A 72,089-nucleotide genomic window follows, 5' to 3' on the forward strand; every position below is an offset into this window, starting at 1 on the left:
CCCCGCTCCGATACCTGGGAGCTCTGCCACACTCAGGCACTCCCGGTCTTTCTGTGACCCCGAGGATCCTGAGACCACACTGTCCCATGAGGGTTCCACCCCCCGTTTAGCCACCAGAGCAAGGTACCTCAGCGGAGCCGACTTCTAAAAGTTCCGATTTTGTGCTCCGCTGCTCTATCACTTGCCAGAAGCGGCCGACGGAGGCCCCCTCCCCCGCCGTCTATCCTCCCAAATATCACCTCGGATTCACTTCTCCACATGTCCTACCTTCCAGAAAGTGGTCGCTTTTCTGTTCAGAGAGTTGCTGCTATTCTTTTTTTTTGACCTCCTGTTGAGTTCTTAGGGGTTCAGAATGGTTTGATCCGTATCTAGCTGAATTCCTGGGACCAGATGAAATTTAGGTCACCTACTCCTCTGCCATCTTGCTCCTTCAGATTTAATTCTTTTTTATGTCTGAGTAATATTCCATTATTTATTTATACATATACATATATACATACCACATCTTTATCCATTCATTAATCTATGGACACTTGGGCTGCTTCCATGTCTTTGCTATTGTAAATAATGCTGCTATATACATAGGACTGCATGTATCCCTTTGAATTAGTGTTTTTGTATTTTTTGGGTAAATACCCAGTAGTGTGATTGCTGGTTCATAGGAGTTCTATTTTTAACGTTTTGAGGAACCTCCATACTGTTTTCCATTGTGTCTGCACCAATTTAAATTCCCACCAACAGTGCATGATGGCTTCTTTTTCTCTACATCCTTGTCAACACTTGTTCTTTCTTGTCTTTTTGATAGTAGCCCCTCTAACAGGTGTGAAGTGGTATCTCATTGTGGTTTTGATTTGTATTTCCCTGATGATCAGTGATGTTGAGCATCTTTTCATGTGTCTGTTGGCCATCTGTATGTATTCTTTGGAAATATGTCTATTCAGGTCCTCTGCCCATTTTTAATTGGAGTGTGTGTGTGTTGATGTTGAGTTGTATGAGTTCGTTATATATTTTATATTTTAACCCCTTATTGGACGTATCATTTGTAAATATCTTCTCCCATTCAGTAGGTTGCCTTTTGTTTTGCTGATGGTTTTAATATTATTAATTTCACTTCACCTTAGACTCTCTGGCAACTTTTTCTATTCAAGGTTGAAGTCTTCCAAACTTTTCACAGGGTAGATAATGAAGACAGTGGAGGAACCATGTGATTGAGCTCTGAAGAGTTATCTCTAAGGATGCCTCTTTTGTCTCCTGTGGAATTTTGCATTAAACGAGGGTGAGTGCAGAAAATAGTTGAGACAAGTTGTAATTTAAAACCCCGGTTTGCCAGGAAAGTCTCATTTACTCCCATTATTGTAGTAGAGTTAGTAATGCACCCCCTTTCAGACTTAAGAGTATCACAGGTGGGGTGATAGATTATATGATCACCTCACAGCTGATCCATACTGTCCTGGCTCTAGCCACGCTGAGAATACTCTCTTCTTCATTTTTCACCAATCAGGTGATCAGTCAGTACTTAGAGAATATTCAATATATGGTAAAGATGTAGATACAGCAATGAATAATGCAAGACTAGTACCCTTCCCCCACAACACATGCCCTTCCTAGAGCTTGGGGTCTAATGAGAACTATAGACAGTTGGACATTATTATGCAATATTATAAATTTTATTGTTGAGAGATATGGGACTGAAAGGCTGCTGAAGAAGATGGAGAAGTTTAGACTTGGAGAGTATGAGAGGCCTTTCAGAGGAGTAAGTGAAGGACAGTTGGTCAGGTGAAGAAAGCAGAAGAGCATCTTCTAAGTCATACTAATGCATTTAGATATATTCCTAAAGACAATGTTGCAAAATTGAAGTGTTTGAAACAGAGTAATTAAATGTTCCATTGTTTCTCTACATTTATGACTTTATTTATGTCATACTTGCCAGCTGAAATGCCTCATACTCTTCTGTGCATATTAACACCTCCTTCTGCTTCTTAAGGTCCACCTTCTTCTGGTAATTTTATTTCCTGGTAAATGTGAATGAATCTTATCTGAGCCTTTATTTTGACATAATACATCCTAAATTTTTATATCCGTTACCTGGCTGCATGTCATATTTTTCCTAGTAAAGGCTTGGCAATGAGCTCATTGAGAACAGTGATCATGCCTAGTGGTTTTTGCATGTAGTACATTTCTAATCACCACTTACAAATTCACATGCATGATTTCAGCATAATACGTATTAGGTGTTTAGTCTTTGTGCCAGGGAGACAGAGGCTACAAAGTAGGACAGAATATTCTCCCTCTTCTTAGGGGCTCACACTGTGGTGGGATAGATATACAAGACAGAGAAGAGCAGAGATAGAGGCATGGGCATTTTAAAATGTGGGTTTTATTATTATTCAGGTATTGTGAGACCAACAGATCAGCAGATGACTGTCATTGAAAAGATATTCTGTTACTTACAGTTCCCAAGAGGTGGGGGCATGCCACACTCTGCAGGGCCACATAGGGAAGCTCCGGGGTTGGTCAGGAGATAGAGGCAGTGGTGGAAAAAACAAAAGCAAGAGACTTTATTGTGGTTTCCATGGGAAAGAACGGGTGAGATTGGGTAAGCGGGTTTAGAGTTGGCTAGTCTTAACACTTTCAGGAGGCTCTGCAGTATAGGGGCTGTCCTGAATTGTCTGGTACCTGGATTTGGGATAATTAAGGCAGAGGAATATTGGCTTGGTAGGTAAGAGTCAGAGGATGTGTATATGGAGACAGGGGTGCTCTGAAGTTTGCATGTGGAAGGCATGGTCATAGATGAGTTTTTGGCTTTCTAACAAGACAATTGGATAACCCTGAGAGGAGCAACTTATCCAAGGTCGGTAAGGCTCCAGATGTCAAAACATCCGAATAAAAGCACATGCTTAATACAATGGGCAAGAAATCACAAGAAAGCAGAGAGATAGCCTTTGTTTCTGGATAGAATAAGTTCATTATGGAAAACAAAAAAACAAAAAAACAAAAAAAACACCACAGGATCCTGACTTGATTTTAGGCATCATTATGCCACTGAAGATCTATGAGGCCTTGTACAAGTCACTTCATCTGTCTGACTTTCAGTTTCCCAGCATGAGAAATGAAGGTGATGGATCAATGCAATGGGTTTCTAACTACACTCCCCCACAATCCAACAAAGGCTCTTAGGAGGACCTAGGAGGGCCAGCCAAGAAGACTGATATTTTAGGCTTTTACCCCAACTTCACTCAGAACAGCAATGCCTTTTACATGCTGGAAGCAAGTGCTGCTAATTTTGAGTACCTGAATGCACCACCACCCTCGATAAAGAACTAAGTCTGAGAACAATTTGAGGAGGAGATAGCTCTTTGTTTTTCTCCTTCCTAGTTCTCCTTCTGTTAATGCTTGGGAAAACATCCTGAGAATCTGGTTGGTAAAAGAGAGGATATTCTGGGCTGGAGCAGATGGCCAAGGTAAGCAAAATCCTCTGTGATGGCTTCAGTGAGAGCCAAGAGCATCCTCATGAGTAAACCAATCACATGCAGTAATTTGCCTGCCGCAGAGGACTCTCAATGAGCTCTCCCTACATCTGTCTCTCATTATAGCTCTCTACCCCCACCTCTGCATCATTCATCCATTTCAGCCAGCAGTAATCCCCAGATCACTAATTCATGCACTGTCAAGTGATAATCTGACCCACCGTGGACTTGACCACAGGGCTGGAATGCTGGGAGCCCACAGCAATGAGCTTTTCCCCCCAACAAAACATCTTTGAAACTCCTTCCCATTCTCCATTCCTATTTCTAGTGCCCTAGTTTATACATCATTACCTGTCATCTGGTTTATTTCAGTGGCCTCCTACCAAAGGTCTGCCCACCTCCACTCTCCTCCAAATCCTCTCGCACATACTAATAACGGAATATTCTCTTTTAAATACTCTTTCCTGGCTCCCCATTTACATCATCATAAATTCCACAGAACCTAGATCTTCCATGTGTTGACTTTAAGATACCTCTTTAAGCATTACCGACTTATGCTTTAGCCTAATGGATGACACTCCCACTCCTCTTTCTCTCTCACTTATCCAAGTATGACTTATCTTTTTCTTTTCAAGTCTTATAAATATTGACTTTCCCCACAAAACTGTTCCTTTTAAAAGCTACTTATCCTATCCTAGAGGTTAATTTGTATTCCAGGTACTTGTTTACATATCAGTTGGTCCCCTCCAGATGTAAGAGTTACATAGTTTTCTAAAACTTGTGTATTATTTAGAGTGGGAGCTTGGTCTATAACAAGATTATATAAAATCGATTTAATAAAATTTGAAGATCACTGCAGTTTCTCCATCTCAGAGATTCACTACTATTATATATTTCTTTTATCCATTTCTGTATGACATTTCTAACCAAGACAACTCTAGTTGGATGGCTAGTGAAAGACCATATTCTCCAAAATACATTCTTTCCCTGCCAACATAGGACAGGGAACACAGTATTAATCTCTGTATTTCCCCCTCCATTCTCTCCTAAATTCATTCCTAGTTAGGCTTTTATCACCAACAACCCTCTGAAATGCTATGTTCATCAGTTATTTCCAAGTTGCTCCATTAAATGGTCACTTCTGTTTCTCTTATTCAGACTCTCAGAACGATTCAGTACAGTTGACCATTTTCTCTTTTGTAAAGACTTTTTTTTCCCTCTTGGATTCTTATACAACATATTCTCCTGGTTTTCATCCTACCTCACTAGCTTCTCTTTCTTAGTTACCTTTGTTGGTCACTCTTTCTTAGACTGATCTCTAATTTTTGGTACGGTTTATGGATCAATCTGGCCATCTCTGAACTCCTTCCCTCGGTGAGCTTCTCCAGTAGTATAGCCCCATGGCTTTAATTATCATCTGTTTGTGAGTAACCACCATCTTTTTATCTCTAGTACTGATTTCAACCACCACACTCCCATATAAAAGATCTTTCTAAATATTTTCCTTGGATATGAAATACCATGAATTATCAAAAAAACAAAACAAAACAAAACAAAACAAAAATTTTAAGCCTTTGCCCAATTCACAACCAGCTCTTACCCTTGTTTTCTTATTTTAGTATGTGACCCTCTGACCCTAAAATTTGAAAGTCACCCTTGATTTTTTCTCCCGTTTGGATCCCATCAATCTGTCAACTTAATATTTAATGTAATATTCCAAATTAATTCATTTTTTTTTAATCTCCACTATTACTGCCTTAACCCATCATCGTTTCTTGGGATCTATTTTAATTCTCCTTATTGGTCTTAATTTTTACACCCTCATCCCATAAAATTCATTCTCCACACGGAAGCCAATGTGATCTTTTCTAAATATACACCTGATTATATAGCATACCTACTTAAAATCTTCCAATTGTTTCCTTTGTAATTAGGGTAAAATCTAAACTGCTTACCATTATCTGGAAATCAATTATGAGACCCCTTAAAATATCAAGCCACTGATTATCTTTTCAGCGTGTCTTACTCATTCTTTGCTTACCTCATTGTGTTTCAGCCCTGCCCTCTGTCCCTCAAATAGTCCAATGTTACTATAGTCCTATGGTCTGTGTTAACTCTTCCCTTTTACTAAAATCTTTTCCCCTCATATATTTCATGGCTGTTCTTCCCTGTTCTTGATATGTCAGTGACATCCACAACCACCCAATCTAACCTTTGTCTATCATATCATCATTTTTATTTTCTTCAAAGCACTTATCACTACTTAAATTATTTATTTGCTTATTGGTTATTTGTCACTTCCCCTGATTAGATATAAACATTATGAAATCAAAGACATCGAGTCTCACTTACTGTTTCTCCTCTTGGAAGAGTACCTGACTTACTGTAGGTACTCATTTATTATTTGTTGAGTAAGTAACTAGTTAAGGACAAGATTTTGAGAGCCTTAGAAAGTTGGATTCAAGTCCTAACTCTTCCATTTCCAACTATTATGACCCTAGAAAAATCACTTTGACTTTCAGAGACTTAGTTTCTTCACCTGTAAAGATGCATTGTTACTGTGATAGTAAAATGAGAATGTGCTGTTGAAATCCTTATTATGGTACCCCAAATATAGAACACACTCAACAATGAAAGCTTATTTTATTATTTTTGTAACTACTACCATTGTTATATCATTAGTGCCTCAGCATCTGATCATCTCCTCATTATTTTCACTACTTTGGGTAGTGAAAATAGCCTTAGCTCATGTGCTTCAAGATATGAATGTTCCTTGCACAAGGTGGTAACATTATTGCCAGTTATCACCTCCTTATAATCCTCTTTTCAAAATCTCTTGTCTTTGAGTGCACAAAACCAAAGCCCTGAGCAAGTAATGAGCTTAGCCTAGGCACATCAAGCTTTGGGACTATACCCAACTTTTGCTCTACATTCCCATACATCTCAGAAGTTGAAAACAAAGCTCATGTTTTCCTGGAAGAAAGATCAGATGACCCCCACACATTATGAATAACTTCAAAATGAGATTTATTTTTGTTGTGTCAGACAGTTAGCAGTTGGTGCCTAATAAACTACTCTGTAACTTAGTGCCTTAAAACAGCATGCACTTAATTAGCTCATGATTCTATGGTTTGGAAGTTTAGGCTGAACCCAGTTGGTGGCTCTTCTGCTGTTCCTGGCTGGGTTCACCCATGCATCTGTGGTGAGTGCTGGTTAGATAGGCAGCTTTGTCCCCAGGCCTTGACTGGTTGTCAGGTGGGGGTGTCAGGGGCACTTGGGTTCCATGCCTCTCATTTTCCAGCAGGTTGGCCTGGGCTTATTTGCACAGTGATAACAGGTTGTAAGAGCAACCGGAGCAAAAGCTGTAAGACTTCATAAAACCTAGGCTTCTAAGTACCACACCATCTCTTCCTCCACATTCTGTTGGTGAAAGCCAGTCACAAGGGCAGCCCAGATTCAAAGGGCAGGGAAATCAATTTCAGTTCTTAATGGAAGATGATCCAAAGTATTGTGGGTATTTTTTGCAACCTACTACAATCAGATGGCCTGAGGAAGGTATGAGATGTTAGCAAACACAGCAATTAGCTATGAACAATCTGGAGCATTCGGCTACTGCTATTTCTCAAGTAATACCAGATAGCTCACACCCTACGTACTGTATCTCCTTAGTGGAAGTCCTTCCATATAGCTGTATGGAATAAATACCTGTTCTCATCTGCCTTTTGCTTCACTGGCTCGTGTTTTCCTCTTTTACCCAGTGGCTAGTGTCCTTATCTCTCTTTGTATTTAACTGTTTTGTTCTTTCAGTGGTGTAAAAACTGTCATATTCCTTTATCCCATCCTTTATGATACTATCACATATTTTCTGTTCTGTTCCTTCAGGACTCCACTAGAAAGCCACTGCTTAATTAATAATTCATTCAACCATATTGCTAGCTAATGATGATTTACCATCTTGGGTCAAATCAGGAATTTTGTCCTGGCCTGCAATTTACAACATGTACCTTTTTCGATAACTTCAAGTGAAGTGACAAGGCTAGGGAAAGAAAAATGTGGGATCAAAGGATGGCATTTTTAACTTGGGAATAGAGTAACTCTTTCTGTATGTAAAGTTAATTCTATTTCCCAGGTTCCAGCAGATGTGGTGGTGTGAAGAATTTCAAACAACAATGGCACATAATACAAAGATCTTTTGTTATCTTCCCAAAGAGCCCAAGGGAGAACCCAGGGTTCTCTATACAAACCACATGACTCTGTAGGTCCAGAGTACCTGGTGAATCCAGTTCTCAAATTAGTCAAACTGATGATGTGGTATCCTGTAGCCAAGTATCTAAACAATCAAAAAAACAGATTGAAATTACTGGGGTTTAGGGTGTAATATGAAGTGACCAACTGGGCCAGGAGATGGTTGGTTGACAGGTTGGAGCTGGCTGGCTCGCTGCCTGAAGCAGATGGGGACCCCACTGGTGTATGGCCTTCTTCCCAAAGGCGGTAGTACTAGCGTGTATTGGCTGTGGACAGAGGCCTCTTTTTCAATGATACAGTGTCAGCTGGCTGACTTCAACCAGCCAGAGCAACATTCCATGCAAGCACAAGCTATACCCCCAGAGGGTTCAGCAGAAAGGTTCCTAGTGAGTGGGTAGTCATCCTTCACACAAATGTAACACCCTTTAGAAAGCACAATTCCTTGTCTCATTATAAAGAAGCATTTTGTTTTGTTTTTATCAAAACATCATAAATGAGAAAATTGATGAGGGTTTACGGATTTGCCCAAGGTCACCTAGAAAATAGCTGAGCCAGGTCTAACATTGAGACATCCTGAATCTGAGATACTATCTCCTGTATGCAGATGAAGCGAGCTAGCTGTAGGAGTGACAGTAGTGAATGGTGGAGGAGGCAATTCTTATCCAATGTGGGCACCATAAAGGAGGGTGATCAGAGAATACACTAGGACAGTAGTCCCTGGTCATCTAATGTGGGGGTTTTATTAGGCATACTCTCTCTCCAGAATGAGAGATTTTCCCACTTTGATGGTATAACAATCAAAAAGTGAGGAAGAACAACTTACAGTCAGCCATGTATAACCTAAGCACACTCATCATAAATGATGGAAACAAAGTTATTCTCTCTGCCTGCCTGAAATATTTTGTCTTGTGAAAAAAGGATAATGTCTCTGTCTGGTGGAGTCCTACTTCCCTTGAGAATTGGAATTTATTCTTCCTTGCAATTATCTTGCCCCATGACTACTTACCACAAGAATGAGGAAGAAGTGATGCTGTACCAATTATAGGCATACCTTTTAAGAGGGCAGGAAATGTTTGCTTCTTACCTTTTAAAACACTTCTACTTGGCATGCTTTCTTCTGCAAGCCAGCTGCCATGGTCTGAGAAGCCCAAGACACAGAGAGTGGCCACGCATTGCCTCAACAGCCCAAATGACTCATAGTCAACATCCGGTATCAAGTGCCAGCCATGTGAGTGGAGTGAGCCATCTTTAGAATTCTGGTCAAATCAAACTTCTAGATGGCCATAACCTCAGTCACCATCACATGAAACAGAAACAGAAAACCACTCAGCTGAGCCCAAGCAATCCAAATAATAATGAAAGATAATAAAATTGTTCCTGTTTTAAGCCAGTAAGTTTTGGGGTAGCTTGTTATTCAGGAACAGATAACCAAAACAAATTAGTAACTGGAGGTGTGATGCTGTTTTAAAAAAAAAAATATCTAAGTATCTGGCACTGGCTTTGGAACTAAGTGTTAGGTAGAATGTCACAGTGCTTCAGGGAAACCCTTAAGGAAGATTGGAAGGGTAGGGGGAAAATTTATATTTGAGTCTGAGAAAATGGTTATTCATGTCATTAGTAGTGAAAACTGGGCGACACTATCAGCTAAGGTAACATAAAGTAGGACATATACTTAATGACCTTGTGGATTTAGCTGAGAGTATTTACAGGCAGAATAATGTTAAAGGGGCCACTAATTTTGTTCAACTACATGTGATAATGTCCAGATTTAGAGAGATGAATTACAGAAAGGATTATTGAGTTTTCAGGTAGAATCTAGAAAATCATATTTAACTAGGACTTGCTAGGTTCAAAAATAAGTGATTCCCACCCCCCACACCCTCACCCTGTCCCTTTTCACTCTCAGAAAAGGACTCTCAAAGTAGAGAAAAAATGTTCTTAGGGCAAAGATTAAACTCAGGGCACTATGTGGTCTTAATTGTCAAGTCTCAAGGGTGCATCTTTTAGACTTTTTAAGATCTTAGAAAGATGGAAGGCAGTACCTCTCAGCCAGGCAATGAGTCTTCTAATACTTTGAAGGTCCCTTATCTTAGACCATTTCTGTTAGAAATGAAGGGTTCTAAGAATCTTAATGGTGTTGTTCCACAGTATTCTGACTCCCAACCCAAGGTAAGAAGGGGCCAGTCTCAATGATTTCTGGGTTCAGATTTTTGGATAATGGGTTAATGTAGACTTTGGCTTATGGAGGGAATTATAAATTGACACACAGGAAGCATACACAATTTATTTGAGGGGGGGGGAAAGAGAGAGAGAGAGGGAGAGGGGGAGATAGAAGGAGAGGGAGAGAAAAATTTCAGGAGACTTTGTGCTCAGCACAGAGCCTGATGTGGGGCTTGATCTCAGAACTCTGAGATCACGACCTGAGCTGAAACCAAGAGTTGGATGCTCAACTGACTGCACCACCCAGGCACCCCAACATAACACAGTTTTAAAGGGGTTTTTTATAAGCTTGAAATTAAAGGGACAGAGACAGTGTAAAATGAAAAGAGATTTTTGGATCTCAAACATATTTATGTGCAGGAAGAAGGGTAAAGGTGCTAATTAGATGCAAACATAGGGCATTTATTATAGAAAGGGAAGGGTCACATAAAAGGCAGAACCAATAGCCTAGAAAATATAGCTAAGAGCCATGGAGAACCACACTAATAAAATAATTGCCAACATGTACCCAGCTTGATTTCAGAATTACTATTAACCACTGACATGCCTCCTATTTCCTAGCTCACTTTTCTTGGATGGAACACAGTGATGGGAAAGAGCCAATAGTTAAATTATCAAGAATTTTTCAAGCTAGGTGACAGCATATTGACACATTGAAATTGGCCATGGTGGCAATATTGACACCATAGAAATCAGCAAACACTATACATCAGCACTCGTCCTGTCCCTGAAGAGTAGTTGGTAAACATTTACTAGTATAACACTAGATGGAAGTGTGAACTGTGGTTCTCCTGTCCCTGCCTCACCTCAACTCATTCTTTGTGGGGTATTGGGGGTCAGATTTGTCTCTTTAGTTCATTGGGTTTCATATGGAGAGGAGCCACATCCCAAAAGTCTGGACCTCAATTAGATGACAAGATCCTGCTCTTGGAGACATATCATATTACATATACCATATTACAGAATGAGACAGAGGTCTGGAAGAGAGAGGGAGTGTGTTTTGCAAGTGAAGCGAATATAAGTAATTTATAGGCATAAAGCAGAATATGGGTGGCTTAAAGATATGCACAACTTCTTTGTCTCTCTCCCCAGTCTCTCTTGAATCTGGCTAAGTCTGTGACTACTCAACTTCTAAAATGTGGCAGAGGAGATACTGTGCCTGCCATTCAATACCTAGACTTTAAGGTGACAGGAGCCTTCACTTCCTCCCTGTTGGAACACTTACGTTTGGACCCTCCATCTTAGAACCTAGCTGTCATGCTCTGAGAAGCCCAAGCCGTAAGGAGAGACTGGCTATATAAAAATGCTCTGGTTGACAGCCTCAGCTGAGCTCCCAGCCAACAGACAGCATCAGACATCAGCCATGTGATTAAACCATCTCAGAGTTTGAACCCAACAAATCCCAAGACAACTGTATCACTAGCCAGCATTACACAGAGCAGAAGAACTGCCTGGCTGAGTCCATTCATTCCAAAAACTGTGGTTATTTTTCAGCCATACAATTTGGGGATGTAGTAGCAGACAACCAAAACAATAAACAGCTTCTATATTAAGTGATTTCAGCTTACACTGTGAGAAGGCAGGAGAAACTCATGCTCAAGGTAGATGTTATAAAGTAAACCCCTAGTTTTACAGATGCATACATCCTAAAGAGGGTGAAGCAGCTTACCAGGTTACAAATCTTGGTGATTGAACTTGCCCTGTAACTCATATATTTTTTAACTCCCATCTAACCTTTGTCCCTTTTATCTGACTTTTTGGTCATTCTTTGACTCCTAGTACAGATTACAGTATATTAGCAAAGCTTACCTTAATTCTACTCTCCCACCTCAGGCTCATCCTGCAAATCATGAGAAGTCCACCTCACCTGGTCCTACCACCCAGAAGAATTACTGGAACTCAGACATTTGTACCCATCCCCTCTACCTGCACCATTTAACTTGTTGACAGGAATGTAGTAGGTTCCTGACTTGAACTCAATGCCTGCTAAATCCGTCAGTCTCTTTTCTTCACTATCTCAAGCAACATGTGTCCAGGAAGCCTTCTTCGTGACTTGGTGTTCAGCAAGTATCTATTAGCTTTCTTCTATATGCAAGACATTTTTTTTTAGCAGAAAGTTGAGGCAGAAATAGGAAGTAAATACATTGAAATTCACATAAAGCTCTTAGAAAAAAGAGCACATAAGTTTGAATTACACATAAAAGTAGACACACATTGTGTACATGCACACACAAATGTAACAACATTAACTAATTTATAAACAGTGACACAACATAAAAGGATCATATGTGCTTTGTGTGAAATTTTTCAAAAACTTTGCCAGCAAAAGCATAAACATAACCTCCATATAAGTGTTACACACACACACACACACACACACATGCATACGCATGTACATTCTATACAACTTTTTTTCTGAACTATGAGAGAGTGACCAAAGAGTCCTTTTTCAAGCTAAAAAAGTTTAGGAAATTTTTTGCCCATCAACAACTCAAAACTTAAATGGAAAAAAATCATATTTCAGTGTGGACAGCTGACTAGAACCCCATGAGGGATTGTCCCTCCTAAACCCCAAGATGGAAAAGAAGGGAAAAAAAGAAATAAAAACTGCATGAACCCAGGAAAAATTGCTTCTGAATTGTGGCTATTAACTCCATAATATTGTGTGATCACTCACATCTATGGTCACGCAGGCTTTTCTAGTTCCATATAATCTTAACATATTGAAGAAAAGCTCACCCCCTTGGAAATTTCCAGACAATTCAGTTGAATTTCCTTTAAGAAATCTTTCTTGACTCACCTCATGAAGTACTCCTTATTTTAAACATCAATGATGCATGCATACATGTAAACTTTACTTTTTAATAATAGCAATAATAAATTATAATAACTTAATAAATGTTCACTATGTGCCAGGCACCATTTTCACATATCAACTCATTTAGTCTCCCCCTAAATACAATAGTTTTAACAAATGAGGAAACGGAGACAAAGAAAAGTTAACTTTACCAGAGTCTTCTTGCAATAATCATCATTCACAGAGAATCCACTTAGTGAAGAATAGTTCTGTTACCCAAAGTCAATAAGGTAACTGAGGATTGAAGAAATTAAGTAATTTGTCCAAGATCATGCTGGAAGGAAGCAGTGAAGCCTGGGTTTCTGATATACTATGAACGCTTTAAAAAAGAGTTCTTGAATCTTCCATATTATAATCTGCATTAGATGATTACTATATATGAATGAATGAATGACAACAGATTGTACGGCTATTTAGGGGAAGAGGTTAGAGGTAGATATACATAACTGCTGATCTTTTGGCCAAGTTATGATCTCTTCATTTTGAGAGATTTCCTGAAGGATAATCAAAGTAAGGGATAGGAACAACAGAATTCCTATTTGGTTATCTGGGATAAAATGCCATGAAACAGGTGCTTCATGAACCTGGCAGTGCAGTCAGTTTGCAGCCTTGTGAAAATGTGCTAGGCCTTTGGGACATCCCAGTTGTCAGCTGTTTTAGGAAAAATAAAGATTAATTTTTACCTAACTTTTTTTTTGTAAAATGGTGCATTTTTGAAACAAAGAACTTACTTATGTCTATATCAATGCAATTCACATTTCTACTGGAAAAGATCTTCTTATCTAGGGGTGAGTAAGTGTGTTATTGGTGTGAGCACTTCTCTTTGTTTTGTTTTTTTTTTTAGTATGTATTATGTTGGGAGGTAGAATTAAATTAGGTATTATGTGAAAAAAAATTTTTTTTAAATAAATAAGATTTTTAAATCCTGAAGTCTTACTTGGGAACTTTCTCTAAAAATGTTCATGGCATTAAATATGTGCTGTAACCCCTGTCTAGCACATTTTTTGGTAAATAAACAAGAAGGGGGTTTACCATAGATTATCTGTTCTTGCTATGCATCCTTTGTTATGGTTAAGAACATGGGCTCTGAGATCAGGAAGTTCATAATTGAAATATTGACTCTGACATTTCCAGCTATCTGATCCTGGACAAATCACTTAAACTCTCTGGGTATTTGTTTCACCATGTCTAAAATAGTGGTAATAACAGCTATCCCTGTGACAGGTTGGGAGAGTTAAGAAATGAGATAACGCAGCTAAAACGTTTATCTTAGAACCCAACTCATGGTAAAGGATTTACAGCTAGGATTGTACCTATAATATGATTACTATTGTAAATTGAATGTGTAAATTTCTGGTTATTAAATGTGGGTGAGGTGGAGGGAGGGTCTTCAAAACTTAAAAATAAGCCAACATTTTCATTATCTCTAGCTAAAATATAATTTACTGGTAGGTGTATCATATATTTTTGTATTAGTGTTTGTATTTAGACAGATTTTATTTGGGTAGATTACATAGTTATTTATATTTAGATAGAACTGGAGAGCCTTTGAAGATGAAGGAAGGAGGAGCTAAACATCATTATGCTATAAGACTTGAAGTCCCTCTGCTAAATGTCACAGACTTCAGTCACTGATCACATACACACATCACTACTGCAAGAGAAAATTAGTCTGAGTTAAAAATATATATATATATTTAGGTAAACATTCCCAGAGGGTTTCTGATAGCACAGTAGATTTAATGATTTGAATAAGTCTTTTTTTTTTTAAGATTTTATTTATTTGTCAGAGAGAGAGAGCACAAGCAGGGGGAGTGGCAGGCAAAGGGAGAAGCAGGCTCTCTGCTGAGCAAAGAGCCCGATGCGGGACTTGATCCCAGGACCCTGGGATCATGACTTGTGCCGAAGGCAGACGCTTAACCAACTGAGCCACCCAGGCATCCTGATTTGAATAAGTCTTGAGAGTCCACAAGTGAAAAGATAAGAAGAGATAAATGGAATGCACACATAATACAGATCCTCACCTGAGGATATTATTTTCAATGTATTCTCTAGTTTCCTACTTTAGGAATTACAAATGAGGAAGAGAGGTGACCAGGGAATTTTAACCTCTTACCCTCCCTTCCTGCAGTGCCTATACATTTCTCCCATCTTCCCAAGCTGTGTATGTCTTCATGGAGTCATTAGACTAATAATATATTGGCTAAAAGAAGGAGGAGAAAAGAGGGAAAAGGAGATGAAGATGAAATGCGTCACTTTAAAACTCATAAAACATTTTCCCAGTAAGTGGCTTGCTTAATTTATACTGATTGCACATATTCCATTTAGATCAGCAATGCTCACTGCACCCCCACCCCCTGCCACCGTTATTGATGGCATGCCCATATGCTATAGGCTCTCCTGAGCATTGGCCAATTAAAGAACTGTAATTCTACCCTTTCCTCTTGTATACAGAAGTACATCAGAATGTAAGTAAGTGCATGATGAGCCACTCTTACCTGTATTTAAATCAGTTTCAAACTTCAGAAGTTTATTTACAGATTACCTGCAAATTGAATTCTTACCTTCCTCAGTTATTTACACGGATTCTCATTTAATCCTGCCATAATCCTTTCAGGTAGAGATTAACATTTTTGTGGCCTAAATAACCTGGCTATCCAACCAAATATGTTCTCCTCTTGCAGAGAGTATATATGTGTTTCCTGCAGCTGCTATAACAAATGGCCACAAACTGGGTGACTTAAAGTGAGGGAAGTTTATTTTCTCACAGTACTGGAGGCCAGAAGTCTGAAATCAGTTTCACTGAATGGAAATCAAGGTGTTGTCAGGGCTATGCTTGCTCTGGAAGCTCTAGGGAAGAATATGTTCCTTGCCTCTTTTAGCTTCTGGTGGCACCTGGTGTTTCACTAGGTTATTAGGCTGTGTTGCTGGATAGACTATGACACAAGTCAGCCAAGGTCAAAAGATATGTAAGTACCACCCAGGGACAAGACCGATGCGTGATTTGAGGTTGCGGAAAAAAGGCAAGATGCGCACCAGGCTCCAGAGGGGAGAGAGAGCACAGAAGATCCAGCCCTTCCCGTATGTTAGTTGCGTGTGGCTAGCGGATCCATTCTGCAGCACAGGTTTCATCTTGCTTCCTGCAGCAGGAGAAGGACCCTTACCCTCACCCTGTGGAGTCTGAAATAAAGAAGGCTGGGGTTGTGCCTGAGAGCTATTGATACATGCATAGCTAAGCAGTTCCAAGAAAAGTTTACATGTGCCCCATACAGCGGGAAAAGGATCGTATTGTCTATGCTCTGATCTCTTTGTATGCAATGCAATTTCTGAGCTTGTCAGCATCTCATATACAGAGCACAGGGTTCTGAGTGGGAACATAGGGAAGGTGTCAGGCTGCCCTTAGACCCATCCCTCTTAGCTGGCATTTCTTGACTTGTGGTCACAGCACTCCAGTCTCTTCCCCCTGATTATATTGCCACGTCCTTTTCTGTTCATATCAAATCTCCATCTGCTGTCTCTTTAGGGTCTAGTAGATAATCCAGGATAAACTCCCCATGTCAAAATCTTTTTTTAATAGGATGTGCAAAGTCTCTTTGTCTTTATGAAGTAAAATTGATAGGCTTCAGGGATTAGGGCTTGATATCTCTGGGTAGCCATTATTCAACCTACTATGGAATAGAACCATCCCTTGGAAACAATGATTTCATCAGATTTTACATTCCCCCGACACCTTTACATCTAGATATAGTCATGGGACTAGCTATTATCAATGGAATGTAAGTAAAAGTAAGACTTTTCAGAAGAAGGATAATCTCCTCGATGTTCTTTCTCCCCTTCAGCTGGGTTGTTGCAAATGATCATAAGGCCCTAGTATGTGGTGGGGCCATGAGCTGTAGGGATCCTGCATAGCTGAATCACTATATGGAAGAAAGGTGTCAGGTGACAGAAACAACATACTTTTGATGTGCAGTGTAAATGAGGGGGGAAAAAAAAACCTCACAAAACAAAAAACTTATACTATGTGTTTAACCTCTGTCAATTTATTATAGCAATTGATCCTATTCTATTTATGTGATCCTTATTTTAGCTATAAAGGAACTGAACCCCATAAAGGCTAAATAACATTCTCATGTTCATACAATTAATAGCTGGCAGTGCTGAGATTTGAACCAGACAGAGAAGCCATATTCCTGTGCCTAAAGTTTTAACCACAGTAACATCCACTGTCCTATCTATTATATCAGAAATTCCATATTCAACATCCATTGTTAACAAGTGGGTCTTTATGGGTCCTAGGTCAAAACTTCTGAGCATGTACCCTGTCCACTGAAGGTCATGGAGCACATAACACCTAAGTTGAAAGTCATGGTAGGTCACACACACACACACACACACACACACACACACACTCACACACCATTAGATCATGGTTTCCCTCCTGTATGGCTAAAGAAATGATAAACATTATATTTTTACATTTGCAGCCAAGGCTGACCTTGCTTTGTCACCTGATTTTTAATCCCACTCTCTGCCTGAGTTCCCTACCAGTATCCTTGCTTGAGCATATCTCCCTGCTGCTACATCTCACTGACTCTGGACCTTGTCAGCCTGCCTTTCTTTCTCTTTTGGATGACCTTCTTGGACATGACTTCTAGCCCTGCTGACTTACAGAATCTGCCAGTTCACTCTCTCTCATTCAAGTTTCAAGTCTGGCTCATTATGCTTAGTTAGTCTATTGGTGTAGAAGCTCTGAAACCCATGTGCACAAAAACCCTGCCTTTGTAATACTGAACTAAAGTGAGTTGAGGGAAATTAGGGGAGAAAGCAGGCATTCGGTGTCCAGTGTTAATTTAAACAAATGAACAAACAAATAAAACAACTCATATTATGTCTCTTGGACAGAGACCAAGCATGAGCTGCATTTTTAAGTTTTGAGAGAGGAGGTAAGGATTCATATGATATGTCCTGAGAAATAATACCCACCTATCATAGCCTGTAATTGACTAGAGTGCATTCACCTAATCAGGGCATGCAAGATATCCCTTCCTAAACTGAAGATTTTATAAATGTTTCTTCCCAAGTAAGTCAAAGTAGGTACTCTTTGCTATTGGAATTTTGCTGTCTGTATAAGAAGCTGGCAGTGAAAAGCTTTGTCCCCTCGTTGTCTATTAGTTTTCAGAACCTTTGGGAACTATGGAAATGTACATGGTGCTAAGAAAAGAAAGTCTGATATTAACTTTAAAACAAAAGCAACTAAAGTGAATAATAAATTTTTTAAAAAGCCCAAGCTCATAAAATAATCTCAATAATTTGTTTCCCAGTTGGTTCCTCTACTCTGGGAATGCTCCAACAGCATTGATTTTTTTTTTATTATTTTAAAAGTAATATACTGACATCAATAAAGGGACTTATTTTTATATTAAATGAAGATTATCCTACTATCCTAAAACAACAGCTGTGATCACTTTTATCTGAACTGATTCTCAACTGATGCTATAAAACTATCAGCTCTAAGAAACTTTAGAGTTAAAATATAGGTCAGCCCTCATCCATAATTCCCTAATGCATAATCACTTGCCTATTGTCCCCTTTAATTCATAGCCCCTCACCATGAGAGTGGTTCCTTATTTAATAGGAAGTACACAAGATAGGGTGACTAGACATGAATCCACTCAATCTTCTTCCAAGCCTGGCTGTTTCTTAGCTCATTTTTTAAAATTCAATTTAATTAACATATAATGTATTATTAGTTTCAGAGGTAGAATTTAGTGATCCATCAGTTGCATATAACACCCACTGCTCATTATATCACGTGCCCTCCTTAATGCCCATCACCCAGTTACCCCATCCCACCACCCACCTCCCCTCCAGCAACCCTCAGTTTGTTTCCTGGAGTTAAGAGTCTCTTAGAGTTTCTCTCCCTCTCTGTTTTTGTCTTATTTTTCTTTCCCTTCCCCTATGATCCTCTGTTTTGTTTCTTAAATTCCACATGAGTGAAATCATATAATATTTGTCTTTCTCTGACTGACTTATTTCACTTAGCATAATACCCTCTAGTTCCATCCACATCATTGCAAATGGCAAGATTTCATTTTTTTTTTGATGGCTGAATAATATTCATATATATATGTATATATGCCATATCTTCCTTATCCATTCATCTGTCGATAGACATCTGGGCTCTTTCCATATTTTGGCTTTTGTGGACATTGCTGCTATAAACATTTAGGTGCAGGTTGCCCCTTCAAATCACTATGTTTCTCAGCTCATTTTATGACCTTGGACAAATACCTCTCCTTAGTGATTCCTAAGAACCCTTATTACTATAAAATAGTAAAATAAAGCAACAAATACATACATGTAAATACACCTGATGCTATCTCAATGACTGCAATACCTTATTCAGTACATCATCACGTACTGCAGGGGTTCTGGAGTGACGGTGAGGAGAATTCGGAAGAGACCCAGCCAAAGTGAAATATTATCAACTCAAAACTTTCTGTGTCTACCTACTGACTGTCTCACAGCCTCTACTCTCAGTTCTGGTCTTGCCTTTATACCCACCTCTTCCTAGGATGTTATGTTCTCGGCTTATCACTTTAGTGCTGTACCTGGGAGTCCTCAGAACTATATTTGGTTTCAAGCATAGATCCTCTTTGATGCTATTTAGATTAAAATTTATCTGTGATTTTCTTTCCCATTTTGGAGCTGATAGCTAAAAAGGGCACTATCTGATGTATCTGGAAAAACACCAGTCCTTGGGGTCTTCTGCTAACAGGGACCTCACTATTTTTCCTGGCAGTTCATGTATTTTGAACCATTTGAGCAATGATATGGGGAGAAGGATAGGGGAAGAGGCAAGTCTGGTTTGACTTACCTATATTTGTTTGAAGGAGGGAAAGGAACTGACTTATATCTCCATAACCCATACTGGATATTGGAGATTATTACCCCACTGCTTTTCCTGAGAACAGTGAATGAACATTGTGTAGGAATCAGTTTTTCCTCAGGACTAAGTCACTAGGTGATAGAATATTGCTTTTTGGAGATAAATTATGCTTTTAATTTTGCAAATGCATCTGGAGCTGCAAAGGCACACACATCTAGAAGTAAAATTAAGAGCAATGCCTTAGATTAGGAAGCATCCTGATTTGCATTCTGCTGAGCAGGACCAATGGGCAGGGAGTAGCCTGAGTCCCTCATTTTCTAGTATTTAACATTCTATGTCTCTGTGACTATGCTGTTGTGTTTTATTTTCCAAAGTCCCCGTAGCAGCATATTTATTGGCCTTTAATTAAAAAAATATACTCTAATCAATAATATAAAGGAATGTTGCTCAAGAGCTTTTTATTCTGCAAATGTGCGTTGCGATAGGAAGCAGGGTTGTGGGCATATTTAAGTGGCAGCACATTTCTCTCAAATCATGTACTTGATTTTCTTGAAGGTTCACAGACAGCAGGAGATAAAGTATCAACTTTAAATTTTTTCTCTTTATTTTTTTGGTTGCTATTAGACATAAACTAAACCATTTAAAATGGCAAAGTACTGTCTGGTTATGAATAGGAAGCCTATTCTCTTCCTATCTGAGCTCCTCTGATTTCTTCCTCTTTGAATGAAAGACAGGGTAAAAAATCAAAATATAGCCATAATTATCTACACACACCATATGTTCATGCATAAATTAAACATATTTACACAGATACATATACATACACACATGCACAGCTATATATCCATGTACATAGGGATATATACCATATTCATATACTTGTACATATCCTAGACCCCATACATATAGAGACCCTGAGGCATGTAGTTATATATACACATTCATACATAAAAGCCATGAAACATTTCTTTCTGCTTGAATGCCCAAGCCCAAGTCCACAGAGCCCACTGATGGGAATTTTAATCCAAGTTCATTCTTACTATAATACTAATTAAATAGTTCTCTCTCTCCTCACTTGCTCAACCTCTGTTTCTTCTCCCTGGGACTGAAACATACCAGTTGCTATCCAAAGTCAAGTGTGCGTGTGGCTGTTGTCACGAATCCATTTTTCATTAATGTGAGTGACCAGTTGTATGATAAGCATCTCCAGCTGCTGGACGAAAGTCAGTTAAATGCTGTCGAGGAAATCATAAATCATTACTGTGTTAATGAATTCCCTCTCAGGACAGCAGAGAGCTAATCTCTGTAGGTGTTTAATTGAAAAACAAATGATGATGTGAAACCCTCTCTAGATGTGTTCAAGTCTTTTTGGTGCTGCTTAAAAATCTAATTTTAACTTTTTGAGGAAGTTTCATACTATTTTCCACAGTGGCTGCACCAGTTTGCATTCCCACCAACAGTGCAAGAGGGTTCCCCTTTCTCCACATCCTCGCCAACACCTGTTATTTCTTGTGTTGTTGATTTTAGCCATTCTGACAGGTGCGAGGTGATATCTCATTGTAGTTTTGCTTTGTATTTCCATCATCAATGATGTTGAGCAAAAACTTTTCATGTGTCTGTTGGCCATCCATATATCTTCTTTGGAAAAATGTCTTCATGTCTTCTGCCCATTTTTTAGTTGGGTTATTCGTTTTTTGGGTGTTGAGTTTTATAAGTTCTTTATATATTATGGATACTAATCTTTTATCAGATATGTCATTTGCAAATACCTTCTCCCATTCTCAAGGTTGCCTTTTAGTTATGTTGATTGTTTCCTTCCCTGTGGAAAACAGTATGGAGGTTACTCAAAAAGTCAAAAATAGAACTATCCTATAATACAGCAATCACACTACTTTACCCAAAAACTATAAAAATACTAATTCAAAGGGATACGTGCACCCTGATGTTTACAGCAGCATTATATACAAGAGACAAATTATGGAAATAGCCCAAGTGTCCATCAACTGATGAATGAGTAAGGAAGATATGGTGTATATCCAATGGAATATTACTCAGCCATAAAAAAGAATGAAATCTTGCCATTTGCAACAACATGGATGGAGCTAGAGAATATTATGCTAAGTGGTATAAAGCAGTCACAGAAAGACAAATACCATATGATCTCACTCATATGTGGGATTTAAGAAACAAAACAAATGAGCAAAGGGGGGAATAAAGAGAGAGGAGCAAACCAAGAAACAGACTCTTAACTACAGAAAACAAACTGATGGTTACCAGAGGGAAGTTGGGTAGGGGGATGGGGGAAATAGGTGATGGGGATCAAGGAGTGCACTTGGGATGAGCACTGGGTGATGTATGGAAGTGTTGAATCACTGTGTTGTACACCTGAAACTAATATTTCACTAATTGGAATTTAAGTGAAAACTTAAAAGAAGAAAAAAATATTCTAGATTCTTCTATGCTGCTCTTGGCACTCTTTGATTTTGCCTACTTGCTAGGGTTGCATTAAGGTAATTGTGAACATCTGAAGAATTGGGTTTTATGGGGTCTTATAGTAGAAGAGTTCTAGGAGAAAAAATTGGGAAGTTTATTCTCGTAAGAAAACCTGACCTTACTCATTTCATCGTCCATCAACTTAATTTACTCACTAAATGCTTATTAGTGTATCTAGTCTCTACTAGGCACCACACAAAGGCCAGAGATACAATATGAGCAGAACAGTCATGGCTTTTGCCCTTATATGTTATACATTCTAGAGGAGGAAGAAAAATAAATGAAATAAATAATCACAGAAGTTAAGTGTTTTCAAAGTGCTGGAACAAACAATCCTAAAATTTGTATGGAATCAGAAAAGACCCTGAATCGCCAAGGAAATGTTGAAAAAGAAAAACAAAGCTGGGGGCATCACATTGCCTCATTTCAATCTATATGACAAAGCTGTGATCACCAAGACAGCATGGTACTGGCACAAAAACAGACATATAGACCAATGGAACAGAATAGAGAACCCAGATATGGACCCTCAACTCTATGGTCAAATAATCTTTGACAAAGCAGGAAAAAACATGCAGTGGAAAAAAGACAGTCTCTTCAATAAATGGTGCTGGGAAATTGGACAGCCACATGCAGAAGAATGAAACTTGACCATTCTCTAACACCATACACAAAGATAAACTCAAAGTGGATGAATGACCTCAATGTGAGACAGGAATCCATCAAGATCCTAGAGGAGAACATAGGCAGTAACCTCTGACATTGGCCACAGCAACTTCTTTCAAGATACATCTCCAAAAGCTAGTGAAACAAAAGCAAAAATGAACTTTTGGGACTTCATCAAGATAAAAAGCTTCTGCACAGTAAAGGAAACAGTCAACAAAACAAAGAGGCAACCCACAGAATGGGAGAAGATATTTGCAAATGACACTGTAGATAAGGGCTGGTATCCAAGATCTATAAAGAACTTCTCAAACTCAACACCCAAAAAAACAAATAATCAAGTCAAAAAATGGGCAGAAGATATGAAAAGACACTTCTCTGAAGAAGACATACAAATGGCTAACAGACACATGAAAAAATGTTCATCATCATTAGCCATCAGGGAAATTCAAATCAAAACCACATTGAGATACCACCTTATACCAGCTAGAATGGCAAAAATGGACAGGGCAAGAAACAACAAATGTTGGAGAGGTTGTGGAGAAAGGGGAACCCTCTTACACTGTTGGTGGGAATGCAAGTTGGTACAGCCACTTTGGAAAACAGTGTGGAGGTTCCTCAAAAATTTAAAAATAGAGCTACCCTATGACCCAGCAATTGTACTCCTGGGTATTTACCCCAAAGACACAGATGTAGTGAAAAGAAGGGCCATATGCACCCGAACGTTCATAGCAGCAATGTCTGCAATAGCCAAACTGTGGAAAGAGCGAGATGCCCTTCAACAGATGAATGGATAAAGAAGATGTGGTCCATATATACAATGGAATATTACTCAGCCATCAGAAAGGATGAATACCCAACTTTTACATCAACATGGATGGGACTGGAGGAGATTATGCTAAGTGAAATAAGTCAAGCAGAGAAAGTCAATTATCATATGGTTTCACTTATTTGTTGAACATAAGGAATAGCATGGAGGACATTAGGAGAAGGAAGGGAAAAATGAAGAGGGGGCAGAAATCAGAGGGAGAGATGAACCATGAGAGACTATGGACTCTGAGAAACAAACAGGGTTTTAGAGGGGAGGGGGGATTGGTTAGCCTGGTGATGGGTATTAAGAAGGGCACATACTACATGGAGCACTGCGGGTTATACGAAAACAATGGATCGTGGATCACCACATCAAAAACTAATGATGTATTATATGGTGACTAACATAACATAATAAAATTTAAAAAATAAAAATAAATAAAAAAAGAAGTTAAGTGTAATACTACAACATAATTGTTTTTTAAAGAACCTAAACTAAAAGGGATTTGACTGATCTGAGGTTTTAAAATGACCCTCCTTGGGGAAGTTCCATTATAACTAAAATCTGAAGAACAAGTAAGGTGTGAAGTAATCTGAAATAGAGAACCAGAGTTTTGCTTGCAAAGACTTTGACTGGATATTATATTTATATTTTATGCTTACTTCATGTGTCTCCCACCAGAATGTAAGCTCCATGTGATCAGGGACCTTGCTTTGTTTTCTGCTTACCCCCAATAATCTGGACTAGTGTACACTGGGTGCTTGGTAATATTTGTTTTAAGCATTAATTCTTGTTTTAATTATCTTCAGTTAGCATTAATTCTTGCTCAATACTTGTAACCCCCTAAGAGATTGGTACTGTTATGCTTTCTATCTTACATCAAAAAGGTTAAGGACTAGGATGGAGGAGTGACTTTCTCCAAATCAACAGAATTCAACCCAGGTCCATTTGATCTTAACTACTCTGCTCTTCTCTCTTTGAACTGAAGCCAGTATGTTCATAATAGGATAAAATATGGAAGGAGCAGACATTCTCAGCAGTAGGGAAATGGTCAAGCAAAGTGTGTTATAATGCTATACTATATTATGCGATATCATATAGTAATAAAATGTGATTGCATACTTTATTAGCAAAACCCCTAACATACATGCCCAAATGTGAACATCTTGTATAAAATATGTTCTTCTAAAAGTATGTATTAGTGCATCTGACATGCATGGACTCTGCTAACTCTAATGGAATATATGAACATTATTCTAAGATGGATCCTATCTGCTTATCATCTGCTTATAATCATAATATAGGCTGTGAAAGTAAATCTTTCCTCCATTACCTGCTAGCGACAGAACTTTAGGCAAGTTAGTAAATTTATCTGAGACTTTGCTTTCTCCTTCATTAAACATATGGGGCAGTAACTATCTCTCTAGAATTTTGTGATTGTTGGAAGTAGTGTTTGTAAAGTGTATGGTGTATAGTTAATGGTGGCTGCTCAGTGAATGCCCTCGATGAGGATGATGACGATAATGATAGCAATGATGATAGAAGCAACATTGATGATGAATTAGGAGACGTGAGACATGCATAGATAGCAATAATAATGTACACAGGATGTTAGGAATACCTTATAAGCAGCTTACATATTTCACAAGGGAAGTTCAAAAGAAGGAGATATATGTTTATACATAACATTAAGGGAAATAAGTTGTGCTAATTAAGAGAATGAGAGCATAAAATAAATATATGTTCAGATTACAAAAATGTAAAAGCATACAAATATGTACAAAAGCATCTAAAGTGAATTGAAGTAATTTCTATATTTTTCCTAGTAAAACACACACGTGCACACACATACATGCACACACACACACAGAGTCACCCAGTGGGTTTTTCTATGTCACAGAGGCCTTTTAATTACACTGACCTTGGCCTCTAGAGCCTAGAACTCATTACCAGTGAAGGCTCCTTTGGAAATTATGACAAATGAATCCATGGCTTTGGTCCAGTTTCTAATGGACACTTGTCCCAGTGACAAATACCCCGTTTCACAGTAGGCATACCTGGATCTCTTGGCTGTCAGATCACTACCAGGCAAAGAGAATCAGTCAAACTTCCATCCTCTCTTAGAAGACTGAGAAGGTGTTTGTGGGCCACAGTGCCCCGCTCCTATCAATTGGCCTTGGAACATGTGCCTGTCATGAAGATGGCTAGGAACTCACTCGAGGAGGTTCAGGAATTTCCAGATGGCAGAAGGAAAGTATAATTATGAGGTAAATTTGGCATGTGGTTTTGAAAGGGCCAAAAAGTCCTTGCAGCTCCTCTATCAGAAGACCCTCCTTCCCCACTTTTGTGATGCACCTTGACTAATAGGAAATGACAGATGTATAATTGGGCAGGTTCCAGAGCTTAGGCTTCAAGACACCTTCAACTGCTGTGTTTTCACTTTTAGAAAGTTTCTCTGAGGCCACCATGCAGGAAAGCTAGACTAGCATACTGAAGAAGGAGAGGCCAAAATGAAGAGAACCAATGAGCCCTGGCCAAGAGCTTACATCAGTTGTGAGACATCAAAGTGTACCCATCTTGGACCTTCTAGCCCAACTGTGTATGACTCATGAGTAAATCAGGTGAAACCAGTCCAGCCAGCCCTTTGAATTTTGAGAAATAAGAAATCTCTGTTGTTCTAAGTCACTAAGGGAAGGGGCCATTTGTTACACAGAAATAGATAAATGATGGATGTGGTCATAGGGATCAAGGGAATTCCATAAGTGCTTTTCTGCTTTTTCTCCCTACAAATCAATATAAATGAAAAGATTGGGGTTGGTGACATCTTTAAATATGATATCATGAAAAGGAAATGACCAATGGTTGTGGGCCCTACAATTAAAACAGATTTATTCTTTTAATAGCTACGTGGGAATCTGGCCAACGCTTGCATTCCCTCTTTGCACTGAAGCTGTTCCTCTTGTTTGCTTGCTGCTTCTTCACCCATCTCTCCTCACATCATCTCTCCCACATTGAACATGGTGCTGCAGAAGGTTGCCCTCTATTATGCAGAGTAATTCACTCTTTCCTGCTCATAGCCATTCATTTATTCACCCACTCATTCACTCTCTCACTCATCAAATATTTATTGATTGTTTACTTTAAACAAGGTAATATGCTAGAAATATAATGCTATGTTAACAAGAAATCTTGCCACCGTTGCATATTCCAAATCTATCAATGTGCCCAGAAGAGAAAATAAATAAAAGAACTGTCCATTTCAAAGTACCCATCCCACTAGAAATTGGTAGTGGAATAGTTATGAAATTGGTATTTTCTTTCACAATATAGGTAAATGTCTTTGCACACACACGTTTAACTATGTGCGGGTAGTATATGTGAACTGTGTGCGTTTCTGTATGCATTTATGCATGTTTTATGGGTATCTATGCTCAGGTATGAATATGTATGATTTACTTGCTGTATGTGAGCATATTTATCTTGGTGAATGGGTATTGCATACATGTTTTGACTTGTCTGTGCCTGTGTGCACATGTGCACATTCTTGCATGCAGAAAATAGGATCCAATATAAGTACATTGATGCTTTAAGTGTACATGCGTATGTGCATGTGAACATGTTTGTATGATGAGCCAATAAAAGAAATATTGTTTTATTTTTGACCTGCTTGTAACAAAGTAGGGGCTTCTCATAGCTTTGATTTAAGCATTCTTGCCTTGACATTTCTGATGGTGTCAAAAATGTTAAGAGAAAGGACGGTCCCCAAACTTCCCACATCCTCCAAGATTCAGTGTACTACTTATTCATCTGTAACCTTCACTCCTGGGCACTAATAGCCCTAAAAGAAGACAACAGCCATCATTTAAATAAACAGATCAGTCCCATTAGTATCATTATGAAATAACAAACAAGAAAATATTGTTAAGGAAGAGTGTGAATAAGTTAGGGTTTGACAAAACTGAGCATTGATATTTTATGCTGCCTTTATAGAAACAATAAGATTGCCAATCAAGAGCCTTGGTTACACAAGTTGACCTCTGAAAGGTCATCAGCTCCACTAATTAAAGACCAGGGAATTTCACTGAAATCCATTGATGACATGGATTGCTGACAGAACAGGCTTTCTAGGCTGTTAAATGAGCAAGACCTCAGTTAGCAGTCATCACCCATTTGGAATGAATTACACACTTCTCTTCCACATTGCACCCTTAGGAAGTCTTAATGGGCAATGTGTTTTATTTTTCTAGATTTAGCAATCACACAAGATAATGATGCAGTGAGCTTCCCATTGTCTTACCTTGGAGACGCTTGCTTGCTCAATATGTTCAAGAGTTATGTTTGGGAGGTCCCAGCCTCATCAAGAAATTCCAGCTGCAAACAAACCAATGAAACTATTATGTAATTTGTTGTTCTACCCTCAGAGCAAACTTTTTAAGCATTTGAAACATTCTCAGGAACCTCCCACTTTATTAATCAGCCTTGCTACAAATAATGAATAATGCACCATTTGAAACAGACCTGTAACAACAAAGCATTTTCTATTTGCCACTAATATACATTCATTATTTCATTTTCCTTAATATTCCTGAGAGGTCATTATTATTATCCCTGTTTCAATGATGAAATGGAGGCTTAGAGAGGATTAGGGGACTCGCAATGGCATATAACAAGAAGGTGGGGCAATCTGGTTTAAAACCCAGGTCTGCTTTATATACATTTATTCATTCACTAAGTGTTTGTGGAGCACTGTCCATATACCAGGCTTTCCTCTAGGAGCTTGGAATATAGCATTGAACAGAACAGACAAAAGTCCCTTCCATGAGAATTGACTGTTGAACTTCACAATGTGGATATCATTGCTGACCTTGATAAGAGCAGTTTTAGTGGTCATGAGTAACTGGAACACCTCAAAAGATATTAGGAGAAAAGGATTGGAGACAGGGTGTAGATAAGACTTTTTAGGTGGTTTTGCAGTAAAAGGAAGCAGAGGAATAGGGCAGAAAGGAAAAGGATTTAAGGAGTCAAGAGATTTTTTTCTTCTTCTTCGATTGTTTTACCCAAGCATGTATGTGTAGTGATAAGAACGACCTAGTAAAGAAGAAAAAGGAATGCTATTACACAAAGGGAAGGGATGATTTTTGAATATGATGTTCTCGAGTAGGTGAGGAAGGATGGGGGCTAGTGGATGAGTGGAGGAGTTGGCTTGAGACAGGAGCATAGACAGCAGAGGAAACACTGAGGAATAATGTCAAGGTTTAAATATTAATTTAGATGGAGGGTCAGAGAATATGGACACATGCTTGATAGGGAGGTGGGAGCTTATGGAAATTCTCTTCTGATTGCTGTCATTTTCTCAGTGAAATAAGATGCAAAATCATTGGTAGAGACTGAGCATGGATTCAGAGAGCTTTGGAGACTGGGGCAGAAAAGAAAATGTAGAAAAAATCATGTAAAAGAATAGGAGGGCACTGAGCCAGCATCAGTGATATCATGCCAGGCAACAGGAAGGCCGAAGTTAAAGTCTGACTCTGCTTTTAACTATTGCACTATACTACTTCTTTTGATATGATTCTTCTCTCTTTCAGTTTCCTATTTCTTAATCTCTTTTGCCCAGAAGAGAAATAAGAATTTGTGGCCACCTCCTTTGTTCAAACTTAGAAATACTAGACCTACATAGCAAATTAGTCATTTAATAGCATGATGGCTTTGGGCTTATTAGACTTAAATTTCCTCTTTTATTTTTTATTTTTTATTTTTTAAAAGATTTTATTTATTTATTTGACAGAGACAGAGCACAAGTAGGCAGAGTGGCAGGCAGAGGGAGAGGGAGAAGCAGGCTCTCCGCTGAGCAGGGAGCCGGACGTGGGGCTCGATCCCAGGACCCCAGGATCATGACCTGAGCCGAAGGCAGCCGCTTAACTGACTGAGCCACCCAGGCGCCCCTCCTCTTTTATAAAGTATATAAAATTTGATACATTTACTGTTGTAAAGTTCAAAAAATTACTTTATGCGAAAAAGCCTTGTTAACTCTCAAGTACCATATTGACATGAGTCTTCCTATGCTTTCACCCGAAGCCTGTATAATAATGTATGTGTAGTATTTTATGTTTTATAATATATATTCACATAGATTAATTTCTTAATTTATTTGTCTCTACCATAGTCTTGTGTGTAAATCAAGGCAGTTAACATCATCCCCGTTTGGTTTAGGAGATGAGGGTTGAGATAGTTTGAGTGATTCACCAGATTTCCCCAGTCTATTCTGGCTTCTACAGAAATTCAGGGCAGCTGATTTACATTGAAGAGGCCTTGGTCACAGAACAAGAACAAGTATATTAAAATAAGAAGAAAACAAATTAACATTCAGAACCTTAACGTTATTCCCCAGTGTTTCTATGACAATTTAAGTCTAATGACTTTTGAAGATTCTAGAATGCAGGGGCCTCTGCTTAAAGAACTGTCAGCAGCAAGAACTAAAGATAGAGATTTTTAGGGCACTCAGAGGTCCCACATAGAGTAGCAAAGAGAAAGAAAGAATTGCACAAAGGGGAATCAACTCCAGGTAATATGAGTGTTCTGAACAACCTAAGTAATTGCAGACAAGAAGAGGAAGATATTGAGTCTTTCTTTACAGGACAGGATAGAGAAAAAGGGCTGGGATAATAGGCACTTTTTCAAACCTTGAATCTCATGTTTAAGTATGCACAACACATTTTAATTATCATCACTATTATACCATTCATCACCATGCTGCATTGTAATAAGAAGTAATGGAATGCATTGTCCCTTTCTTACATTAAACGTGTCAAGTACCATAAATAGGACAATTGACATAATTGCTATAAATCCCAGGGTGTGTATGTGTGTGGGTGGTAGTGGGGAAAATGATCACCCAACCCTCACTCACAGTATTCCAGGATGAATTTGCATAATTGGATCTAAAAATGGTATGTCACCATTAAATGTACTCACAATTCTTGCCTCTAGCTCACAACCATTCTCATCCCCCTGTATAGAGGAGGGGCTGCTAGACTTTTCATTATGTTCTTATAAGGCCTCCCTTCTATTCTGTGGGCCTGTTGGATATATAAAGTAGGGCTGATGTTATTGGAAATGAGCTCATAGCTTGTTAAAATGAACCTTAGTTAATTATCTTTGGGTAACAAAGGGGTATAAAAGATTTTACATTTTCATAGAAATACACAAATTGAAATCAAACAATCTCATCTAAAATATTCATATTCCAGAACACATCTTGACATATTGGAGGAAGAAGGCCAGAATCAGCCATCTGACAGGGATTTCAGACACAGTTTATCTAGAAAAAACATTGTGAACTTGTTATGCTATCTTAACTTCTTTTAGAAAATCACCCCAAAGCAACCGTCAACCAGAGACATAGGTGGTAGAAATACAACCTTTCCTTCCCTTTAAAAAAATAAGGTAGAAGATTATGAATTTTCATAATGGAGAAGAATAGCTGAAGCCATTGAAAGATGAGAGCCCTGATAAATTCCTGGAGTCAATCCTTTATCCCACGACAATCCAAGCAGACCAGTCCAGTCTGTAGAATGGCAAGACTAGTTATAGATATTCATATCCTGTGTTTACCTTTCACTGAAGGATTTCACCCTTCATCGTTTCCTCAATATTGGTCCCAGAACTGTCTTTCCATGAAGTGTGTTGACATTTGGCCAATCTTAAATTTTGTTTTCTCTTATATGGGTCAGTATTTCCCAAAGTGCACCATTTTGAACACATTTGGAACACTTAGTCTTATTCTTGTGCTCACTTTAATTCATTTTTCTTGACGTATTTAGAGGGATTCTTCTAAAAGTTTGGATGAATCCTGCCATTCCTGCACTTAAACTTTAATGTCTTCCCCTTGTCCTTAGGATAAAATTCACACTTGGTGTCAGGTTTTTGAATTGGCTCCTGTCCAGTATACAACCCTCATTGTTCATCTTCCTTCCTACTCTTACCTCTATCCCAGACTCCTTCGGCCTCCCATCTTTTTACTTAATGCTCTAGGGGCCACACTGAGCCTCGTTCACATTTTTTAAATCAACATATTCTTCACAGTCAGGCCAAGACACAGGATCTTACAACTGTCAGGGGCACCCTGCCCAGACTGGTAAGTTGTACCATCTCTTGGCTGACTCCTACTCATTCTTCCAATGTAACTTAAATATTACTTCCACTGCAAAGTCTTCATTGACAGTTGAATGAATGAATTATGCAGGCATTCAGATAACCCAGCTAAGGGCTTTCATAACTTCTATTTGTACTACCTTAACCTTCTTTCCTATCTCTGTATATAATATTCCCAGCTATGCTCAAGTCAGAAGCCTGGGAGTTAATCTTGATATTTCCTTTTCCCTCACTATCCCATCCTGTTCCCCAATACAATACTTCATCAAGTTATCTTGCCTTATTTAAAAATATGTCCTGAATTCATCCACTTTGTTCCACTTCCACTAGGCCATCCTAACACAGGCAGTCATTTTCTTTTCATTGTTTTGCCTCTCAGTGTACCCTCTGCTTCATTCCTGGGCACCTACACTCCATTCTTCAACAGCAGGAATGATTATCTGAAAATGTGAGTCAGACTCTGTTACACTCCCTGCTTAAAATATCTTAGTGTCTTCTTTTTGAACACCAAAGAAAGCCCAAATTCCTCATCAAAATTTTCAAGATTATGTAAAGGGATCCTGTCTACCTCCTACCTCTCTGAACTCGTGTTGGATATGGCTAGCTCCTTCTCATCACTTAGGAATAAATTTAATTTTTACCTTCTCTTTAAGGCCTTTATGACTATATCCCTCCCATTTACCTACTCCTTATCCTTTCTTTTTCTTCTTTTTTTTTTATCCCTTTAAAACATACATTTTGTAATTTTTTTCCCTGTCTACCCACCAGAGTATAAATTCCATGAAGGCAAGGGATATCGCTGATGTATTGACCACTGTGTTCTGATAGTCTAGTCCAATGCTTGACATAGAGTAAATGCTCAATAAATATTCATTGGATGAGTAAATAGTACATATTATACATAATGATAATTGCTTGTTTGATTGTTTTCCACCCATGTATACTCCTGGGGGCAAAATCAGAATAAACCCAATGCTGTCTTGACAATATCCAGCAGATTGTAAATTTTTACTATTGATTGACTGACTCAATTGTTTATGATGAAAATCTTATCCATTTTTTATACCAAAGTTTAGATTACATAATAGCCATTTGATAAATATTTTTGGATGACTGAATAAATGAATAAATACAGGTGGCTGTAAACGTCTGTGGGGATTTTTTAAAAAGAAGAAAAGAAAGAAGGTACAGTTGAAATATGTATTATGAGGTTATACTTTCTATATTTCTGTCTTGGAAACTCTCAATGCAGATTATCATAATTAAAGCTGTCTAACTTGCATTAACATAGTTTCCTAAACTTATTTTATCCAGCAACTCTTTTCATGTAAATTTTAAGTTATGAGAAAGGTGTTTTGGAAAAGCTGTTGAAGGAAGAGGAAAAGGGAATTGGAGTAAGAAGGTGGTGATTGAAATATTACCTCTGCCACTTACTCTGTGTAAGACTTTAAACAGTTACTTAACCTCTCTTTACCCTACTATTCTCATCTTTGAAATGGGCATAAGGATGCCTTGCTTTTGGGCTTATCCTGGCAATGTGGTGATGTGTGTTAGTTAGTTCCTGGAACATGGCAGGTACTCATTGAAGGTGTTTTCCTCTTATCCGTTCCCAACAAACGTTTTCTCATTCAAGGCGTGAGTATGGTGTCATTCTGTTGTCATTTTTGGTGTTTTCTCTTACTGCAACAATGGAGGAGATTTGGTTGTTATGTTAAGTTCCCTTGTTTGAGACAGTTGGAGTCTCACTCTGTGGAGTCAGGGATCATTTAATAGTTGATTTTGCCCATAGATGTACTAGCAGCAGTCCAGACACAATTCTTCAGTTTTGTTTGGAACTGCAGATGGCCATAGAAACATTCTGTGCCTTGGGGATTGAATCATTCTTAGAGACAATGTAGAAGGAAATGGCCATTTGCTATCTAATATACACACTTTATGCTGATGGGAAATACTGGATTCTTTCCAATATTTCTTTGTTCTTTATGGATATTTGTAGCATTGTTTTTCAATGTTCTAGAAAGGAGGCCACCTTGATGATGTTTTTCAACATAATAATAACTTATATTCATATAGCACAGTATGCTGTTTCTACTACAGACCTACTTCCATTTATTCTGTATGACATTTATGAACCACCAATTATATACCAGTCTCTAGGGATGTGAGGGAGATTTTGATAAGGAATCTGCTCTCAAAGAAGTCATATAAAAGTGTGTGGTCACATAAACAATGATTCAGACCAGCCCCTGTTCATTTCTGTGAGGCTGATTAGATATATACTATGATCTCCATTGTAAAGCTGAGAACACTGAGGTAGAGTAGTTAAATAACTTACTCAAAGTGATTCATAATTTGTCTGTTCTTTACAGTGGTTTCAGTGTCAAATCCTACTGACCCAGATGAATGGGAGGAAAGTCCTCTAAAGAAATAAGTCATCTAAAATTTTAGTTCCAAGGTGAATAAAGTCTGAGATCTAATGTATAATATGGTGGCTATAGTTCATAACACTGAGTTATACAATTGAAATTCCTCTCTTTCGAGAGGGAGAGGGAAGGAGAGAGAACATTTAAGTTCTACTCTCTTAGCACAATGTGTGTGAGAGAAAGAGATATGTGAGGTGATGGATGTGTTAATTAACTCAATGGGGAGGGTCCTTTCACAAGGTAAATGTACATCAAATCATCATGTTGTACACTTTAAATATCTTACAATTTTATTTGTCAGTTATACCTCAGTAAAACTGAGAAACATGTTAAAATAATAATAATTAAAACAACAACAAAGCAGTAGTTACATGGATTGCTCTCTTCTATCTCAGTTAACAGGGTATAACGTATCCCTCATCTCATATTGAAAAAAAAAAAGAAAAACTGATGAGTCTTTTCAAATAAATGTATTTGTTTTATTTCATATGGAGACTATAGCATAAATTCATTGCTAGCAGTGCTACCAAGGCTTAAAATAACTTTCATAAGTAGACCAGATGTATGATTATCACAGCTCACAGGTTTTAAAATTATTTTGTTAGGGTTTTTAAAAGCATCTTAAATGCTTTGACCCTGGGAGGGAAAAAAGTGTTTATTTTGTTAATGTTTTCAATAAGTTCTTCCTTTTGCCTATCTTTAGAATTTTATCTTTATGATAATCCTTGTCTTCATGACACCATATTGTTATATTTTCCAGAATTATGAGTATTCTTTTTTATGCCTTGTATCACTTTGTCTCCTTACACATCAGAGAAAGAATACTCCTTCAAGACTGCTCAGATAGCAACTCCTCTCCCTGACTTCTTCATATAGAATTAATTGGAAAGTCATTTATGATCTCATAACACTATATAAATATTTCTACAGTATTTTACTCTATGATATCATAATTATTCCCTTCTGTATCTATGTTAAATACATACTTCCTGACTTACTCATCATCATCATTATTGACAAGAATGATAAAAATGATAGTTATGATGTATTGAGTGTTCATTGCATACTTGTATTACAGCCCTTCTGAGAATTATAATAACTCAGTCATCACTGTATCTATTTTACTAATGACAAAAAATTAGCCAAATTCACACAAATATAAATGTGACAGTTACAGGATTTAAATCCAGGTAAGCCTGACTTTGTAGCCTAGAGACTCTTTAATTATTACGTTTAAGCCTAGCTCTGTGCTAGACAATCATGCTTTTACCAAATATTTTTGAACCGCATTAAAAATTAAACTCAGGGATCATGTGGGGGAGAACTTTTGTCTAACCATTGTCAAATAAGTACATATTGCATATTAGTAAGGTCCAGATTAATGAGGCCTAGGCAGAGTTCTAGTGGTGTTGTTAGCAAATGCTATTATGATCTATTATTATAGTTAATAATAATCATAATTACAGTCTGAACTATATCTCTTGGTTACATAATTTTCTCTGTCTCAGCCCAGAGCACTAAAGTTAACAAAGAGATGGTATTATCTGTTGCTTATAGTTGCAGGTATTTTAGACCAATGGAAGAGTTGAGGGAAAACTAAAAATCCTATATCCAAGTCTAATTTTTTGTGACCTAAAATGAAGCAAAACCAATTCGGAAGAAGTCATTTTAGTAAAGGTTGAGCCATCCCTTAGGGTCATGCTATCTAGAGGAAGACAAATTTATATTAAGTACCTACTACGTGCTAAATAATTAATCTCACTAGTAAGTAAATGATTTATCTCTTAATTCTCTAAGAGATTAGGAAGGTGAGCCATCATTATTCTTAAGGTATCAAATGAAGAAACTGGAATGTAAAAGTCAACAGATACAAGGTCACCTGGGAGACGACAGAAAATAGGTCTTGACAAGAATTTTGGCAGGTGAGCACTGCAGTGACCTGAACCAGAGTCTGTCCTTGCCCCTTTTTATGGGAGAGCAGAGTAACAGGATGGGGACAAATCTTTGGAGTGTGAATGGTAGAATCTTGCTTACTAGTGGGCAAGATCACTAGCAGTCTACTCTGACCTTTCTATGGCCAAGACCTGAGTATCTAATGTTTAGTTACAGTTTTCCATTTCCTTTTATTCACATACCAAGATGTTCTTTTCCTTGGGTGATACCAGTGCTAGAAAAAATTATACTTGGGGAAGGGGCAGATCTTATTTTGGACTTGAAACTGAGTGCTATGCTATCACTGTTTATAAGAGAGTTCTGCATTGAGGATTACTGTCAGCAAGCTAATATTTATATTGCTGTTCAGCTTCCTGTTTTACATACACACACACACACGCACACATACACATGCGCACACACACACACATCTGTGCTTTGAGATTATTTTGGAAAAAGGTTACTGGTTCAAAACCAAATGTGCATGCTCCTGGACCAAACTACCTACTCTTTTCTTCAATAATAATAACAACAGAAACTTATTTGTGTTTAGTGTGCTACTCTTATGCACACTCATTCAATTTTCAAAAGCCTATTTAGATGAAGGATTGCTGCTTCTGTCTTAGGAATGAGGACATTCTTTAGAAATGTGTTAGTTGAGATTATTTTGGTTACAGAGACAGAAAGAAGCTCAATTTGTGCTAACTTAGGCAAAATGGAGGATTTATTGGAAGGATTTCACAGAATCAAACAAAAGAAATAGATAAATCTGGGTGTCAGAGTCAACAAAACTCAGGGACTTCACTCCCACTAGGTCTGTCTCCACCTGTTGCTGTGGCTTCTTTCTGCATATTATATTTATTCTCTGTCATTGCAGAACAACTACCTCAATATTGTAAAAACATAAGTGCTGACAGCTCTCTAGTTTTACATCTTGTAGCTCACCTCACAAAAAGCAAACTCTTTCCTTAATGCAATTGAAATATAAATTCCCTGGAAAGAATTCTGGTTAGCCCAATTTGGGAAAGGTGCTCATTTCTATACTAATCAATGTGGCCAATGGTTGAAGGGTGGGATAAAACTTTTAAGAGTATGAGACTTCTAGGAAGATGGCAGGGTGGGAGGATCCTGAGCTCACTTTGTCCCATGGACTCACCTGGATAACAGCCACATCAGTGCAGCTAACCCAGAAAATGACCTTAGACTAACCGAACAGACTTTCCACAGTTAATTGTAGGGAGGAGGCTGCATTCAAAAGGGTAAGAAGGGCAGAGGCATGGTCAGGAGCCAAACTCCCTGCAAGACTAACTAAAAACAAGGGGGATACCAACACATGGAAAAAGGAGAGCAGTAGACCCCACCCCAGGCATGCTAAGCAGCAGGTATCTGCACTGGGAAGACAAGTCCTCATAATATTTGGCTTTGAAAACCAATGGGGCTTAACTTAATGAGTTTTTACAACCAGTGGGGCTTAAGTCCAGGTACTTTAAAGATTAGTAGGCTTAGTTCTGGGAGAGGTAGAGGACAGTAGGAAATTGAGCTCCACCCCTTGGACAGCATAATAAACAGCCCTGCCATGATAGAGCATAAAAGCAGCAGTTTGAAAAGTGCCTGGGGAGTACATGCAGATTTATTTACTAATCTCAGAACACATGCTGGAGGAACACAGATCTTTAGGAGACTTCTCTGAGAACAAAATTTCTAGTGGGTGCCATTTCTCCCTTTCCCCTCCACCATTCAACTTTGATAGCTGGACACTGGTGGATTTAGCATGAACACTCTCCATCTACCTTGCTAACACCACCTGCATTCTCCTGCAGACTTGCCCCATCCAACCCATCCCACTTAGCAGGAGACCCTACAAAAGGGCTTCTTCCACATCACATCCTATAAGTAACCCCAACAGGGACCAGCACCACTCCAAAGACACTCCAGCCCTAGGGAGAGGAGACGATAACCACACACACCAGTACACTTGCAGTTCCAGCAGCCAGACCTTATAACTTTGAGTGCAGAGAGTGTGCTCTGCCAACCAGTGTATCTGTAGCCTTGGCGGTAGGCATCTGGTCTAACTGCTGGCCCTGTCCACCAACAAAAGCCTTTCAAGAGCCAAGGTAGGTCACTGCTTTTGAAGCCCCAGTAGATGGACTAGGAGTAGGCATCTGGTTCGTCATCAGACACAGCCAACTACAAGCCCATGGCAGCACCAAACTGGCCCCTTAACAGCACAAGTACCAAACCCAGCCCACAACAGGCAGAAGGAGCCATTGCAGCTGACTGGACTGAAGGCAAAAGGGCTCAGACACAATAGTAGGGTATATGCAACCCACATAGGAGACATCCCTGAAGCACCTGGCTCTGATGAACAGGGGACATTGCGGTACAGGGCACCACAGGACCTCTTCTTCATAAGGCCACTACTTTCTTTATCAGGAGACATAACTGACTTTCCTAATATATAGAAAGAAACACAGAGTTATACAAAATGAGGAGATAGAGAAATATGTCCCAAATGAAAGAACAGGACAAAACCATAGCAAAAGAAGTAAATGAAATGGAAATAAGCAATATGCTTAATAAAGAATTCAAAGTAATCATCATAAAGGTACTTACTGGGTGGCTCAGTCAGTTATGCATCTGCCTTCAGCTCAGGTCATGATCTCAGGGTCCTGGGATTGAGCCTCTTGTCAGGCTCCCTGTTCATTGGGGAGTCTGCTTCTCCCTCTTCCTCTCCCTCTGCCCCTTGCCCCCCCACCCCCCGCTCGTGCTCTCTCTCAAATAAATAAAATCTTTAAAAAAAAAAGATACTTACTGATGGGCGCCTGGGTGGCTCCGTCAGTTAAGCGTATGACTCTTGGTTTCAGCTCAGGTATGATCTTAGGGTCCTGGGATCGAGCCTGGCATTGGGTTCGGTGCTCAGCACTGGGTCTGCTTGTCCCTCTCCCTCCCCCTCTACTCCTCCCCCAACTCGTGCTCTCTCTCTCTCAAATAAATAATAAAAAAATAGATAAACAAAATCTTTAGAAAAAAGATACTGAATTTGAGAAAAGAGCAGGGGATTTCAGTGAGACCTTCAGTAAAGAGCTAGAGAATAAAAAGAAGAACCAATCAGAGATGAAGAACTCAATAACTGAAATTAAAAATACACTAGAGAGAATCAATAGTAGATAAGAGTAGGCAGAAGAACAGATCAGTAAGCTGGAAGACAGGATAATGGATAGCAACAAAACTATCAAAAGCTAACAAAGCAAAAAGGAAAAAAAAAAAAATGAGAATAGGTTAAGGGAACTTAGCAACATCATCAAGTGTAATAACATTTGCAGGATAGGGATTCCAGAAAGAAAATAGAGAGGAAAGGGGGCAGAAAATTTATTTAAAGAAATAATAGCTGAAAACTTCCCTAATGCAGGGAAGGAAATATACATCCAGATCTAGGAGGCATAAAGAGCCCCCAAGGAGGTCCACACCAAGACACATAACAATTAAAATAGCAAAAAAGTAGTGATAGAGAATTTTAAAAGCAGCATAAGAAAGTAGTTACATATAAGGGAAACCCCATATGGCTATCAGGTAATTTTTCAGCAAAAACTTTGCAGGCCAGAAGGAAATGTCGTTATGTATTCAATGTGCTGAGAAAAAAACAAAAAAACAAACAAAAAAACCCTGCAATAAAGAATACTCTACCCAGGAAGACTATCATTCAGAATAGAAGAGTTAAAGAGGTTCCCAAACAAAAATTAAAGGAGTTCTTCCTTGCTAAACGAGCTTTACAAGAAATGTTAGAAGGAATTCTTTGAGTGGAAAGAAAGGGCCATAATGAAAGGAAGAAAATTATGAAAGGAAAAAAAATTACAGGTAAATACAAACATAATAAAAGTAGTAGATTAATCACTCATAAAATCAATATGTAGGTTAAAGCACCAAAGCAGTAAAACTATAAAAGAGGATTCACAAAATAAAAGGACATAAAGTATAATATCACATACATAAAACTGGGGGAGGAAGAATAAAAATTTAGTAGTTTTAGAAGGGTTCAAATTTAAGTGACCTCTACTTAACATGGACTGCTATATACATAAGATGTTATGTATGAGCCTAATGATAACCACAAATAAAAAACCTATAATAAATACACAAAATTTAAAGAGAAAGTAATCCAAGTATATCACTAAAGAAATTCATCAAACTGCAAGGGAAGAGGACAAGAGAAGAAGGAAGCAACAGAGAAGAAACTACAAAAACAACCATAAAATAAGTAACAAAATGGCAATGAGTGCATACCTATCAGTAATTACTTTGAATGTAAATAAACTAAGTGCTCCAATAAAAAGACAAAGGGTAACCAAATGTATAAAAAAAGCAAGGGTCATCAATATGCTGCCTACAAGAGACTTACTTCAGGCTTAAAGACACATGCAGATTGAAAATGTAGGGATGGAAACACATTTATCTTGCAAATGGAAGAAAAAAGTAAGCTGGGATACAAATCCTAATTTGGACAAAACAAACTTTAAAACAAAGACTGTAACAAGAGACAAAGAAGAACATTGCATAATGATAAAGATAACGATTCAATGAGAGGATATAACAATTGTAAATATCTATGCATCCAATATTGGAGCACCTAAATACATAAAGCAACTATTAACAGACACACACACAAAAAAGAAATTGACAGTAATAGAATAGTAGTAGGGGATTTTTACACCCCATTTACATCAGTGGATAGATCATCTAGACAAACAAAAAAATCAAGAAGGAAACAGTGACTTTCAATGGCACGTTGGATCAGATGGACCTAACAGATATATTCAGAACATTCCATCCAAAAACAGTGGAATACACATTTTTTTTTTCAAGAGCACATGGAACTTTTTCTAGCATAGATCATGTTAGGCCACAAAACAAGTCTCAATAAATTTAAAAAGATTATATCATACCTCTCTTCCAAGCACAATGGTGTGAAACGGGATATCACTCACAAGAAAAAAATATGGAAAGGCCACAAATACATGGAGGCTAAATAACATGCTAGTAAACAGTGAATGGGACAGCCAAGAAATCAAAGAAGAAATAAAAAATACACGGAGACAAATAAAAATGAGAAAAACAATGTTCCAAAATCTTTGAGATGCAGAAAAAGCTGTTATAAGAAGGAAGGCTAGAACAGTAAAGGCCAACTCAAGAATCAAGAAAAATCGCAAATAAGCAACCTAACCCGTATATCTAAAGGACCTAGAACAAAGAAGAAACAAAGCCCAAAGCCAGTAAAAGAAAGGAAATAATAACAATTAGAATAGAAGTAAGTGAAATAAAAACTAAATAAAAATAGAACAGATCAGTGAAACCAGGAGCTGGTTCTTTGAAAAAATCAACAGAATTGATAGACCAGACACATCAAAAAAAGAAGGAAGAGGACTCAAATAAATAAAATCAGAAATGAAACAGAAGAAATAACAACTGGCACCAGAGAAATACAAAGGATTATAAGGGAATATTATGAAAAATTATATGCCAACAAATTGTACAACTTAGAAGAAGTGGATAAATTCTCAGAAACATGTAACCTTCTAAAACTGAATCAGGAAGAAATAAGAAATCTGAACAGGCCAATTACTAGCAATGAAATTGAATCAGTAATCAAAAAACTCCCAACAAACATAAATGCAGGATCAGATGGCTTCCCAGGTGAATTCTACCAAACATTTAAAGAAGATTTAATACCTATTCTTCTCAAACTATCCCAAAAAATAGAAGAGGAAGGAAAGCTTCCAAATTCATTCTGTAAGACCAGCATTACCCTGATACCAAGACACTACCAAAAAACCCCACAAAAAAAAACAAAACAAAAAAACCTACAAACCAGTATTTCTGATGAACTTAGATGCAAAAATCCTCAACACAATATTAGGAAACTGAATCCCAAAATACATTTTAAAAAATCATTCACCATGATCAAGTGGGATCTATTGCAGGGATGCAAGTATGGCTCAGTATTCACAAATCAATCAATATGATTTATCACATTAATAAGAGAAAGGACAAAAACCATATGATCATCTCAGTAGATGCAGAAAAAGTATTTGAAAAGTACAACATTCATTCATGATACAAAATCTCACAAAGTAGGTTGAGAGGGAACATACGTCAACATAATAAAGGCCATTTATAAAAACTCACAACAAATATCATCCTTAATGGGGAAAAAATGAGAGCTTTTCCTCCAAGATCAGGAACAAGACAACTTTTATTCAGCATAATACTGGAAGTCCTAGCTACAGCAGTTGGACAAGAAAAAGGAATAAAATGCATCCAAAGTGGTAAGAAAAAAGTAAAATTTTCACTATTTGCAAATGATGTGATACTCCAAAAAACTATTAGAACTGCTAATTAAATTCAGTAAAGTCTCAGGATACAAAATTAATATACAGAAATCTGTTGCATTTCTATACACTAATAATGAAGTAGCAGAAAGAAAATTTAAGAAAAAACAATCCCATTTACAATTGCACCAAAAAGAATAAAATACCTAGGAATAAACTTAACCAAGGAGGTGAACAATTTGTACTGCAAAAAGTATAAAACATTGAAAGAAATTGAAGATGACACAAACAAATGAAAGATATTCTACACTCATGAAGTAGAAGAACCAATATTGTTAAAACGTGTCTACTACCCAATGCAGTCTACAGATTTAATGCAATCTTTATCAAAATACCAACAACATTTTCACAGGATTGGAACAAATAATCTTAAAATTTGTATAGAACCACAAAAGACCCCAAATAGCCAAGGCAATCTTGAAAAAGGCAATGCTTGAAGGTAACACAATCCCAGATTTCAAGATATACTACAGAACTGTAGTAATCAAAACAATACAGTACTGGCACAGGAATAGACACATAGATCAACAGAACAGAATAGAGAGTCCAGAAAAAAAATCCACCTTTTTATGGTCAGTTAATCTATGATAAGGAGACAAGAATATACACTGGGGAAAAGACAGTCTCTTCCACAAATGCTGTTGGGAAAACTGTAAGACTACATGCAAAAGAATGAAGCTGGACCACTTTCTTACATTATACACAAAATAAACTCAAAATGGATTAAAGAGCTAAATGTGAAACATGAAACTATAGAATTCCTAGAAGAAAACATAGGAAATATTCTCTTTGACAACAGCAGAGAAATATCTTTCTAAGTATGTCTCCTGAAGCAAGGGAAACAAAAACAAAATTAAACTATTGAGACTAAATGAAAATAAAAAGCTTTTGCACTACAAAGGAAACAATCAACGAAACAAAAAGGCAGTTTACTAAATGGGAGAAAATATTTGCAAATGATATATCTGATAAGGGGTTAATATCTGAAATATGTAAAGAACTACACACCTCAATACCAAAAAATCCCACAAATCATCTAATTAAAAATAAGCAGGGGACATGAATAGAAATTTTTTTTCCAAAGAAGACATATGGATGACTGAGAGACATGTGAAAAGATGCTTAACATCATTAATCATCAGGGAAATGCAAGTTAAAACTGCACAATATATCACCTCACACCTGATAAAATGGCTAAAATCAAAATCAGAAGAAATAACAAATGCTGGTGGAGATGTGGAGAAAAAGGAACTCTTATGCACTGGTGCACTGTTGGTAGGAATGTAAATTGGTGCAGCTACTGTGGAAAATGGTATGGATGTTCCTCAAGAAATTAAAAATAGAATTACCATATGATTCATTAATTCCACTACTGGACATTTACCCAAAGAAAATGAAAGCCCTGATTCAAAAAGACAAATGCACTCTGTTTATTGCAGCATTATTGACAATAGCCAAGATATGGAAGCAGCCCAGGTGTCCATGGATAGATGAATGGATAAAGAAGATGCTACTAAACACACACACACACACACACACACACACACACACACACACACACACACTAGAATATTATTCAGCCATAAAAAAGAATGAAATCTTGCCATTTGCAACAACTTGGATGGATCTAGAGGGTATAATTCTAAGTGAAATAAGTCAATCAATGAAAGAGAAATACCATATGATTTTACTTATATGTGGAATTTAAGAAACAAAACAAATGAGCAAAAAAAAAAAAAAAAAAAAAGACACAAACAGGAAACCAGAATCTTAAATACAGAAAAAACAAAACCTGGTGGTTGCCAGGAGGAGGTGGGTTGAGGTGGGTGATGATGTAGAGGAGATTAAGAGTACATTTATGTTGATGAGCACTAAGAAACGTATAGAATTGTTGAATCATATTGTACACCTGCAACTAATATAACACTGTATATTAATTATACTTGAGTAAAAGAAAAAGAAAGGTATGAAAATATGAAAAAAAACCACCATATATGAGTATGGCAGTCTCTGTGCAAGCATCTAGTTTAAATGTGAGAAGAAGCAACCTTTCCAAGAAGGGGCAAGTTGCAAGGCAGATAAAGCAGTATCTATTCCAAGAAGGGGTAGATAATTGGTCTCTAAGACACATAGTAAGTGGCAGATAAGAAGCTCAAATCCAAAGCTTTTCCTTCCAAAGCAAGTGTATTCTCTTCTATTTTATTCTGATTAATCACATCCAAAGAATCACCCCACTATTTGATTAGGCCAATCTCTGCAAATTGTCCTTTCCATGGTAGACTCATCCAAGGCTGATACCTCATTCATTCTTATCCCTCATGCCTGGAAAACCTTCTCTAACTCCTACTTGTTCTTCCTGGTCTCCATATTTTTTAAGATATCATCCATGGGAACTCAACCCAGTAGGGGGTCTCCCTCTCCTCCATTATTCTACAGCACATATGTTTTATCCTAGCATTTTTTTTTATATTTTGATATTAATTTGGATTCTTTAGTTTTTTGTTGTAAGGCTACTACTTTATTTATTTTTCTTCAAGTAGATTATAAGCTTCTTGAAATCAAGGAACATATCCTAAATGCCCATCTCCATAACAGGATTTTTAGTATGAGTCTGATATTATAAGACTTGCAGAGTTAACAAAATTCAGTTTAACAAATATTTACTTTCTATGAGCAAGCAACTGTTCTCAGCACTGGATTAATTGCTGTGTTTCATTTGTTTTTCACATAACATGTATCAATAGTTTATAGAAGGATAGTTGATCAGTTATATCTACTCCTCTTTTCCTAATTCCCTCCCAATTCTGTTCTTACTCCCAACATGCACACTGTGAACTAGTCACACCAAATTGCTTATTAGTTCATGAATATGCAGTACTTATTGAAGCTTTCAAGAAATGTGCATTCATTTTTCTTCTGTCTGAAATGTTTTTCATTTCATCTTAAAGCTAACATTAACCTTAATCAACCCTGCCAGAATCAGATCAGAGATCTTTTCTCTAGGAAATTTTGCTGACCATCACTTTGGCATATAGTAGACTCCCATTACACTATATATATACACATACATACCCCATACCATACCACCCTTTTACTATTACTTATTACTGTTTAGAAAAGAGTGGGTGTAGAAACAAGGGTTCATTTTCCTGGCATGCGTAAAAAATTGGGCAAGGAAATAGCAACCAGCTGCAGATACGCCCAGAATGCTCTCAGCTACCATCTCATAATTGAAAAGTGTCACTCTGAGGGGGAAATGGCCACTCAAGGCAGCGGCTGTAGCAGACGGGTGTTTGTCAAACTACATCTTGCTATTTTTTAGACTGGTTCCTGCTGAACTTTTCCCCTTCCTTCTGATTGCTTCTCTGCTGCTTACCAGCACCATGGGGAATTGGTGTGGCTACTTTGTTATTGAAATATGTTGGTTGGATTTTCTTCCTTTTTGCCTTCTCTTTCTTGGGGGGAGAAAAAATGATCATGGAGTAGACACTGAAGAATTCAATCCTATGGAAGTATTCCCAAGATGGCAATAATTTGTTTTTAAACACAGAGCCCCTGGTATTTCATTTTTAATAACATCCTGTAATACAGATATTTTCTGATTTTTTTTTGTTTGTTTGTTTATAGCCCTGGTGATAGAAGTTATTAAAACTATCTGGTTGAAGTGGTGGGGGAAGTTGGGACGATCAGGCTAACAAGGAGCCCAGAACTTTGTGACTTTAGTGCTTCAGAGCCTAGGCATGCTATATATATCTGTCCACATGCTTTTCAACCAGGAAAAACCATTGTCTGATTTGCTTAGAATCAAATTTGACTTTCCCTTTCTTGCATCCTACCCTGAAACATAATAGTGGTCTTTTAGTTGCTCCTAGCTGAAGCCAGCCGACCTGGATTCAAGTCCTGCTCCTTCCTAGGTTGATGATACTAAGTAAGTCTTTTAATGTTTCTGATTTCTCATTATCTCATTCCTAAAATGATACCTAGTTCACTGGGAAATCAACAATATTTATATCAAGGGGTTACTGAAATTATCAGATTAAATGATGAATATTAAAATGTTTAATAAGACCAAATATTAAGGAAAGAGTTTTCAGTTGTTTCTGTTAATCAGTGATTATTTTTTCATATAATTGTGGATGCTTCTTTTTCCAAGTTATATGTTTGCTCAAGACCAGGGAGAGAACTTCCAGCCAAATGCTCATTCCACTCAATTCCCATAGTTCATGTAGTGCTTCTCATTGGTCCTCCATAATAGAGATCTGGCTATAGCTAAACTGGCCTCCTTACCAAAACCTGAAAATCTCCTGAATTCCTCTCCCTCTAATATTTTTTCACACCAGCTGTGCATTCTGCTATGCTCTTTTTATATTCTCTAACTGAAATCATACCAAGCCCTGCACATACCAAGCCTTGCCTGTATTCACCATCTTGATTTTCTCTCATAGTCCCTCCTGGTTATTCTCTTCCCATACTTCCAACTTCACCCTTTCCTAAACATTTGTAATGTATACAGGTGGACTTATTTTGTATATTTTGTAGTGATACTTAGCTTTGCAAATGTCCATGCTTTACATCTTCAACTAAGCAGAACATTGTGAGCTGGGTCAGCATTTGTAATTCAATTCTTTTCTAATATCTAACTCTTTTTTTAGTATTGGCATGGAAGGCATGGTAAATAGGTTTCTCTTGAGGGAGAGGTTGGGCACTGTAGTGGTGAGTGGTTTGTTCTCACAGTGTAAAGAGAGCACCAGATACTTCAGGGAGTCTGTGCTGCTCTAGCATGAATGTGGCAGTTAGCAGCATGGAACCTGGTCAGCCCTGTTTGAGCTCAAGTCTCGGCTCTACCATTTTCTAACTCTGTGAACCTGGCCAAGTTTCCTAATCCCCCAGAGCCTCTGTTTTCTCACCTGCAGGATAAAGATAACAATAGGATGTATCTCAAAAAGTAACCTGTAGGGGTGCCTGGGTGGCTCAGTCAGTTAAACATCCTATTCTTGATTTCAGCTCAGGTCATGATCCCAGGGTTCTGGGATCAAGCGACACATTGGGCTCCTCACTCAGCTTGGAGTCTGCTTGGGATTCTCTCTCTCCCTCTCCCTCTGCTCCTTTCCCTGCTCTCTCTCTGTCAAATAAATTTTTTTTTAAGATTTTATTTATTTATTTGACAGAGAGAGAGACTGAGAGTGTGTGCAAGCAGGGGGAGCAGCAGAGGGAGAGAGAGAAGCAGGCTTCCTACTGAGCAGGGAGCCCAATGCGAGGCTAGATCCCAGGAGCCTGAGATCATGACCTGAGTCGAAGGCAGATGCTTAATGAACTGAGCCAGCTAGGCGCCCCAATAAATAAAATCTTTTTTTAAAAAAAGAAGTAACCTGTAAAATGGCAGAGAGTGATGGAACTGATCTTCTAAATATACAATAATCTTTGTAAAGCACATTGTTAAAACAAAAGAATAAGCTGAATGAATGTAAACTATTATTTTTAGGAATACTTGGCTTTATTCTCTAATCTGTTACATTTTCTTCTTGCCAACAAGGCTGCAATATGATTAGACAGTAAGCTGTTTTGAACAGGGGCCATGTCTAGACTGTTTACTGCTGAGTCTCCAACACCTAGGGCAGTGCCTGGAAGATAATAGGTGTTCAGTAAATATTTGATGAATTAATAAATGGATTGAATAACAAAGAAGTTAAAGCAATATTCTAAAAAGGCTCAAATGCTGTCAGTATCATTAAGCCCTCATTATTTCAAGAACACTGGCTATAATGCAATTGGTTGTCAGTGAGTATAATTGGAAGAAAAATAATACATATTTCAAGGAGTAAGGAAAGATGGAATCCATATACCAGTTAGCTTTCAAAACTGGCTAAAAGGTAATTGGAATCTGAAAGTTGATTTATCTGGCCTTCCTCTTACCTGAATACAATGCAGATCTTAATTGAAACATACACCTCCAGGAACAGAAGAATAATGAGCTGCTTGCTGAAATGTCACTCCCATGAAAGAGAGCAAATGTGGTCCCATGAGGGATACCTTTCTTCCCTGGGCCGTGTGGGCTCAGCTGTATCTACCAGGAGAGGAGAATTAACAAAATGATGGTGGGCATGGACAAGGAAGGGATGATTCCATTGATGGGGATCTGAGCAGGCTTTGCAGGGAAGGTAACATCTGACGTGGGTTTTCATAGGTTTGAGAGATGGACCCGACAGGTAGGAGCATACAAAGATTATAAATCATATCTCTGCAATCCACTTTGTTGATGCATGGTGTTATTTTTATTTTACTTTATATTTAACCTCTTTTTAAACTCCAGCTTCCTTATCTAACAGATGGGGAAAAATAAGATCATTGTAGGCATTCCATGAGAAAAATGCATAAAATCATTTGGCATGGTTCCTGGCACACAGTACGTACAAAATATAAGCAGCTGGTATTATTGATGTTATTATTTTACTTGAGTTTGCATCCCAGAGGACGAAGCAGCGTAAACCAGGGGTGTAAAGAGCCTATAAAATGCTGATGTTAGAAGCCAGCTCTGTTTTTTGAGAAAATGCAAAGGGAGATTTAGATGGGAAAGTAGGTATGAATCAGATTGATGAGGACGTGGAATGTGGTTCTAAAGATTTGGGGCTTTAGTGACAAGAATGAGAAAATAGAGATATTTTTGTTTTCTGTCAGTCCGAGGGCTTATTTAGGCATGAAGCGGCCTTTCAATGCCTGTAAATCGATTCATATAGGTGACATGGCCCAAAATTCTCAGTCTGAGAAGGAACCGTTGCTTGTGGCAGGATTTATTCCCTAGCCAATCTTCTCCCTTTTCCTGCCAAAATGAGGACCTCTTTCATTGTGTAATGGATAGGGAACGCCACATGTAATTAGAGGGAATGAGCAGAGAGGAAGAGAAAAGGCAGGGAGCGTGCCACCGTGCAGGCGGAAGTCTCCCAAGAACAGAAGGTGATGTGTTGTGACAGATGCCTTTGTTATGTTGTTTGTTAAACACTGCATGGCTACATTTTACAACATTTTCGAATATGCCCCTGCGTTCCGTGGGCATTTTGGCAACTGGGGAAAGAAACTATTGGGTCTAGGGACAGGGAGAGGGAGGTGGAGGGTGGAGGGCATGAGGGGCTAGAAAAGCCAATGGAGTGGGATTTGAGTTCAAAGTCACCTTCACCTAAATATACCACCCTCACGCAGTCATTGCCTGCACTACTGGGGTCTGAGAGCTGTTGCTTAAGAGGTATGTTCATTGTGTCCAATTAAATTCAAATCAAAAGGAGATTTGAGTACCAGCAATGTGCCTAACTGGGGACAGAGATAGGATAAAACGCTATCCCTACTCTCAAGGAATTCACCCACCAATGGAGGCAATTATGCAAACCCATATCACACACACATATACATATATATGCAACGCACAAAGTCAGGTGCAAAAAATTTTTTTTTTATTAACATATAATGTATTATTTGTTTCAGGGGTACAGGTCTGTGATAGGTACAAAGAGATTTTAAAAGAACCAGAATGCATTCAAGTTTAAGGGAAGGAGTATAGCATGGTTACCATAGGCCACATTCTCTGATAATAATCCAATTACATTAGAAATAAATTATTGAAAAATTTACTAAAATATCTTAACCACTTGAACATTAAGTCAAATTTATATATCTTTGTATCAAATAGGAAATCAAAAGTCAACTTATCAGCCATCTAGAAAGCAATATAAAGCATACAAGCAAAGTCCTAGTCAGAGATGACTTCACCATTAAAAGAAGATAGTAAAAAACTGAAAGTACCCATTTAGAACAATTAAGAAAAAAAAAGAAAACAATAAAATCACAAACTCTATACAGGGAATTAATAAAGATAAAACCTGAAATTAATGAAATACAACACAAAAATTGTAGAAAAGAATATTTGGGTACGTAAACCAGTTCACTGAAAAGGCAAGTGAAGCAGATAAACTGCTTGTTGGCTTAATTAAGAATTAAACAGAGAGATCAAAATATATTAAAAATCAAGAAATTTTAAGGTGGTATAAACAAATATAAAGGTGATCAAGAGATCACTGCATACATTTTATAGTAACATTTCAAAAACCTAGATCAAAAAGATGATTTTCTAGGAATCTGTAAATCATTGTAATTGACCTCAAAGAAATAGAAAATATGAATAAATGAAGTCCACTAAAAGAAACAGAACATATGATTAAGTAGCTACCATTAAAATAGGCACCAGAAAAAATAGATTCACAACTGAGTCTATCTAACGCTTAAAATAATTTCAATATTATTTAAAATATGCTACTCCCTAGAAAATACATCATCTAAATTTATTTTATGAAGCTACAGAGCTTTAGTCTAATGCTAATTAGAAAATTCTGGGCTAGGGCGCCTGGGTGGTTCAGTTGGTTAAGCGACTGCCTTCGGCTCAGGTCATGATCCTGGAGTCCGGGATCGAGTCCCACATCAGGCTCCCTGCTCGGCGGGGAGTCTGCTTCTCCCTCTGACCCTCCCCCCCTCATGCTCTCTCTCATTCTCTCTCTCTCTCTCAAATAAATAAATAAAATCTTTAAAAAAAAAAAAGAAAATTCTGGGTTAATTCATACACACACAGAGAATCAAGCAATGAAACTAAAAAGGGAATAACAAATTTATTCCTAGAAATTCATAGGTGGTTCAGACTACTGGCCAATCTGCCATACCACCAAATAAAAGAGTAAAAACCATATGATTATGTCAACATATACTGAAAAAGCATTTGATAATAATTAGAAACTTTACTAAATAAAGTTAGCATAAAGTAAAAGAACTTACTGACATCAAAACCCTATATAGCACATATGGTCCTATGGGGAAAATACAAGACCATTTAATTTCCAGTAATATTTTAAGCAAGAATAACCAGTATTGCCATTATTCACATTTTCTTAAATACTCTGGCAGATTCAGTATGAAAAGAAGTCAAGGTAATTGGTTAACAATAAGATTAGAGTAGCAAAAACAAAATTAATAGAATTGGTAAGAAAATTGGGTAAGGTGGTTGTATACAAGGAAGGATACTCAAGGGTCAATATTCTTTCACTACACTAGCAATAAAAACAATTTTATTTTATTTGTTTATGTATTTATTTTTAAGAGAGAGAGCGTGTGCACGAATGTGGGGAGGGGCAGAGGAAGAGGGAGAGAATCTCAAGCAGACTGCACTGAGCATGTAGCTGGATGCAGGGCTCGATCTCACAACCCGAGATCAGACTCCAGCTGAAATCAAGAGTTGGATGCTTAACTGACTGTGCCGCCCAGGCATCCCTAGAAAACTTTTATTTATTTTATTATTTTTTTAAGATTTCCTTATTTATTTTAGAGAAAGAGAGAGAAAGCATGAGTGGAGTGGGGAGGGTCAAAGGAGAGAGAGAGAATCCCAGGGGCTCAATCTCATGGCTAGGAGATTAGGAAGGACACAAGCCGAAATCAAGAGTGGGATGCTTAACTGACTGAGCCACCAAGGTGCTCCCCCTAATATGGTGAGTGCTGTGAATTGTGCAAAGCTGTTGAATCACAGATCTGTACCTCTGAAACAAATAATGCAATATATGTTAAGAAAAAAAAAAAAGAAGATAGCAGGAGGGGAAGAATGAAGGGGGGGAAATCGGAGGGGGAGACCAATCATGAGAGACGATGGACTCTGAAAAACAAACTGAGGGTTCTAGAGGGGAGGGAGGTGGGAGGATGGGTTAGCCTGGTGATGGGTATTAAAGAGGGCACGTTCTGCGTGGAGCACTGGGTGTTATGCACAAACAATGAATCATGGAACACTACATCAAAAACTAATGATGTAATGTATGGTGATTAACATAACAATAAAAAATTTTAAAAATGCAAAAAAAAAATCTAAAAAAAAAACCAAACATTTTAGAATGAAGGAAATTTCCATTAACATCAGGTACAAAAATTGTATATAATTTAAAAATCATTTTAACCATAGAAATCACAATACTACATAAAACTATAAAATCAGCATATTAATAGTTTAAATTTAAATTTAAGTAATAACTAATATTTTAACTTATATTTTTAAAATTGTGCAAGTGCATTTGGACACCCAACAGGGATTTTGGAATAAAATTATACAATTTTAAAGTCTATAAAGTAGAAGAGATGGCAAAGGAGAGCCTAAGAGTTTGTCCAAAAGAATATCGGAGAGGGGGAATTTATTTAACAGGTCTCAGAACGTACTATAAAACCAGTGTCATCTAATAGATCTGGTGTCGTGTAAGAAGGGAAATGGAACGTGAGCCGCAGGAGAGGAGGGATCATTTTGGGTTCACTTGTATATTCCGAGCACATAGAAAAATTCCCAAGAAATATTGCCTAAATTCATTTATGAAACAGATCGCAGAATTTGTACAAAGTACCTAAAAGTGGATCTTAATATACATGATTTATGAGAATTAAAAGACATTTAATTGAGATATGATACTAATACAAATCCTAAGTAATTTTTATAGTAAAATCATTCACGTTGGCACTATATTTGCGTGTGTATTTGTATAGGATGTGTATCTCTAGCTCTATAATTAAATTACCCTAGAAGTTCCACTTGTGTGCTTTACTGAGATCAACCCCCACCCTCATCTCTAAAAATAAGTTCTCCTGATTTTAAAACTGTAGATTTGTTTTCCCATAGGAATTCTTCAGATGTCATTAATCTTTATTTGAAATGATAGTGATAATTATATAGTAATATAATCAATAATGATAATAGTAATAATAAATATTATTTTACCTTCTCTACTCAAAGGGCCCATAGGAATTAGGCAAATAATCATTGTCTTCACAATAACAGCAAATAGATTTTGGGTACTTACTATGAGCTAAGGGCTTTATATATTAATTTTCTTAATTTTTTTAAGATTTTATTTTTTAGGAGCGCCTGGGTGGCTCAGTCGATTGAGCATCTGACTCTTGATTTCAGCTCAGGTCATGATCTCAGGGTCATGGGGTCAAGCCCTGGATTGGGTTCTCTGGAGTTTGCTTGTCCCTCTCCCTCTGCTCCTCCCCCTACTCTCTCTCTCTCAAATAAATAAATAAAATCTTTAAAAAAAAAAAAAAAAGGTTTTATTTTTTAAGTAATCTCTACACCCAATATGGGGCTCGAACCCACAACCCTGAGATCAGGAGTTGCATGCTGTACTGACTGAGCCAGCCAAGCACCTCTCATTTTCTTATTTGAATCACACAAAGCCATATTGAATAAATACTATTATTTTGTTTAAAACATATATAATTTGAGGCTTATAGAGATAAAATAAGTTTCCCAAAGATACCCAACCAGGAGGCATTAGAGCCATGACTCAAACCCATTTTGGTGTGATCATCCATAGCCCGGTATTTCTACACTACTAGTTGCTATTAGGATTAAATCAGATAATGATTATGAAGTATTTAACACACAACCTGCTCCAGAATAGGTGCTTAGCAAACATATAACCACAATAGTAATGACAAAGTCATACAGTCTTCACAGTGATGTTGCCAGGGAAATTTATTAACCTCAGGTTTGCAGATGGAAAAAAATGAGGCTCAGGGAGGTTAATTTATCGGCTGAGTTTACACAGCTTCATGGTAAAGGCAGAGTCAACCTCAGTCATTTCTATCCAAAGCCTATATCCTTAATCACCGTGCAGACATGGGTTCACCCACAACTACAGCACAGCGCAGCTTTAAACAACCCGTCTTACCTCTCTGTGCCTTGGTTGAATAATCAGTATTTTTGAGAGCCATAATCTCTGCTCTGTTTATTCAGGAGGAATGTGTAAGAAAGGTGAAGGAGCTTTGAAATAAGAACATCATAACGCAGATTATTGCTTATGTTTCCCCTAGCAATCCACAAGGTGGCAGATATAACAATCAGGTCACCATTACCTCCAACAAATAGTCATTTCAGACTTAAGAAGAGAATTGTGTGCTTTGACACATTCTCCTTTAATGGTTTCATAAAATGTTTAATTTTCCTGAAAATGGGCTTTATTTGCCTGGTAAATGATTCTTGTTTCCTTATTTTCACAACATAAATGACCGAAAAGCAGAGCAAGCTATTTTTTTTGTCATTTTGGAAGATAGAGGTGGGGTGGAAAAGGGAGACATAGAAAGAAAATGAATGTTTTCATGATTCCATTATAAGCAGTCATTTTAAAAGCAAGAATCTGTATCTACCAACTTCTGGGACGCCATGAGTCTTTGCATGGAGAAGGGGGTGAAGTCAATTCAGAAGATCCCAAGCTGGGGCGCCTGGGTGGCTCAGTTGGTTAAGCATTTGCCTTTCCAAGCTGGGGCGCCTGGGTGGCTCAGTTGGTTAAACGTTTGCCTTTAGCTCAGGTCATGATCCCAGCTTCCTGGGATCGAGCCCTGCGTTAGGCTCTGTGCTCAGCTGGGAGTCTGCTTCTCCCTGGCCCCGCTTGCGCTCTTTCTGTCTCTCTGTCTCTCTCTCTCAAATAAATAAAATCTTAAAAAAAAAAAAAAAAGAAGAAGAAGCAGAAGAAGATCCCAAGTCTTAACCACACTACTATATCTGCCAAGGGGGAGTTTCTCTACCAACTACCACTTGGCCACTTGGCTCTCTAGTGGTCATGAGGCCCCATTTCATTCCAAATTCCCTCTAAATGCTTCATGTCTACTTTTTCCTGCCTCTGTAATTCTGTTTCCCAAGTATCCCCCTTGATGTATCCTGTTTGACCTCTCTCCCTTGTGTGCTCACTGCACTTATCAAGATCCACTTCAGAAACCACAGATCTCTCCAAACACTCTTTATCCTCCTCGAGTGTGCTATTCCTCATTTCCTTCAACTGTACTTTATTTTCATTAATGGCATATTTTCTGTTTTCCATAGTAAAATCACCTTTTCTCATTTTAAAACTATAATAATAAAATATATCCATTTAAAATATATAAGAAATACGTAAGTAGATTATAAATAAAAGTGTTATCAAAGCTCTTCTCATCCCACTTCCATCTGCCAAAGTACCTTGTTTTAACGTTTTTAGTTTATAGTTTTCCAAAATTTTTATGTGCATTTAAACATTCCCCATACTCTGAAGGTACTTTGAAATGAAAACCACTGTTCTGGCCATGGATATATATTTTGGGTAATAACAAGAGTTCTAAGGAAAAGTAAAGCAGATGAGAACAAACTCTGCCTGGGGAGGCAGCACTCATGTAACAGAAGCAGAAAGTGAGTTAATGAAGTTCAGAGAAAGAAAAATTGGGGGTCTTAAGGAGTCAAAACTACTTTATAGGACAGTCATCTGTTGAGACGAGCGCTGTAGAAGGGGTAGATGCACTGAGATGGTAACTGTGGACGTACAGATGGGGATAGATAATAAGCCGGGTGCCAGGGTGGTTCAGTCAGTTAAGCATCCGAGTCTTGATTTCAGTTCAGGTCTGATCTCAGGGCCATGAGATTGAGCCCCAAATCCGGCTCCATGCTGGGCATAGAGCCTGCTTAAGATTCTCTCTCTCCCTCTCCCTCTGCCCCTACCCCCCCACACACACACCCATGCATGCATGCACACATTGTCTCTCTGTCTCTCAAAAAAGAAAGAAAGGAAAGGAATACACAATAAGCAAAGACGCAGGAGTAGAGATGAACACAGTGAGTGGGGCACAAGGAGGAGAGTCTCTCCATCTCTTCCCCATCTCATCGGCTGCAGACCCTGACTACTCTAACTCAGTGGTACTTCTTGTTCTCTTTATTCTCTCAGTCACATCATACTCCAGACCCAGTGTATTCATCTCTTGGTGGTTGTTTCCTGGCTCCATCTGTATTTTTTAAAAAATCAATACCCATCTGTGTGTCATGCCACTAGTTACTCCTGAGAACTGCCCCAAACATACCACTTTCTTAACACATGTACACACACACACACACACACACACACAAACAAACACACAGGTATACCCACTGACACATAAAGACATATATTTGTACAGACATATGAAATGAATACATACGTATTCCTTTGGATATTTACATTAATTCAAAAATAATATGCTCTTGGGGCATTTTATTAATTTTTTCTTTTTCTTTTGGTAAAACCTACTGATTTAATTGAGGAGGTTGAAGACTTAACTCTATTATCACACTCCCAAAACCCACCTCCCTGCTCTCCTGAATAAACATACCTTAGATTCATTACTGCATATAGCTGCCTTACAATGTGGAGATATTTTATGTTATTTGACTATGTAGATAATGTTCTCAACTGTGTCATATAGTTTACTATGATTACATTTTCTTTCTTTTCTAACTTTTCTCCTCTGTAATTGAGAATTACTTTTTATTTTCATTTACTTAGTTTTCAGGTATTATTTTATTCTGAAATTTCCCAACAAAACTAACTATAGACCTCTTACCACAGTCAAACACCATAGTGTGGAGGTATGTATTTAGAAACATCTCTCTCTGGAATTCTTTGACCTGCTCAATTCTGGACTTAGTTCTTCTCTAGCAGGAATTCAGAGAATTGTCTGGGAATCTCTTTTGTAATTTTATAATTGCCTTATTCTCATTTCTGAATTCAGTTTCCTGTTAAAGATTCTACAACTTCTCTTTCTTGGCTTATGCTCTTGTATTGTTGGAGACTATCTTCAATATCTTCTTGCATGGGAGGTATATTTTTGAGCTTGTGCCTGTCTAAAAATGTCTTTATCTGATCCAAGATGATGGATTATCTATATTTAAAATCTTTTGTGTTGTTGGAAATAATTTCCCCTCAGAATTTTGATGGGATGCTCCTGTAGTCTCCTAATTTCTGTGGTGCCATTGCCATTCAGATCCTTGTTCATTGTATATGGTGATGAAGATATGTTGGGCAGAAGAATGATGCTTCTCTTTATGAAAGATGTTAGGGGCTCTTATTTTTCCCTGCATCCTTGAAAATTTACTCAAAAGTGTCTTGGGGTGGGTATTATTTTTTTGTTGTTTCAGATGAAAACTTGTTGGAATCCTTCAATTTTCTGGACATTTCCTCAAATATATATTCTAACCCAGCTATTTTTTTTTTTAATTTTACATGAAGAAAAATACTCAAAGCTGATTATTTTTTAATTCCCTGATTTTTTTTTTTTTTTTAACAGAACACACTCCAGTTCCAGTAAGGATACTAATCAAATGTGCTTGTGTATGCCTGGTTATTTCCATTTCTTCTGTAACCCTCCTACCTAGTCTCTCTGCACCAACCCTTACCCATGTAGAGTCAACTCTCAATACAGCAGTCAGAAGGATCCTTTAAAAATTGATCTATGTCTGCAGAAAAATGATTTCTTCAGCAATCAAATCATCACTACCAAAAAGCAAGCAATGCAAAAATGTGTAGAGTAGAAAGTGAGAAACTACCTAAAATTCTACCACTAGCAACAACTGTCATTACTATTTGGTGGTTATTGCTTCAGATAACTCTCTAAGGATGACACATGTGTATATATTCCTATCCAGGGACTATATAGAAATTTATAGATTAGTAGGAAAACATATAAATAAAAATGTGATGCTGTTATAGAGGGTATTTTAAAATAAAGTGACAAACATAGTTTTACTTGAATTTAACACTAAGAAAAACATACTGAAATAAACATGAAAAAATGACAAATGTCAAATACATATTTTTTTCACCTCAAGGAGATATTAGCATCAAAAATATCTCTAGAGTTAAGGGGAAAAGTAAGAAGACATTTTAAGTTGTTAAAATCTTTAAAAAAATAAAGTGATACATTTCCATTTTAGACCTATCTATGGACTCCCTGCTATGAGGGAGCTGGCGCCCCCTTTTCTGTCTCCAGTCCTTGTTCTTTCATATGCTATTATTAGTAAGGTTTACAACATTTACATATTCTGGCCTGAAACCACAATTTTCACCGTTGTTTCATTTTAATTGTATATTGAGTAGGAATCTGCGTTCACCCCTGAACCTGTTCCCATGGCTTCCTCATTTTCAATTACTTTGTCATCATTTATCATTTTGTTTACCTGATTTCATCTTCCAGAAGCCTTTTGTTTTTAAAAACTTTGATAATATATTTTATTTAACCCCATCTATTCAAGATATCATTATCACAATATATAACCAATACAAAATTATTCATGTAATTTTTTTTACAGTCTGTTTTTCCTACTAAGTCTCTGAAGGTCGGTGTGTGTTTTATCTCTAGATCACATTTCAGACCCACGGGCCATAGTTTGAGTGCTCAGGAGCTACCGGTGGTTAGTGGCTACAGCATTGGGAAAGCACAGCCTTAGACCTTGTCCTTTCCTGTGTTTCTCTTGTCCATTTCCTGTCCAGTTGGGATTCCACCCCAGTGGTTTATCCCAGTGGAGGGGTTCTGTCCTTGATGGGATGCCTGGGGTGTCAACCTGTTTATCCATTTTTTTCTATTTGTTTTCACTTTTTACTTTGAGATAATTGTAGATTCATGTGCAGTTGTAAGAAGTAATACAGAAATTTTTCAAGGAAGAGATTAAGGGATCTTCTGTCCCTGAGTCTGTGCATGCTTCAGAATGTCTGTATTCTGCTTTTATACTTTTCAAACATAGGTAAGGTCATGTCACTCTTATGTTTAAAACTCTGCCTTAGCTCCCAGTTTACTCAGTAAAATCATTGTCCTTATCAAGGTTGACAAGCCATACATGTTCTGACCATTGGACATCACTCTGCCTTCTTCATCTCCTCTACCTTTAGGTCGTTCTGTTCTGGCCACACCAGAACCATTGTCATCCCCACTTTTAAGACCTATGACTTTTCCTTCCACTCACTATCATCCATCCATCCCCTTCCATGAGATATGCATATGGCCTACTTCCTTATCTTCCTCAAGGTTTTGCTCAAACATTACCTTCTCAATGAGGCCTATCCTGACTACTCTCTTTAAAATAATTACCCCTCCCTACCTAACCATCTTTCCTTTGTCATGATGCTCACTTTATTTTCTTCTTTTCTAAGATACTTTGGACTTTCTAACAGGCTATATAATTTACTTATTTATGTTTTTGTTTGTGTTTTTACTCCCATGAGCAGAAAAAAATTCTGCCAATAACATCTTCAATTTTTCACTACACCCATTTTAACAATTGCTTATGCAATTATCCCTACTTTACAGGTGAGGAAACTGAGCTTCCTAGAGTTGAAAAGATTTGATCGTAAGATTGGCATTAATGAAACTGGATTTAACTTCAGGTTCCTCTGGCTCTAAAACCCATGTTCTTTTGATTCTTCTAAAAGGGATTCAAAGTTTGTGGTTCAAAGAGCAAATGGAGCTAATATATAACTTTTATTTTCTCCTGCTAAACATCAAATCTCTTTTTCACTACTTCTTAACACAAATGAATTGTTCTGGATATAATCCTAGTGAATTTAGGCAGTGAGGAATCAACACCATTTCAATATACTAGACATTGACATTTTTTGAATTGCTGTCTACTATACTCCACTTTACTGGGTAATCACCACTCTATCCCATAATGCTGTGAGGTTTCCCACTGTCATCAATCATTCCTCCTCTGTTCATTGTATTGCAGCCTTCACTTGGGGGCCCAGCTGCCAAATAAAAGGTCATTTAATGGGTCCTTACTCTTTTGAGCACCATCCAAAGCTTCCTCTTCAATCAGCTTCTCAGGGAGAGAGCCATGTGGGGGCAAAGAGGCAGGTCACTTCAGCTACATTTCCATGGCAACCCATACATGAATGTGATCTTAGCCCATGACCTTGGACATAATGACCCCTAATCACATCCTCTATGCCCCCAGGACTCAGTGACTCATATGGCCATTTCCTGTGACCTGCTTTAATGGCACAGCTTCCACAAAGGTAGACTTCTTACCTTAAGCAGGCAGGGCCAATCAGCAATTACTTCAGGGCAGAAACTTAGAACAGAAAGGGTCTTTGCAGGACTGCTAAAACAGCAGTAGATAAAATATGTTATTAGAACTCTAGGTGCCAAATAGACCACACTTGTTGGAATATTTCAGCTCTTAATTATTCTTGACTGAATTCAGTCTGACCTAGCTCATTTCTCAATCCTATACAAAGATAATGGGGATGAGACTATGGCTAAGGAGCAACCTTTGGAGGAACAAAGAATGTTGGGATAAGTAGAAAGAGGACACATTATAAGGTCAAATATGACAGGTGTTGAAATGGAAAGGACTTTAGGATTGGACTGATGTCTAGAAGTATAATCACCAGGAAAATAGAGGCAGGCATCTTCTCTTTGGGAGATCCCTGTTGAGCCAAGACAGAATTTGGATAACAATGCTGCCTTTTGTTGTGTGACTGTGTTTGCCAATGTTGGTTTTCCTGTACTTATTTCCTTCTTTGTAAAATAGTGGTAATACTGATATTCCTTCACTCAACATTTATTGAAACTCTATTGTTTGTGTTCATAGGGATAGTATATGAATTAAATACATAAGTTCATAGAAAGCTCAGTACCTCACACATGGCATATACCCTAAAAGTGATCATCACTGTTGTTATTATTATTGTTGTTGTTCATTCCATTACAAAAAAATAAATTCCTAACAGCCAGAGTGCTAAAGAAGGTTGTTTTAGAAGGTTTTAAGCTCTCTGTCACTGGCCAAATCTTCATAGGCCATATGGGAATGGGATAAGGGAGTAGTCATAGTAGCAGAGGTTCAAGTGTTAAGATTATAGATTAAGTATTAAAAACTCCTTGGATTCTGAAAACTCCTTCCAATTGGGAGGTGCCATTATTCTGTGACATTTAGATTTTCCTCGCTCTTAACAATGGTCAAAGTTTTCTCATTGTCAGTAACTATGGAATAGCACCATCAGGCATCACCAAAACAAACTGATAGGAAAATCCCAGGCCTTGTCTTTATGTTATCCCTAAGCCTTTACCATCTGAGATCCATAGATTCTATCTACCTCAATTTTTTGTTTGTCTGTCTTACATATGTCACTATCCACTGTATCCCCACATATGCCCTTAATTTCCTTCCTTCCTGGTTTGCTTTATCCTATATACAATTCTCAAAAGACCAAAAAAAAAAAAATATTGTGAATGTTGAAGGCTGAATGCTGTCTTCTCTCCCCACAGTTTCCACGTGGAATGAATTTCTTTTTTTTTAAAGATTTTATTTATTTATTTGAAAGAGAGAACATGAGCACGAGCAGGGGGAGCAGCAGAGGGAGAGGGAGAAGCAGACTCCCGGCTGAGCAGGGAGCCCGACACGGGGCTCGATCCCAGGACCCTGGGATCACTACCTGAGCCGAAGGGAGACGCTTTACAACTGAGCCACCCAGGCTCCCTGGAATGAATTTCTTGTTCCCTCATGGACATGTTCATTCATTTGGCACATAGTCCTCAACCTCTACCCTGCCAGGTACTGTGCAGGGCACCGAGAATACAGAGAGGAAAATCACCTACCTTAAAACTATTGTGGAGCTTTGGCTGTACTGGGAGAGGCAAATATACAAAAAAGTTACATGAGAAACTAGCTTTGCCCACATGGAATACCATGCAGCAGTAAAAAAGCAAATGGACTAAATTTATACCTGCCCACATCACTACCTCTCAACTACTTAGGTGAGTGGGAAAAGGAGGTATGATGTTAATATACTTTGTTATCGTGCTATGGATTTGTAAGTATAGCAAAGAATACTAGAAACCAAATTCAGGAGAGCGCTTACCTCAGGGTGTGATTGAAAATGAGAGTAAGAAATGAAACTTAGCAGAAGCACATGAGGGCTTCAACGTTTTTAGGGAAATTTTATTTCTTACTTTGGAAAGTGAATTATGAAATATATATATTCCTATAAATAAAATACTATAGGTTGTAAAAAGTGTTTTAAAGGGCACTATGCTATGATATTAAATCAAAATCAGTACCTGACTTTAAAGAGGCCATATAACAGGAGTGGCTTTTCTGTGTCTCTGTGGAAACACCCATCAGAAGGAATTAACCAGGTAAAGTGTGGGAGTGAGGAGCAGAGAAGAAAAGTTCTCTGCTAAATATATCTATTTCTTATTAACCACCCTGTTTGCATTTTGATATAAATTTCCAACCTGAAACCTATTCCATCTCCTCAATTGAAACAGGAAGCCCATTAAGCAATTGAGTCTTATTTGCCTTTGTGTTTATTAGAGCACTGAGCAAAAATTTTGTTATGTTGAATTGGACACTAATAAAAGTAGAGGTCTAGGACCTCACTTGAGGGTCATTAATATGTTAAATATTAATTATATGTATAATTTTTATTTATACTTCATTGACAACTAGTCCAAGCTTATGAGATTTTTTTTAAAAAATATTATTATTATTATTGCTAACTGAATGTAACAAGCTTATGAGATTTTAAAAGTGGTCCTTATTTAGCAGTTCTCCACCCTGTCTGTAACACCCAATACTTTATCTGGGTTTCCAACAAAGTGATGAAGAATGTCTTTGGATCATGCCCTTCCCTCTTTGTGAAATATATTTCCTTCCTCATCTTTCACCTAGCAAATTCACTCTATTCTTTTAGATTCCGCTTATATGCTTCTGTCTCTATGATGTCTTTACTAATCAGTTCAGTACAAAGATGGAGCTCCCTCTCATAAACTCCTTTGCAACTCTTTGACATCCCTTGCCATAAACTTCCTGGATGCAGATTGGTTAGCGTAGTTCCTGGAACATAATAGACAACCAATACATATAGCCATTATCATTGTTAAAGGATGTTCCCTGCCCTCAAAAATTGTACACCCCATCAGGAGAAGTAGCAAAGACACAGGTGCTACACAATACAGTTTAATCCAATTCTATATATATCCCACAGACTAACACATCAGTGTTTGGCACATAGCAGCTGCTCAAATATGAAAGAGGGAAATTAATAAATAAATCTATGAAATCGCCAACATATGAATTTGTGTTTGTCTAGCCCATTGGAGATCTCAGCCTTACAAGCCTCCACCTTGTACCCCAAGGGGTGGAGTTATTTATTGTTTACATAGGCTAGCTCTTTGACTAACAAACAAAAGTCTGAGCTGGCTTCATTAAGAAGGATGGATATAAAGCAACAACATGTCTGTGCTGAGCCATTGAAAGTGAAATGGGATAATTGCCGTGGTTACAATGAGGCTGATCAAGCTGAGAGAAACAAGTTTCAAATTGTTCCAATCAGTCCTAATCCAGCAGAGTTATTAACAGTGCTCTACCCTGGTGCGACTGCATCTGCTAACTCGAGATAATGATTTATATCTCAGTTTATGAAAGTTCCAATTTGTCCTAATTCAATAAGTGAAACCCAGCAAGGCAGGCAGGAGACATATACTGCACCATGACTGGAATCCCCGTTTCATTCTCCTCTCCCCACCACCCCCAGACTGTGATGGCTGGCTGTGCATCTGCCTGCCAAGCACTTTCCCTCATGGACCTAACCTGAGGGAGACAGAGTGACATGTTGGAGTAGAAGTTTTTGATCACACCCTAGGGCTGAAAGATATAGCAGGAAAGAATGTTTTGAACAAAACCAACAAGGCAGAAATATATAGTTAGAAGTGTCTTGGAGACCCCCAAGTCTAGGAGTCCTTAATCTGGAAAATATGTGCCCTAGGTTAGAAAACAGTGATTCCATGAATGCTGTCTCTATGCATGCATATGTGTGTGTGTGTGTGTGTTGCATGTATGCAGTTTTCCCTTTTGGCGAGAAAGTCCAGAACTTTCATTAGATCCCAAATTGTTCTTGTGACCTAACAAAGTTATGAACCATTGACTGGTCTAGTCCATTCACTGTCAAAAGCAAAGCAGAAAGTGGGATGTTAAGATAATATCACTACTAGCAAGAAGGAACTGGGAATAGAATACAGGAATCCCTAAGATAGAAACTAATGTACATGTTTGACCTCAGAACAAAATGTGACTTCAGCCAAGTATGATTTCTTGGACACCATTTCTTCTCACCTAATCCTCCCATTCTATGGCAATGCTGCCCCCATTCAGTCAGCCATGTGTCTTCTTCATATCCAAACATATCCTCTGTGAAAGTATACCGATAGGCATAGAGACAATATGGTACCATGGAAAGGATCCTGTACTTGCTTTACTTTCTAGTACAGTCAGGCATGGAGTGATAGAAACAAAGTACGTATTTCTTGAATGAATGAATGAATGAATGAATGAGCTGAACATCATAAAACATTGCTAATGGACCTCACTGAGATTCATTTCAACTATCAGAAAAATGAAGAGATTGGTCTCTGTTATATTTCAGATACTTTGTTTTAATATTTGATGATAATGACAGCCATTTGCTTGGTATCTCATTTCCCACTATTAAAGGAAAGATATACATGCCCCTCGTCAAGGGATTCCTAAAATGTCCTCTGAAACAGGCCAGATTCTAGGCTCTGAAGGTACAAAGGTGAATTAAAAATGGATTTTTCTTCAAAGGGTCTCACAGTCTATGGAAAAAGACCAATATGTAGACAAAAGTCAAGAAGTCTACTTACAACTAGTGAGGTCAAGGATTGAGTGCAGTGTTTTTTGTTTGTTTGTTTTTTAATTTAATTTTATTATGTTATGTTAGTCACCATACAATACATCACCAGTTTTCAATGCAGTGATCCACGATTCATTGTTTTCGTACAACCCGCAGTGCTCCATGCAGTACGTGCCCTCCTTAATACCCATCACCGGGCTAACCCATCCCCCCACCCCCTCCCCTCTAAAACCCTCAGTTTGTTTCTCAGAGTCCATAGTCTCTCATGGTTCATCTCTCCTTCCAATTTCCCCCCCTTCATTTTTCCCTTCCTTCTCCTAACGTCCTCCATGCTAGTCCTTATGTCCCACAAATAAGTGAAACCATATGATAATTGACTTTCTCCGCTTGACTTATTTCACTTAGCATAATCTCCTCCAGTCCCATCCATGTTGATGTAAAAGTTGGGTATTCATCCTTTCTGATGGCTGAGTAATATTCCATTGTATATATGGACCACATCTTCTTTATCCATTCATCTGTTGAAGGGCATCTCGGCTCTTTCCACAGTTCGGCTATTGCGGACATTGCTGCTATGAACATTGGGGTGCATATGGCCCTTCTTTTCACTACATCTGTGTCTTTGGGGTCAATACCCAGTAGTGCAATTGCTGGGTCATAGGGTAGCCCTATTTTTAATTTTTTGAGGAAGCTCCACACTGTTTTCCAAAGTGGCTGTTCCCACTTGGATTCCCATCAACAGTGTAAGAGGGTTCCCCTTTCTCCACAACCTCTCCAGCATTTGTTTTTTTTTTTGTGCCTTGTCAGTTTTTGCCATTCTCACTGGTATAAGGTGGTATCTCTATGTGGTTTTGATTTGAATTTCCCTGATGGCTAGTGATGATGAACGTTTTTTCCTGTGTCTGTTAGCCATTTGTATGTCTTCTTTAGAGAAGTGTCTGTTCATGTCTTCTGCCCATTTTTTGACTTGATTATTTGTTTTTTGGGTGTTGAGTTTGAGAAGTTCTTTATAGATCTTGGATACCAGCCCTTTATCTGTAGTGTCATTTGCAAATATCTTCTCCCATTCTGTGGGTTGCCTCTTTGTTTTGTTGACTGTTTCCTTTGCTGTGCAGAAGCTTTTTATCTTGATGAAGTCCCAAAAGTTCATTTTTTGCTTTTGTTTCACTAGGCTTTGGAGATGTATCTTGAAAGAAGTTGCTGCAGTGTTAAGATAGTACAGAGGAAGGAATTATGAGTAATTCTGGGGCAATAGTAGAGTTGGGAGATCAGCATTAACTCAGTCATGAGAGTAAGTTAAATATGAATTTACCAGACAGAGTAGTGGAAAGGATATCCATAAAACTAAAATGACTCAAGCAAAGGAATGACATTGTGGAAGATCATGACACATCACTAGAATGGTGAATAACATAGTATCATCCTAAGATATTGCTTGGCATTTAATGAAAGCTAAATAAATATGTTGAATTAAGAGGAAATAAATGGATAAATATACTTATTAATAGTAATAGCTAACATTTATTGAATTATTCGCAATGTCAGAGTTAATACTAAATATTTTCCAAGTGTATGTCACTTAGTTTCCCACAACAGCATATGAGATAAACATTGTCATGATTCTCATTTATAAGTGAATTTATGGAAGCTCAGAGAAGCAGAAGAATTTATCCAAGGTCACATAGCCAGTATCAGGTCCAGAATTTGGTTATGGTATGGCTTCCTGACTTTAAATTCTAGGCACTTAATTTATTCACTATAAAGTATAGGATGCATTGGAAAAGGAGAGTGGAATGAGGAATACCTGGGAAGATGCATTATGGTCATATTGTGAAGGAATTTGAATGCCATACTTTGGAATTTGGATTTCATTCTCTTAGCAAAGAAGAGCCATTTAGAGTTTTTCAAGCACGGGCAAGGCAAGATCTAAGCTGTGTTTTAGAAAGACAGCTGGAGGGTTGTGAGACACAGGCTGAAATGTCATGAGTCTGTATAGTGCAGAACCATTAGGGAGACACATAAATAAATCATCTTCTACATATTATTCTGCACCCTGCTTTTATTTTAGCAAAAACAGAGCATGCATATAGTTCCACATCAACACACCTACATCTGCCTCAATCATTATTGTTTTTGGATAAAAGTATTTTTATTAAAAACAATTTTAAATGTAAGAGGTATAAAAAATACAATCCTAACCCCACATGCTCATCATGCACTTTCCAATTGTCAAGTCATGATCAACTTATTTTCACTTACACCCCCCACTTCCCACTGTATTTTGAAGCAAATTCTATTCCTGACTTTATATAATTTACTCAACCAATATTTCTATATATATTTCTATAAAACAACTCATTATTAAAAAATATTATTATAATTAGTAAACATAACTTTAGTCTTTTAATATAATACAATATCCACTTTAGGGTTCTAATGTCCCTACCTCAATCATTTTGAATGACTCGGGATAGTTATACAGTACTTCATGTAACCAACCTCTATTAATGGATATGTGTGGTATTTACAATGTCCCAATGCTCAAGAGAGACAACTCGGAAACATTATGGCTATGAAGTTCCTATTTTCCTTAGCAACACGAGTCTGGCAGTTTATTAGTATTCTTGGGACATTTTGATATTGACTAACGGAAGTTTCACATTGTCTGTGTCTGTCGTCATCTCCCCTCACCTAATCTAGATTCTTGAAAGTAGAATTCCTTAAACTATACCCTAGGCCAAATTCCACCTGCCTATTTTTTTTGTGCTATTAGACCTAGCAATGGCTTTGGCATTTTAAAATTTTGACATAAATCAAAAGAAGAATAGTATTTTGTAATAAGTGAAAATTACATGAAATTCAAATCTCAGTGCCCATTAGCAGTTTTATTTTAAATCAGCACAACCACACTCTTTTACATGTTGTTTAGGGCTAATTTGGTGCTAAGACAGCTGAGTTGAGTGGCTGCCACAGAGACCTTATAGTGCACAAGATCCTGCACAGTATCTTTGATTTTGTCTCATGACCCATAGGGCTTAATATTTTTAGTGGTGATAAGATTCATCTAGAAAACTCCTATAAACACAGATTTGGGAGACCCGCCCTAAAGATTCGGATATAGTAGGTCTGGTCTAGAGCCATGAATTTGAATTTTTTATGAGCTCCCGAATGAGGCTGATAGTACTGGTGGGGGGCCACACTTTATCTGACCTCGTAAGAAAATGAGCAAAGATTCAAGGCAAGGGAAGTGGTGAGACTGTCCTGATCAATCCCTCACTGAATCCCCTTCATAGTACCTTGCCCGAGGGTCTCATCTTCACCCCATATCTACCCAGCTGTTGCAGCCTGACCGTAATACTTGACCTGTCATTGCTTCTTAGAAAGAATGAGGAAGGCAACCTGACACAAGCAGGTCACATTAACCAGGCAGATATTTATTCATTAGATGCATATCACACCTTTACTCCGAGTCTGGATCCTAAGCTTAAAATATAGATAATTATCCAGTCACAAAAATAACCACTCTGCATCGAGCCTTTAAACAAAATGAGGGAGGAGGGCCTGATGCACATTGAAGGTATGAGAGAAAAAGACCAAAAAAAGTTAATAATGAAAGCCTCTATTTTAGAAAACTTGAATGTCAATTTCCCAAAATAGAACATTTTACCCCCATCTCCTCTCTGATCTGAATCCGATGCGCTTTTCATTCTGCGTTGCTGTTCTGGGTAACACTGCCATTTTTAACCTTGAGAATCATTGTGACTTGGGGAGAAAAGTATGGGCTTTGTAGAGACAGAACGAATCTCAGCTTTGTTCCTCCCAGACATGGAAATTTGGAAAAGCAATCTAAACGGTCTTCGGTGAGGTGCTAAAGTGATCAGCTTTTCCCCATTTGCCCCCAGGGCATCCCCCATTTTAGCACTGAAAGCTCATGTCTCAGGAATCCCTTAGTGTTGGGAAAACTGGAGGGTTTGATCAGTCTAGTTGCCACATCTGTTAAGAAACAAAAACAAAACAAAGAAGCAAAAAGTCGTATTGGCTAGTTTATAGGGTTGGTATGAGGGTAAAAAACACAGCACCAGGCACTGAGTGAGGCCATTATTGAAGGTAGGTCTACTCCCTCTGTCCCCAGAAACCAACTACGAATTCTGCTGTCTTACTTGAGTCCTCCCCGCTCAGATAAAACCCACACCCCTCATCCTCTAATCTCTGCAGTTTTTTTTTATTTAGCTTCTACCATCCTGGGTCTCCATCTCCCCTGCCCCAGTCAAGAGTCTCACACTGCTTTAGGCTAAGTCCTTTCCTGAGGTATTTAGCTGCTCTTCCCACCTACATTCTCTACCTTTCCAGTACTCTTAAAGAGAGCTCTTTCTGAACTGTCAGTCAAACTACATTATTTCAGAGTTACACCTCCTTCTATGACTCTCTTTTGCCTACCTGCCCAAAACTGAAGCCCTAACTCCTTCATAGGCCACTCAGAGATAAAGGTTACCTCCTTTAAAGTCTTAAAACTCCTGCCAGTAGCCTACACTCCAGTCTTAGTAATACATTCACTATCTCCCAAATAGCCTCAGAACTTGAATAAATGTATGTGTGTGCATGTGCATATTACTAAAGTTGCAAAGCTTGTGTTTACTAGGATCTTCTTAAGACCAGAAAGATTGAGTAAATAAAAGCGTACCAGTCTTCTCCAATCCTCCTTTATATTCTATCTTTGTTTGTTTTCCCTTGACCTTGCTTATTCAAGCCTGGTCCTATTTTCCCTGAATCCTCAACCTTTGCTTAGCTTGCAAGGCTATATTGCTGTGTTAGCCAGTTTCACAGTCACATTTGCTTTTCTTTCTGTCTTGTCTCTTCTAATCAGCTGCTCCACTAGTTGGAGGTTGGCATAGAGAAGCCGTGCTAAGTGCACATCTGTTCACATCTGGCACATAAAGGGCTGCAGGTCACATTTACAGGCAGTGCAGCTGACTCCACAGCAGTCTAGGGAAAGAAAAAACAAAACTCTGGCCTAAAAGTTCTCTGTATTTGATCAACCGCAGTAATTGGGGCATGTCCAGCTGGCATTCATCCTGGCACCGGGAATAAAGAATGAGGTGAGTTAGGATTAGGAGCTGGCCGTTGCCAAGACTTTATCTCCTTTTGGGTCCTTCTGGATTTGAGCATAAACTAGTGAGAGAGACTTGTCTGTGTCATCATCTTAAAGTGTGCCCTCTCTCAGTTTCCTGAGACCAGTGAATGTCAGCTCACTGTTTCTAAGAAGCACTTCTAACTGCCCCCAGCTTGCGAGCATTAACAAAAGCAGGCCAGTGTTAGAAAAACAGGCATTTTGATTGGCTTTCCTCACTCTGGTCCTGGGTCTGAAATAACAGATTGGAGAGTGGAAGCTAAGCTTTTGGGTCCTGTTGGGAAGGTCACAGCCTCCCTCTGATTTATTGGGGGTTGGCTGCTGGGACCAAGAAGCAAGGTGACACTTTGGAAAGTAACCAGAAAAATACAGGCTGGTGTAGATGGAGTTGAAAATAGATGATAGATTCTCATTGTATGAGATTATTGCATACAGAAATGGAAATGTCAGTTGTTTGTAAATGCTTTTCTCAGACAAATTTTGAAGGGATCAGATAAGAATCTATTGGATCAATTAAGAATCTATAAAAATAGATATTTTCTAAGGCACATTTTAATCTTGACAATTCTGTAATTTCAGGGGTTTTTTCTATCAATGTATCTCTACTCCCCACATTCAGTTGTTCTTTAATTTGTATCCAGTAGCACTTTCTATCCATTCTTCCCTCTGCTGCTTCTCCCAGTTGGACTTTTCAACAGACAGAAGGTAGCTGAACTCCATAGAATATGATTTGAGCAATAAAATGCAGGACCACATATACCTTCCTCAGGTCGTCCTAGTGTCTGACATTTCACCATTAAGGATTTTTTTTTTTTCTTTTTACTTGGAAAGTTTGGTCCTTGAGTGTTCCCATAACTTAGTAGGCATCAGACATCAAATCCAGTGGGCTTTGCCACCATTTCATCTTCCAACTATACCAAAAGATTCAGTACTCAAGATTATTCAGAGCCAGTGATTCCATATATTTATGTCCCATGAATCCATATATATTTATGTACTCCCAAAAGACACATAAAATAATATTTATAGCAGCAGAAATATTTTAAACCTCAATGTATCAAAAATACCCAACAGCAGTAGAATGGATAAAGTATGATGTATTCACATAATAGGATATTATGGGGCAATGAACAAAGTAGTGCTAAATGCAACAGGGAAGAATCTCTAAAATAATAATAATAATAATTATTATTATTATTTATTAATTAATTAACACAGAGGAAAAAAGCCAGATATAAGGGATAGCTTATGTATAGTAACCATTTATGTAAAGTTCAAAAATAACTGAGGTGCTAGTTATGTTCAATTTTCTGATCGTGGAATTGGTTTTATTTTTTCTACATGTTGGTTTAATTATGAAAATTCAAACTGGCTTTTAAATCTCAGCTTTACTGGTGCAGCCACTCTGGAAAATAGTATGGAGGTTCCTCAAAATGTTGAAAATAGAGCTACCCTACGACCCAGCAATTGTACTACTGGGTATTTACCCCAAAGATACAAATGTAATGATTCAAAGGGGCACCTGCACCCCAATGTTTGTAGCAGCAATGTCCACAATAGCCAAACTATGGAAAGAGCCCAGATGTCCATCGACAGATGAATGGATAAAGAAGATGTGATATATATATATATATACACATACATACATACAATGGAATATTATGCAGCCATCAAAAAAAAAAGAAATCTTGCCATTTGCAATGACGTGGATGGAACTAGAGGGTATTATGCTAAGTGAAATAAGTCAATCAGAGAAAGACAATTATCATATAATCTCACTGATATGAGGAATTGAGAAACAAGACAGAGGATCATAGGGGAAGGGAGGGAAAAATGAAACAAAACGAAACCAGAGAGGGAGACAAACCATAAGAGACTCCTAATCCCAGGAAACAAACTGAGGGTTGCTGGAGTGGTGGGGGGTAGGAGGGATGGGG

The sequence above is a fragment of the Halichoerus grypus genome, chromosome 14, assembly GCF_964656455.1.
Source record: "Halichoerus grypus chromosome 14, mHalGry1.hap1.1, whole genome shotgun sequence".
NCBI lineage: Eukaryota > Metazoa > Chordata > Mammalia > Carnivora > Phocidae > Halichoerus > Halichoerus grypus.